Source organism: Schistocerca serialis, chromosome 1, assembly GCF_023864345.2.
Source record: "Schistocerca serialis cubense isolate TAMUIC-IGC-003099 chromosome 1, iqSchSeri2.2, whole genome shotgun sequence".
Classification (NCBI taxonomy): domain Eukaryota; kingdom Metazoa; phylum Arthropoda; class Insecta; order Orthoptera; family Acrididae; genus Schistocerca; species Schistocerca serialis.
Genome location: NC_064638.1, coordinates 623,568,251 through 623,640,339, shown reverse-complemented (window position 1 = coordinate 623,640,339; position 72,089 = coordinate 623,568,251).

Here is a 72,089-nt window from a genome sequence, read left to right as displayed (position 1 = left end):
CCAGGAAACCTGCCGTGCTCTGACGAGAACTAAACCGATCAAGTCGAATATTACCAGCAGGGAGAGGGCAGCCAGTCGACACCTGAGACAGAGCCCTGAGATTGTTGTCTTACCGGCTGACAGAGGTAGTGCTATGGTTGTTCTTTCACATAAGGACTACATTGAGAAGATGCAGAGTCTGCTACATGACGAATCTTACAGGAAGATCAACGCTGATCTCACAAAGAAGGTGGAGGACGAGACTAGGGCTCTTCTCAATGACGCAGATTTACCAGAGGGTGTCGCCAAGAAGTTGACAGTTCAAGGCCCTGTACCTCCAAGACTTTATGGACTCCCTAAAGTCCACAAAGAAGGGGTACCGTTACGCCCAATTGTCAGCAACATTAGGACACCTACATATTTGCTGGCCAAATACCTGGCACACTTACTAAGTCCTTATGTGGATAAATGCCTTCATCATGCTCGTAATTATGTGGATTTCGTAAAACATCTTGACAACTTCAAGCAGAAAGACTTACATATCCTGGTGAGTTTTGAAGTTGTTTCATTATTAACCAGGGCGCCTCTTCGAGAGTCAGTTGAGCTTATTGCACAGAAATTTAACGAGAAGACGACCGACCTTTACAGGCAGGTTCTGACCTACACGTATTTTCTCTTTAATGGAGAGTACTATGAACAAACAGAAGGAGTCGCAATGGGGAGCTCACTCTCGCCTGTGGTCGCGAATTTCTATATGGAGTACTTCGAGGAGAAATCTTTGGCGTCATCCAAATGGAACCTACTTGTTTTCTCCGTTATGTGGATGACACGTTCGTGATCTGACTTCCTTACACACCTGTACTCCATGCTTCCGAACATCAAATTCACTATGGAGACCAAAGCAGAAGGAAGATTACCATTCCTGAACATCATGGTCAAAAGAAGAGCGGATGGCACCCTGGGCCATGGGGTATACAGGAAGAAAACGCACACCGACCTGTATTTGCACACGGATAGCTGCCACCACCCTTCACAGAGGAATAGGGTGCTAAAAACACTGGTGCACAGGGCGCGCACCATCTCTGACGCAGATAGTCTGCCCCATGAAGTGGAACACCTCAAAACTGTATTCCGGAAAAACGGGTACTCGGAATGGCAGATCAGACACGCTCTCCACCCCACCCCTACAGTAAGGCTTGTGGAGACCGAAGAAGTCACGGAGGAAGACATAGACACTGCCTATATACCGTATACTGGCGCACTATCGGGGATAAAAGGACGAATATTGAGAAAATACCTAGTAGGAACTGTCTTTTGCCCACTCAATAAAACACGAACATTATTGGGAAGTGTCAAAGACCATCTCGGTTTGGGGAAGGTTGCATATACCAGATGCCGTGTCAGTGTGGGAAGACTTATATTGGACAGACAGTGCGCACCATCGAAGATCGTTGCCGAGAAGATCAGAAGCACACTCGACTTAGGTACCCCAACAAGACGCCGGTCGCAGAGCACTGTTTTCCCGAAAATCACGAAATGGACTACCAACATACCTGGGTCTTGGCACAGACATCTAAGTACTGGGCCAGCGTCTTTAGAGAGGCTATCGAAATTCTTACCAGGGATGGACTCATCAACCGAGATTGCGGCTATAACCTCAGGAAGGCATGGGAACCAGCATTGTGTCCAATTAAAAAGACGCTCAGCAAAGAAAACGAACGGGCGACCAGGGCGGACGAGGTAATTACACCGACGCCACCACAGACGCCGACGTCAGCGTCTCAATGACCGCCAACGCGCGGCCGCGGACCTCGGAGAGAACGCCTCGCAGGGGGAGGGGATTTAAGACGCCCCCCCCCCCTCCCCCCTCAGGAGCTCAGTTCGTCAGCGCACCTGACGATGGCGACATGTCTGATCGCCGAAATATTGTGCCCGTTGGACACTATGGACCGGCAGTACACCAGTGGACTGTTCGAGCAATATTATATATAGTCATGGTTGTCCTACTGGAGCAGGCTGCCACAGGTTATGGGAGTGTTCCCTATGGAAAGCAAAGGCTAAATTACTATACCATCAGCGTATATGTCACACAGACCTTAATTTCGCAAAATTTGAAAAGCGTCGCTTCGGAGGAAAAATTAGTCTCAATTGGCCGTGAGGGATCCCAGGCGCTGTTGTAGTCATTGGGCCCTGAGGCAACGGTCGGATCGCAGGTCCCTATGCTATGACCCACTGCAGAAATATGTGAGATTTATCACATGACATTGATACTCAGTCTGGCGATCATTGGTTATACCATAGACTATTCTTTGTTAGCGAAGTTTAGCAACATTGACAGCACCGAATGATGGGAGGCTGAGAGAGTGTTTCAAACCTACCTAGAGTTGTCCGGGTGCTTCCTAAAGTCGAGTAAGAACTGTCCTACAGTTGGGCTATTTTATGGTTGGTTTTAATAACATAGGTGATGCGTGGTTTGTATATAAGGCTCATCTCTTGTTTCATATTTCGTTGCGTGAAGTCAAGTAAACTTTTCTTAGAGTCGTTCATAGTTAGAACCTCGCCATTTCTACGTATCTCGCTGACAATTTACATCAATTCTACTGCTTCCAAAATGCGATGACAACAGCAAGTGATTATCCCTGAGGTAGCCAGAATGTTTGTGCGACTAAAAATGCGAGGATTCAAGAAAGCAACAATATTACACTGAAGAAAGATACTATAAAATCCACCAGGAAAGACAACGAACTCTTAGACAAGAGAAAATGGAATACTACAACAACATCATCAGAGAAAAAGAGAATGATTTCAAGCACCACAGGACGGGGCAGATGTATAAAAATAAAAAAAAATCTTTTGTTACATGAGAAAGATATGCTTTTCACAACTACTCAACTGCAGTGATCCACAGTCTTAGTTCAAATTTTGAAGAACTTGTTACAGTTGATGTACGTCACCATCCCATCAGCAAGTGAAATACAGCAAGCAATAACTAAATTAGAGAATAACAAGTCTTATGGTGAAGATCAGTTATACGCTGCGTTATTAAAGAATGGAGGATCACAACTGGAATTAGAGCTACAGTCTTTAACACATCCAGTTTGGAAGACAGAAACCATATCTGCAGATTCAAAAACAGCAGGCGTATGCCCCATATTTAAGAAGAATGATCCCATTATGTGCTAGAGCTACAGAAGAATTGTTTTACTGGATGTCACTCATAAAATTCTACCGATTTGCCTGTTAAATAGGCTGACAGGAGAAGTGACTGGGGACTAGGAATGCGGTATCGGCAGGAATAGATCCCCATTAGATTATTTATTCACTCTAAGACAAATAACTGAGAAGGTGTGAGAATTCAGTGTAGACGTCTGCATATTAATTTTTAGATTTAAAAAAGGCCTACGACAGCATACACCGATACTCCTAAACATAATGAGGGAATTTTGAAATACCCTCGAAACTTAGAGATTAGTTAATGTATCCAGAAGAAAGCTTATGTGGTATAAAGACACCAGTAGGAGATAATGAAAATTTTAAGGCGTACACTGGAGCTAGACGAGAGGCAACATTTCACCAATTTTGTTTAACTTTATCATACAAAAAATCAATAGAGATTTTTCACTGGTGTCCAAAACTAAAGTGACAAACGGAATTTTTGCAACATTGCGTTTATTTTGCCACAAAACTAAATAAACAGGTGATGGTAACGTAGAAACATTGTAAAGAATACAGCACGTTAACAACTGCAACATGCATAACGGTAGACATAAATGTTCTTCGTTTTTTCCAACTTCAGATTTGCACGCACATTCTGACAACTGATTAATGTGCGACCACCTCTGGCAGCAACAAAAGACTGACAACGACGGGGCATGCAGTGAATGATGTCATCAATGTCATGTTTAGGCAATAACGCCCATTCTTCCTGCGGAGCTGCTCACGAGTCTTGGAGAGTGTTGGTGGATGCTGACGTGGTGCATCCTGTCTCAGCAGCCCAACCCAGACATGTTCTATGGGGTTAAAATCGAAAGAGCGAGCGGGCCACACCAGGCGTACAGTGTCTCCGTTCCCAAGAAAATATCAGCCAGCCGTACTCTATGAGGTCGAGCATTATTGTCCATCAATACAAAGTCTGGGCTCACATCATCTCGCAACAATCCCGTATCAGGTCCCAAGATGTCACGATACCTGACAGCAATTAAACCTTACCGATGCATCCGCACAACTTCATGAAGGGCTGTTCGAGTGGTCATAACAATACCTGCCCACACCGTTAGAGATCCTCCTCTATATCGGTCTCTTTCAACAATTAAATATTTTAGGAAGGTGGCTGTCAACAGCAGTTAAGTAATGTATAAAATGCATATTTGAACCATCAGATGTTTTTATTTTAAACCCAAATACCTACCGATCTCGGTCTTTGACCATCCTCTCAAATGAAGGATTAAAATGGTTTAAGCCAATGACTAATGCAATATGGTGGCTTAAACCACTTTAACCTTTCATCCGTGAAGATGGCCCAATACCGAAACCGGTAAATATATTTGGGTTTAAAATAAAAACAGCTTATGGTTCAAATATGCATTTTATACATCTTTCCACAATGTTTGGGCCCCAAAATCGTGTTCCACGTTCCCTCCAGAGGCGAATCCGTCGAGGATCATTCTGCAGACCAAATCGATACTCAACTGTGAGAAGAACATTGGCCCACTCTTCGGCCGTCCAGGCGGCATGTTGACGGCTCCTCTCTAGAAGTTTTCCTCTGAGAAGGCTTACTTCAAGACTCCGACAATAAAGGCCACTCTGTCGAAGCCTTCTTGGTTGTCTCGATATAACACGGCCAGTGGACGTTGCGAGGTCAGATGCCAGTAACAGTGCAGTACTAAGGCGGAACCGTCGTGCCCTTACAGCCAAATAACGATCCTCTCTTTCTGATATCACACGTGAGGGGCCCCGCTCTGGTCTTTGGGATTCAGTTTCGATCTCTACAAACTGTCGTCACATCCGAGAAACAACAGAACGAAACACATTAAGCCGTTGGGCGACATCAGTTTGTGGTTGTCCTGCTTACTGTGGCTTCAACTGCAGATTATGATTGGCGTCTTCTCTGTACCACACTGCACAGCCTGTGTGCACAGCGATTGTGTATATGAGACTACCCAACGAATGTTACTTCCTTTAATAGGTGCCCTGACGTCATTGATGGTGTGGTTATCCATTGACCGTAATACCATCTTACCTGCAGAAAACGATCGTTCGGACATCCGTTGACAGTCGTATGACTATATAGTGACTTAGATACAGCACAGGGAAATAGCGGTTTGTTGTTTTAAATTTGGACACCAGTGTAGTAAAACTAATCCACAAGAGATTCAAATTCACGATATGAAGGTTAGTAGACTTGCCAAACAGATGATTTAACATTAATAAATAGTTCCAGAACAGAATTAATGAGAATGATGCAAAATTATTACAAAATCGTTGAGAAAACAGGCTTCTATGTTAAAGAAGAAATAATAATATCTGGTCATAAGTAAGAGAATCCAACCTTTGGCTGTAGATGGATTCACTTTAAAGGCAGCTGGCGCCTCAAGTACTTACAACAGTAGAACGGATATAGATACCAGTCTAGCAACAGCTAACAAACCACTTCTTAGTTTTACCAAAATCTTAAAGAAAAGATGATTTAGTTCCATCTCGTATCTATCGACTGTTATGTAGGCAACATTATATGGATATGAAGCATTACTGTTTAGAAAAAAAAGGTTAAGAAAAACTGTTAGTATCCGAAAGAAAAACACAAAGAATTTTTTTTGGATCGGTATATGGTTATAATAACGTCGAATGGACGATACGAAAAAGATGAACAATTCAAAAAGCTCCACGAACACTGTAACATCGTCGAAGTGCTATAGAAGAGGAGTTTGAACGGGACAGGTCATATAGTAAGAAAGACGGAGAACAGAAAACCAAGAACAGCATTCGGCAGCACAATAGATCGAACGAGAGGTAGAGGAAGAACCAGAATTATATGGTGAGGTAACATCCTAACGACACAGCTAGGACGAATATCAGCACCGAATGGACAAACAGTGCACTCGACAGAAAAGAAAAAAATGCTTCAAATGGCTCTGAGCACTATGGGACTTAACATCTGTGGTCATCAGTCGCCTAGAACTTAGAACTACTTAAACCTAACTAACCTAAGGACATCACACACATCCATGCCTGAGGCAGGATTCGAACCTGCGACCGTAGCAGTCGCGCGGTTCCAAACTGTAGCGCCTATAACCGCTCGGCCACTGCTGCCGGCGACATAAAAGAAGGAAGAGGTTTGTTAAACAGGCATACGATCGACAAGGCCCTTGCTACATGTGAAGTGAAGTAAAGTAACAGTTAAGAAACATACTGCTTGAATGAAAAGTTTGAAAAATATTTATTGGGTCTAGATGTTTTAGCCTCTGCTGTTTCGAGATAGCGCTAAAATTCGAAGATAAAGAATTTCTTCTGCAAGATGTAGGTAAGAAAAAAGCCACTGTAGAAGTTAATTGGGTGCACACTGAGCGAAGTAGACAATGAGAGGTTTTTACGCCTCAACGGCGCGGAAGGGAGCAGATAGCGCCGTAGCAAGTAGCGCGCCAGCGAATGCTTGCGAGGGACGCTGAGATAGCATCCAGCATTGTTTTCATTGGTTTGTCGTATCCCTCAGCGTAACTTGCAAGAACGTTATTCAGAATCATTTCTTGCACTGAACTGAGCTTTCTGGAATGAATTCCATGTTGCTTATTTATTTACCCATCTTTCGCAAATGAGTATTTTCAATCAGTTGCACATATTCTAATTAGCGTCTATTTTCGATAATTCAATTATCATCTTCAGATCTACAAATAATAGAGAAAAGTACCTGTTTAAGTAGATAAATATCAAGTTAAAGAATATACAGAAAATGGAAATCATTATTTTACCTGATTAGATAAAAATATCAAGATTCAAAAGAAAATAGCTATATACAGTAAACCAAAAATTAACTTCGTCAGCTGTTCTCATAACAGTTTCTCGTAGTACACAACATACTACTAATGCAAATACGTTTCGTTCACTATACCGGTGTTTCAAAATGATACTGAAAAACGTGGATGAATTTTAATGAGTGAGTGGAAGAACAAACTGAAGATAGAAATCCATGACGAGAACGTACGTTCAAACCACTTCTAGGCAGCAAAGAAGTGAAGGAAAAATTGATTCCTACGCACCACTTGAGCAAGAATAATATTGGCCACTGGACACTGCAAGAATCAGTAGAGATCTAAATGTAATATCGTTGATATGTTCCAGAATAAAAACAAAAGGAGACCGAGAGAAAATAAAGTATATACTGCACCAGCAAATCAAACAAGGCCAAACATTAGAAGTACCTATAACTCATGAAACTTTCAAAAGGACATAGACAGAAACACAGGAAGTGTTCGACGTCCCTGCCTCCAGCATTATTGCTTATCACTGACTGACGAAATCAACTGAACGTCGGAATGGCTGGTGTGGTAAAAACATCTGCAGGCGCTTCACAAATGTTGTGATCTAAGTCCTCGTCTAACTGCTGACATCTGATGAGGTTTACGGACCTAGGTTACCACACTTACCTCGTACAATACCCTGCTACAAATGGACAATGTATCGCTTACTAAAATTTGTGGTTTTCATTGCACTTCTTCGATGACGCTTAATGAAAAGCTGTGACGTCCCACAGATGTAACCCAACGCTAAGCATATAGAATCTGTGAGTGTGACGTTATCACTCTTACTTTTAACAAAGGAAGGTTGCAAACAGACAAAGTTTTTACCATAATGACTGAGTAGCCTTAGAGAAGATCGTAGAGACTAGAATGACTTCGCCACAGCAACCAAAGATCTCCGTTAGGTCTGAATATTGATCACAAAGATGGCAGTTCTGTGTCACGTATATATCAGATTTCCGTACATACGGTAGTTCTTCGTTGTATTATTAAGGTACGATAAACAAATACACCGTGACCGGTCCACAAACGTTAGAGGATCGTAAAGTAAATATTTTCAGACCGGAACCAGTTGCCAGAGATGAATATTTTAGGGGTACGAGGGGTTGGGTTGAACCTACTGATATTGCGTGTCAGCATTGCTCCTTTTCGTGATGACGATGTTGCGTGTGACGATGTCACGTGTGTACAAACAGTACAACAGAATACACACATCATTTATTTTCCTTTTAGAGCACTTTCGGAGTGTAGTAATAAGCTGATATTTAGCATAGCCCTAGATCTAGGGTAAGCTGAAAGCAAAGTGGGGTATCAGTTAGCGTAGCTGATGAACGTTTAGTCATGCGAATAACTGTAATTGTCGTTATGTCACCTTACTTACGCATAATAGATTTTAACGTGTTGTTTATGCATTACATTTTAATGAAGTCATGGCAAAGCAGACACATGGTTTCGGCAAGTTCAATATATTCGTACAAGGGCTTAAATAAGCAACGTGTGTTACTCATCTTCTAATGCTTCGTAGAAACGACTATCTGTCGCTGCGATATTGGTGGCTCTAACTCAACAAACAATACACAATGGACTACGACTTCTTCATAATGCGATTTATCGCTACAGTGCACGAGTGGTTGCCGTATAGCGAAAATGATCTGTCGCAAGATATGCATTTCCTTTATGGCAGCTGAACGATTGTGCAAGTGAATTTCACAACAACTGTGAGTAAAAGCTTTCGAGAATCTGAAACGTCCAAGCCGCAGTGGGCTGACAACGGTCCGCGACAAAGAACTGTTAACCCAGTAGAGTCTAAGGGATCGAGTGGGAGAAGATTCGTCGCTAAGCGCCCACAAACTTGTGCATGTGCTCACTCCTAAAAATATAATGTGAAGTGTACTCAATCGTAAGATTCTGGCTGTCCGCCTCTTTGTACAACATACAACCACAGTTTTTGAAAGCATGTCTCCTAGAAAAATATGCATCGAGATTTGCTGTCGTTATTTTGAATAGATGCTGTGAAGTTAAGTTGTTTGTATAATGTGCTAGATACGTCAGTCAGGAACTGAATATTCATTTGCAAACATTCATCCCTTATCCTTATTCATATAATGCACTATCCTTTGCCATTGTTATGGCTTTGATCACAAGGGCTCGTGGCGTGTGATACAAGCGATAGGTCTGAAGTGCGCCGCTCTTTGATCCTACTGAACAGCTGCGACACTGACGCAACTACCGGCCGCAGTGGCGTCAAAACAACAGTAGCCGTAGCCGCACACTGGAGCCGCCAAGCGAGAGGCGCCGCCTACGTCAGAGGGTGGGAGCGCGGCGCGGGCTGCTGGCGTCGGACCCACACGGCACGACGCGGCAAGGGGGGCCAGGCGCTCCGCTCCCATCGACAGACGCGTCTGTTAATTGCGTCCCGGCAAGTGGCGACGCGCTGCAGGCGCTGATGAAATGCGAAGCTCACGGCCCAGACTCGTCGCTGACGTAATTACTCGGTGAATAATGCATCGTCGCACACTCCACACCGCCTTGCCTCGTACGCTCTTTGTTTGCAGCGACTGAAGGCTGCGCTGCGCCCACGCCGGTTGCAGATCGGGCACCTGTAATGGTACTCTTAATCTGTCTTACGCAGTAATTCAAAATTGTTAGACGGTTTCGATTGTAACTACCTCTACAGCTACAGTTATACTCCACAACACCGTTAGCAGCTTCCTCTTTTTTTCTCTACTTCATACACGTATCGTTCGCGGGAAGAAAGAGTATGTACATCAGTCTTCCTAGATTAACGCCCACTGCTTCGCTCTCATAGAATTTTTGGTCTGCACAGATTTTTTTTTCTTTTTCTTTAATCAAATTTGTATGTTGTTAGGCCCAATAAGGTTATAAGAGTCGAGGGGTATGAAAGGGAAGCAGTGGTTGGGAAGGGAGTGCCACAGGGTTGTAGCCTATCCCCGATGTTATTCAATCTGTATATTGAGCAAACAATAAAGGAAACAAGAGAGAAGTTCGGAGTAAGTATTGAAATCCATGGAGAAGAAATAAAAACTTTGAGGTTCGCCGATGACATTGTAATTCTGTCAGAGACAGCAAAGGACTTGGAAGAGCAGTTGAACGGAATGGATAGTGTCTTGAAAGGAGGATAGAAGATTAACACCAACAAAAGCAAAACGAGGGTAATGGAATGTAGTCGAATTAAGTCGGGTGATGCTGAGGGAATTAGATTAGGAAATGACACACAAAGTAGTAAAGGAGTTTTGCTATTTGGGGCGCAAAATAACTGATGATGGTCGAAGTAGAGAGGATATAAAATGTAGACTGGCAATGGCAAGGAAAGCGTTTCTGAAGAAGAGAAATTTGTTACCAACGAGTATAGATTTAAGTGTAGGAAGTCGTTTCTGAAAGTATTTGTATGGAGTGTAGCCATGTATGGAAGTGAAACATGGACGATAAATACTTTAGACAAGAAGAGAATAAAATCTTTCGAAATGTGGTGCTACAGAAGAATGCTGAAGATTAGATGGATAGATCACATAACTAACGAGGAGGTATTGAATAGAATTAGGGAGAAGAGGAGCTTGTGGCACAACTTGACTAGAAGAAGGGATCGGTTGGTAGGACGTGTTCTGAGACATCGAGGGATCTCCAATTTAGTATTGGAGGGCAGCGTGAAGGGTAAAAATCGTAGAGGGAGACTAAGAGATGAATAGACTAAGCAGATTCAGAAGGATGTAGGCTGCAGTAGGTACTGGGAGGTGAAGAAGCTTGCACAGGATAGAGTAGCACGGAGAGCTGTATCAAACCAGTCTCAGGACTGAAGACCACAACAACATAGGCCCAATACTCATGTATAAATATACACACTAGGTAAAAAGTGTACCTAGTTTACGCAAACTGAGCTTCAGAAAGCGTTTTAAAATTTAATAAATACTTTCACAACGAAATAATTTCATAAGAACTTTCATCCCTATTTCACCCCCTTACAGGTTGAATTTCGAAAAACATTGAAATACGTATTTTTTTTATTTCCAACCTAAACTCCAAACACAAAATTACATAAATTTTTATAAAACTTTTCATGACTCGTTTCACCCCTTAGGAGCTGAGTTTCCAACAGCACTTAAGCATTTTCTTTTCCTTTTACTTCTTACAGATAAGTGAAATACCAATTTTCATAGTTATATCTTCAAAATTGCATTAATGGCAACTTATTTTCAGAAACCCTTCAACCCCTATTTCTCCCCTTAACGGCTGAATTTTGAAAAATGCCAAAATACGCATTTTATAATTTCAGACCAAGAAACCAATTGCCAACTTTCGTAGCTTCACAATTACCTTAAAAGCGACATTTTTAACAAAGCCTTTTATCCCCTATTTCACCGCCTCATGGATGGCATACCGAGAATTCCCTTCTTAAACAACGCCGGAAATATAGGATCTACACCCTCTAAAAATTTTAAGTTGCTATCCTTAGTCCTGTCGGCTGGGTCAGTCAGTCGGGACGCTGCCTTTTATATGTAGAGATTACTTTACAAGCCACACTGAAGTGTTTGCCAGAGGATTCGTTTATCTACTATTCCACTATCTGTCAGCACTTGGGACAAATGAACACCTAAATCTTCCCATGCTAGTTGTGATCTGTCTTACGTTAACACGGAGGCCATTTCTCACTCTTCGGTGGGAGTTGTCAAAATGTTTTGGCATTCGGAGGAGAAAGTGAGTGATTTTTATAATCTCGCTGTAACGAAAAACGCATTTGTTTAAATGATCTGCACCCAAATTCATAATGTCTATCACTCTATCCCCTGTTTTTTTTTTTAAAAAAAAAAAAAGAAAAAATGGCTGCCCTTCTTTAACTCTTTCTATATCTTCCGTCAGTCCTATTTTCAAAGGAACCTGTACCACGCCACTTTAGTACGAAAGAGGACAGACAAGTGTAGTGTAAACAGTCCATGTAGTTGATTCGTTGCATTTTATAAGTATTCTGTCCACCTTCGTAGCGCAGTGGTGAGGATATCTGGATGCTACGCAGGGGCACTGGGGTCGATTCACGGTGCTGCTAGACATTTTTCCTTCGTGGAAGGATTGGAGCGGTTAGCACACAGACTCCTGATGCCGAATGAGGAACTACTTGAGTGAGAAGTAGCGGCTCGAAGGTCCAGAAAGCCGGAAAACGCAGGGAGTATGGTGTGCCGGCTCATGTTCCTCCAGACCATACCCATTGACGTAGGATGACACGGCTGTCGGACGGTCCCGATTGGCCCTATAGGGCGAGAACGCGATCTTAGCTTAGCCGAGTATTCTGTCACTAAGCCGCAATTTTTGGTTCGTCTTCCTCACTACATTTTCTGCATGATGATTACAATTTAAATTGCAATCCCTAGGTATTAGGTACAACGATAATCTTTAAATGTTTGTGATTTATCGTATACCCGAATTCAATACAATATTTTTAATATTCGACATCCCGCCGTATGGTCCCGAATTAATTTCAGCGTCGTGGTTATTAGGCCAGAAGTATGTTGAAGGAAGCAGAACACTTGTTGACTCTTTCTGCAACGTGGGCTCTCGGAATCCTGTGGATAAGGCTCTCCGCGAGGCACCACGTCTCTCATGTACGGTCATCCATTGCTGTTTGTCGAGCATCTCCGTGATATTCTTATGCTGACCAAACAAATTTGTTAACAAACGTGCATCACTTCTGTGACTCAATCACCAGACTGACCAAAGAGAGTCATGAATTGGCTGAACAACGGTCTTCTAACCAAACCACTTTTGTGCATGTACCACACTTCATCACCGTTCTTCCAATAAATCTGTCTGGCATCCGCCATCTCCAAGTGTGGATTAATGTAGTTCTAACACCTTAAACTCCTCTGGACAGTAGCTCCTAGATACTTGAAACTTGAATGATTCCAACTGCTGATTGCCGATAACGGTGTCAAACGGTATCGGTTTTTTCGGTATACTGACGCCTATTCGTTTCGTAATATATTTCTAATTTTGAGATTGAAAATACGGTCCACGAAGGCTGTAATCTGTTTTTTATTTGCGCAGTTGGCCAATTTAAACCGTGAGTCATTTTCAAGCACATATTTTAAGCTTCACGCATCGTTTCACATTTTACCACATAGAAGAATTAAACTTAAAGTTCGCACAGATAATAAACAAATCACAGCCTACTTGGATCATGTTTTCATTCTCTAAATTCAATGAGGCTGTGGAGCGCCACAAAAATAGAATTTTGAAAAATGTTCGTATTTATCTGAACTTCGCGTGTATTACCACGTGAGTGCAGGTGGAAGTCCCAATCTTAGATGACTCCTCCGAACGTGTCTGCTATCTTCTCGTCGCTCACGGTGGTTCTGCGTCTTTGTCGATTTGTAAAAGACGCTTGAATTGGAAGACAAAACCCTTCGGAAAGATGTCACAGACAGAGGTCCATTGAGTGAAGTTTACACGCTAAGGATGAGTTACATGAGATCGCTGAGCAACCTAGAGGGCCTGTTAAACTTTGATTGGCATTGGGTCTAGTCCTACCTTGCTCTCCCTCTTCCGTACGTCCGCCGTTATGCACTTCCACAACATTTCTGGGTTTATCTGTCCTCTAACCAATCAAAGAAACCAGAAGAGCCTACCATTTGTTCGGGGAAGATCAATAATAAGCGAAGGCGTCACGGAGATGACAACTCCAGAGGCAGGCGCTGCGAGTAAGTCGTTCTGTATCACGATGGTTTACTCTTACGCTTCCGGTTGTACGCTCCTATGACTGTCAACCAGAATACTGCTTCCTTTTACATACGCCTTGAGAAAAATCCATAAAGATAAAATTGAGAGATTCGTGTTCACACATTTCCCAGATATCGTTCTAACCGCAAGCCATTCGTGACCAACGGGGAAAGGATTTAGGAGGGGGAGAGGGGGGAGAAGGGGGGGGGGGGGAAGAGGGTGGAATAGTGATAGGGGGTACTTAAAGTACTCTCCACCGCACAAAATAAAATAGCTTGCCTAGTACGAATGTAGATGTACACTGATCCAGTGTAGCATATTTTCTATTTTATTTGATCAATAGTTTCGGTCAGTTATGGTCTTCAGTTGGAACAAGATTGATAAAATTGTACAAAACTATAAGATTTTAAAAGGAATGACAGCATTATAAAATGTAAAACATGGCGAATCTGAAACAGATCAATGATAAGTTTCATTTATGACATTAATATCCTCTGAGAAAGTGAGGCAGAATTAAAAGATCTATTGAACGTACTGAATAATTGCCGTGACAAAAATACTGGAACAGAGTAAACTAAAGAAACACGTAACTTTGCGAGGACCACTAAAAATGTGATTACCATCAAAACTGAGGATCACTTAAGAGAGAAAGGAAAACTACTACATCGGACACAAAACAACACGTGACGAAAGAAGGCCATAAGTAGAGTAGTACAGGCAAAGAAAGAATTCCTCGCCAAATTAAATCTGCTAGTATCATACACAGGCTTTCAGAAAGATATTTCTGTAAATATACGTTCGGAGTACAGCGCAGTGTAGAGGTGAACCATGGACTACAGGAAATCCGGAAAAGTAGAATAGAAAGCTTAGGATTGTGGAATTACAGAACTGTTTTGTATGGTAAATGGTTTATTAAGATATGAACTTTTCCGGAGAGTCGGTGAGAAAAGACATATGTGGGAAATATTCAGTAGAAGAAGAGTGAGTTTAACGCAGCAATATATAAGTTCATGCTGTTTCATCTTCATTACGGTTATGAGCTATAGCATACCAAAAGGTAATGGATATGACACAAAAAGAAACAAGATTATGTGTTAAAGTCGATGTAAACAGACATAAATAGCTTCACTTAATTCCAAGGCAGGATTTCGCAATTACTAATTAATCAGTGGTGAATTTTGTTTTGAATGTAATTTAGCACGTATATTTTAGATTATGGTATATTACTGTTGGCTCTATCACTTGGCTTGAATAGGTAGTCATTAATGTACTTGACTGCTCATTTCCTGTCGTACACAGGAATTTCAAGCTAGTGACATTGTCTGGGAAGTGACTGCCACAGACACAAAAACTATAACAACTCCACTTTCAAAACTACGGAATTTTTTCCGATTTGTGCAAGCTCCTTATTTTCAGCAGCAGGATTATCCTGAGAGGAACCAGAAGAATAAAGGAGCACGTTCGAGGCAGGAACATTGTAGGAAAGCATGAAGATTTGTGTAGCCAGTTGTAATTAGTATTTACAAAGAATGTCATGTAACAGCCTACGCTAAGTGAAAGATAAAGTTAGTGTGTTATACTTACACTCCTAGAAATTGAAATAAGAACACCGTGAATTCATTGTCCCAGGAAGGGGAAACTTTATTGACACATTCCTGGGGTCAGATGCATCACATGATCACACTGACAGAACCACAGGCACATAGACACAGGCAACAGAGGATGCACAATGTCGGCACTAGTACAGTGTATATCCACCTTTCGCAGCAATGCAGGCTGCTAGTCTCCCATGGAGACGATTGTAGAGATGCTGGATGTAGTCCTGTGGAACGGCTTGCCATGCCATTTCCACCTGGCGCCTCAGTTGGACCAGCGTTCGTGCTGGACATGCAGACCGCGTGAGACGACGCTTCATCCAGTCCCAAACATGCTCAATGGGGGACAGATCCGGAGATCTTGCTGGCCAGGGTAGTTGACTTACACCTTCTAGAGCACGTTGGGTGGCACGGGATACATGCGGACGTGCATTGTCCTGTTGGAACAGCAAGTTCCCTTGCCGGTCTAGGAATGGTAGAACGATGGGTTCGATGACGGCTTGGATGTACCGTGCACTATTCAGTGTCCCCTCGACGATCACCAGTGGTGTACGGCCAGTGTAGGAGATCGCTCCCCACACCATGATGCCGGGTGTTGGCCCTGTGTGCCTCGGTCGTATGCAGTCCTGATTGTGGCGCTCACCTGCACGGCGCCAAACACGCATACGACCATCATTGGCACCAAGGCAGAAGCGACTCTCATCGCTGAAGACGACACGTCTCCATTCGTCCCTCCATTCACGCCTGTCGCGACACCACTGGAGGCAGGCTGCACGATGTTGGGGCGTGAGCGGAAGACGGCCTAACGGTGTGCGGGACCGTAGCCCAGCTTCATGGAGACGGTTGCGAATGGTCCTCGCCGATACCCCAGGAGCAACAGTGTCCCTAATTTGCTGGGAAGTGGCGGTGCGGTCCCCTACGGCACTGCGTAGGATCCTACGGTCTTGGCGTGCATCCGTGCGTCGCTGCGGTCCGGTCCCAGGTCGACGGGCACGTGCACCTTCCGCCGACCACTGGCGACAACATCGATGTACTGTGGCGACCTCACGCCCCACGTGTTGAGCAATTCGGCGGTACGTCCACCCGGCCTCCCGCATGCCCACTATACGCCCTCGCTCAAAGTCCGTCAACTGCACATACGGTTCACGTCCACGCTGTCGCGGCATGCTACCAGTGTTAAAGACTGCGATGGAGCTCCGTATGCCACGGCAAACTGGCTGACACTGACGGCGGCGGTGCACAATTGCTGCGAACAATCGACGGCGAACACCGCGGTTCCTGGTGTGTCCGCTGTGCCGTGCGTGTGATCATTGCTTGTACAGCCCTCTCGCAGTGTCCGGAGCAAGTATGGTGGGTCTGACACACCGGTGTCAATGTGTTCTTTTTTCCATTTCCAGGAGTGTACATAAGAAGTGAGAGTACACTTTTGTATGTGCATCGATCTATCTGTGCAGTCCCGTTACTTAGTGTATGTTATGCAAGATAATCATTGAAAAGCGGTGGCCCACTCAAAAGGAGTTTCATTAAACAAAACTCTAGTTACTTAATCTGTTCTTGAAGTTGTTCTGGTAACAGAAAATTGATGGCTTAGTGTTTTTGTGTAAAAATGAACAATTACGGTGCTCTTAAAAATCCCCTACATATTCCTAAGAGCTCATACACACGAAAAAAACATTTTTTCAAAGACCCCAGTAGTCTCGTTTACAAATGTACTTATCATGTTGTACTTGCTATGCAAGAAATTAATGGCAGTTATGAGCTCTTAATTATTTGTGCCTCATCTCCACATAAACAACTATGTATGTTCTCACTGTTAATTAACCTCAATAAAGTATCAACTCAAAAATCGCTAATTTTACGAGCGCTGCAGTTATTTTGTTGTCAGTTGCCGTATATTATGATCGTTGCTTGGCTGGGGCGTCACGATATGGTTGTTTGGCCTTGTCTTTAAGTAGAGTTGCTGTAGCGGAGAAAAACTGTTGAGGAAGAGAGAGATGGGAACAATTGTTACAAATAATTTAGGACACTGGGCGTCAGTGCTACTGCTGATGAGGACATTGGTACAGGAAGGGAAAATGTGGGAGACTACTGAAACCTGGTTGGTAGGTACTCAGAGAGCGCACAGGATGTTACGATTGTGGATGGGGTCGTAAACGGTTACTGTGAGTTGCACAATCAAACACAAAACTTCATTTTTCTAAGAACCACTTATTTACATATTGCTTTAAAAGATCACACTTAGACAATACGACTGAAGGCCTAGTTAAAGAAAACTTGACATTCTTTCTAGGCTGAAGGCCCAAAACCACACGAAAAACAAGAACAGCCGAAGGCCTGGCTTAGAAATCAAAAGTAATTAAAAATAGAAGGTAAATTTTAAAAAAAGACATGCAATAGAAAACAATTAACTGCTGAAGGCCTACAATACACGTCTCAACTATAAGTAAAACACATTAATAAACAATTTTTTCTAACCAATAAATTTCTTTTTAAACGTACAACAGAATGGCCGATAGCCTAATTGAAGAAATATTAACTTATTGCACGGCTGAAGGCCACAAACAAATTTGAAACAACGGCTGAAGGCCTAAACAACAAGTCAGACAAACACTTTAAATTAAACCCCTTGCTTCTTACAAAAAATTTTCCTTTAAAGAATACATACGACTGAAGGTCTTCTTAAAAGGGGTTCACATAAATCCTCAGCTGAAGGCCACACATAACACATCGAACACCTAACGGCTTAGGGCCTGGATTATAAACAATTTCGCCGGCCGCGGTGGTCTCGCGGTTCTAGGCGCTCAGTCGGAAACCACGCGACTGCTACGGTCGCAGGTTCGAATCCTGCCTCGGGCATGGATGTGTGCGATGTCCTTAGGTTAGTTAGGTTTAAGTAGTTCTAAGTTCTAGGGGACTGATGACCACAGATGTTAAGTCCATAGTGCTCAGAGCCATTTTTTTATAAACAATTTCAGATAGAACAAATTTAAGGAAAAAATATTTTTTAAATAAAAATCAATCATCAAAACTTTAATTTAACACGGCTGAAGGCCTTTATGTAAAATTTAAAAAAGTACTGAATTAATATACGGCCGAGCGGCTTCGCACGCACAATTCTTCAAACTAAAATGAAAACCACAATCTAAAACAAACAGAACAAGTGGTGCCCAGAAGTGTTCCAAGGGTCGCCCTGAGAAGGTAGCTCAAACTTAAGGAGACAGGCAGCCAAGAGTTGAAGTTAGGTAATCGGATGGCAACCCATACTAGGGACGGCCCAAGGACCGATCAATATTTTAACCAATTCCCTTCCGTCCGACCAACGGCACGATGACAGAGAATATCGGCCGAGGATGAGGATACAAACACGTATTCAGAAACTAGCGTCTAAAAACAACCAAGGGAACAATAACCACTCTAAGCAAAATATGAGCCAAACAACTTAAAAGACTGTCGAACTACACCTCGTGCCGGACAGCATCAACACGACGAGGAAAGGCACACAACCGGAAAACTAAGCTAACGACCAGGGCAGGTAACTGGGCCGTTAACGGCCACAGGGCAGAAAATACCGCTGGTGCAGTTCACTGGCAAGTAACAGTCAATTTAATAATTATTCATAATATGGGAAGACGGCTGCAAGATTTCGCCAACTCCAACGCATCCTACATTGCTGCTAGCCCGAACAGCCCAGGGAGCAACAACCCGCAAATGAATGAAGAGCTGTCGCAATAGTTGAGGTTTCATAACAGGTTAACTGATCACTTAACTTCAGCGTCCAAGTTCAGTGGGCAACGAACTTTGTCGCTCTCGCAGCTAGCGCCTCACGATCCGACAGCGCTACCAGCCTGGCCTCTCGCTGGGAGACTTCCTCGTTGCTCCGTCCCAACCAACTGACTACCACACCACCACCACCACCACCACCACCACTCGGAAATACTAGCGGTCGCTCCAAACATAGTACGACAGTACTAGTATCGATAAGCGCTGCTGCTGCCACTAAAGGAGGCAAGCCAGCAACTTCGTTATGTCAGTAAGTAAGGAAGAAGCAAGACGCCACTCGATGTGACAAAATGCCAAAGAACAAACGGTATGAACGCGAGCCGCACACGGCTCAACTACAATAAAAACTTAGTAGACTCACAATCTAAGAAAAATAAAGTAAAATAAGAGGAGCAGTGAGATCTGGCAGATGAAATGTTGCTCGCTCGAAGTACTAACTTACGGGAAGGAGACCCGCGAGGGAGCCCCGGCGTTATTGGGTTTCGCGTGGATCAGCGCTCTGAGCCACGTGGTGCGACCCCTTGAGCCGAGCGGCAGGCAGTGGCAGCCAGTAGCGAAGCACAGGTGCCTCCTGTTGCCATGGGCCTTTTGTGACCGACTCCTCGACTCACGCAGCTCCCTGCTCCCCTGCTGCACCGACGAACTCTCCCATTCAACCTAACACGCCCTCAGCCTTCCCATTCTCAATTTTAAAAAGCTAAAGCAGATTAAACATCTCCACCAGGAAACGAAACTGTCCAAATAAATTTCGGATTAATTACCGAACACGCTATAGGAAAACAGGTAAGTGAAAGGACGGTGGTCCCAACAAACAAGTGGTGTGGAACAGGCCAGTGCATTGTCACCTCTCCTCTTCATTGTGGTCTTGCATGAGATAATGGCTAAGGTAGAAGAAATAACTGGAGGAGGAGATATGAAAGGATTGGTGTCCAAGGATGACTTGATCATCTGGGGAAACACGGAGGAGGAGATTCAGGAACAGCTGGGTCCTTAGAAAGACTCTGTGAGGAAGTATGGAATAAAATTTGATGTAAACAAATGTGAGATTCTGGTTACAACAAGAAAGAAAGGCAGAACGAATAGCGGAATAAGGAATCGCGGTGAACAATTGAAGAAGGTGGAAAGTAATTGCGAAGTGTGATAGAGGAAAATAGAAGAAATAAGAAAGAGACAAATGAAAGTGGCAGACATGCAGAAGCATTCCTGCGGAGCGTCAAAAGTCTTTTTTTGGAACAAAGATGTTCCACAAATAGGCAAAGAAATAATGTATAGAAATTACCTACATCCCAATACTGATCTATGCATCTCAAACAAGGGTAACGAAAAAAGAGATGTAAGCAAATGACAGGCACGTGAAACGAACTTCCTTAGAAGTAGGACAGGAGCAGTACGGAGAGATAGAACGAGAAATAAAATCCTGTAGAGCAGGATAGAGACATCAACGCTAAGATGGTATGGACATTTAAAGAGAATTAAAACCAAGAGGATTCCGAAGAAGATACATGAAATGGAGATGCGAGGCAAACTACCGCGAGGAAGACCACGGGATGGAAGGCTGAAAAGTGCGGAGGTGTGTGTTGGAAAAGAGGTGAGGATGGGGCTAATTTGAACACAGGAAGATGTTGGTAAAACAGAACTAGATGGCGAGGCTTACATTCCAAACAGACAGTCAGTGACAGAGCACCTCGTGTTCCTTCTGCTAAAAAGGAAAGTACACCTTTCGATTGTTGTATATTTTTACGAGATTCCAGCAGGAGCGACTTATTTACAGATACCTGTGTAGTTACTAGATTATTTTTGTAATTTCTTGAGTACTAGGCACAAGCTTTTATTTTAATAACAGTGTAGCGTATTGTACCACCATTCCTGTCGACCCTTACGTCGACCCTCGTATCGTACAGGCTTTTGTTTGTTTTGGTTAGTACAGCTCAGTGTCTGACAGACTCTCAGTGACAGATCACCTCGTGTTTCTGCTGCTAATAAGACGAGTACACTGTTCGTTTATTGTGTATTTTTACGAGCTTCCAGCAGGAGCGACTTATTTATTTATGGATACCTGTGTAGTTACTAGTTTATTTTTGTAATATCTTGTGTGTTCGAGTGCCTACCAGGCTTCAAATGGCTCTGAGCACTATGGGACTTAACTTCTGAGGTCATCAGTCCCCTAGAACTTAGAACTACTTAAACCTAACTAACCTAAGGACATCACACACACCCATGCCTGAGGCAGGATTCGAACCTGCGACCGTAGCGGTCGCGCGGTTCAAGTCTAAAGCGCCTAGAACCGCTCGGCCACACCGGCCGGCGTGCCTACTAGGCACAAGCTTTTATTTTAATAATAGTGTACCGTACTTTACCGCCTTTGCTATCGATTCTTATATCGACCCTCACATCATACAGGCTTTTGTTTGTTTTGGTTAGTGTAACTCAGTGTTGTTTAGATTGTTAGTGAGAAAGCACTTCTTATTCCTGCTGCTAATAAGCCGAGTACACCGTTCGTTTGTTGTATATTTTTACGAGCTTCAAATGGGAACAACTGTAGTAATGGATAGGAACTGTGATTGCTGTGTACAGATACGAGCTGAGCTGAGGTGGCGACCATTTGCTCACATATCCAGGCTGTGTTGGCTTTCGTCACACAGCTTGAGGCTGCTGCCAAGGGGCATCACTCTGGGAGGGGGGGGGGGGGGGGGTCGGACACAGGGATGTGAGGAACGTCGAGTACGTCCCACGTGTCTCCCGTTCGGACTGCTGCTGTAGCCTCCCCGGGTACTGCCTGCACTAAGTTGGCCCCTCACTCGTGGACGAGTGGGAGATCATTCTAAAGTCTGGCAGTCAGCGAAAAACTTTCCGCGGGTCCGATCGTAGGGCCTCCCTGGTTCCTTTGACGAACAGATTTCGGGCGTTATCTGTGGCTGACGATGTATCTGAGCCGGATGCAGTCGTCCACTCTGTTCCAGAGGAAGCTTCTCAGCCTGCAAGGTCTGGACCTTCACAGACGGTGGGTTTTCTGGTAGTTGGGAGCTCCAACGCTACGCATGTAATAGGGCTCCTTAGGAACTTGGCCGCCAAGGAGGGGAAGTAAGTCAGGGTGCACTCCGTGTGCATACCAGGGGGGAGTCATTCCGGATATGGAAAGGCTGCTTCCGGATGCCATGAAGAGAACAGGGTGCGGCCAACTGCAGGTGGTGGCTCATGTTGGTACCAGTGACGTATGTCGGTTTGGAATGGAGGACATTCTCTCTCTGGTTTCTGGTAGGCTAGTGGAAATGTTAAAGACTGCCAGTCTTGCTTGCGAGATTAAGGCGGGGCTGCTGGGCTATCTGCAGCATCGTCGATAGGACCGACTGTGATCCTTTGGTGCAGAGCCGAGTTTAGGGTCTGAATTAGAGGCTCGGGCGGTTTTGTGACCGCGTAGGCTGCAGATTCCTTGACTTGCACCATCGGGTGGTGGGTTTCCGGGTACCGCTTAATAGGTCAGGAGTCCACTACACGCAGGAAACGGCTACACGGGTATCGGGAGCTGTTTGGAAGGAACTGGGCGGTTTTTTAGGTTAGAGGGCCTCAGGGAACCACAGAAAGGGCGTCCGTCTAAAAGGGGCAGGTAAAACACAGTAAGTTAGTTGTAGAAACGATCAGTATTGTAGTTGTAAATTGTCGTAACTGTTTTGGGAAAGAACCAGAGCTCCAAGCCATAATAGAAAGCACTGGAGATCAAATAGTTATAGGTACAGAAATCTGGCTAAAGTCGGAAATAAGTTCAGCAGAAATTTTTTGAAACCATCTAACAGTGTTCAGAAAGGATAGATTAAAGACAATTGGTGGTGGAGTATTCACTGCTGCCAGAGGTAGTTTGCTTGTAGTGAAATTGAAGTAGATAGTTCTTGCGAAATAGTATGGGCAGAGGCTATACTTGACAATCGGACTAAACTATTAATCGGGTCGTTTTACCGACCCCCCGGCTCAGAAGATATAGTTGTTGAACAGTTCAAAGAAAACTTGAGTCTCATTTCAAATAGGTACCCCACTCTTACAATTATAGTCGTTGGTAACTTTAATCTACCCCCGGTACACTGGAAAAGTTATACTTTTAAAGCCGGCGGTAGGCATGAAACGTCATGCGAAATTATATTGAATGCTTTCTCAGAAAATTATTTTCAGCAATTAGTTCTGAGCCCACTCGAAGCGTAAATGTTTGGAAAGCATACTTGACCTCTTAGCAACAAATAATCCTGGACATATAGTGAGTATCGTGACGAATATAGGGATTAGCGACCACAAGGCAGTAGCTGCTAGGCTGAATACCGTAACTCCTACAGTCATCAAAAATAAACGCAAAGTATATCTATTTTAAAAAAGCTGATAAAAATGCTCTTAACGCCTTTTTAAGAGACAATCTGCACTCCTTCCGATCTGATCATGTAAGTGTAGAAAAGTTGTGGAATGATTTCAAAGAGATAGTATCGACAGCAATTGAGAGGTATATACCACATAAATTAATAAGTGATGGTACTGACCCCCCACCCCCCATGGTACACAAAATGGGTCTGATCGCTGTTGCAGAAGCAGCGAAAAATGCATGCCAAATTTTCCGATTGCGAAAACATTCTGTTGGCACCCACCTACTTGAGGAGAAACGATCACCACGATAAAGTAAGAGAAATCAGGACTCGCACAGAAAAATTTAAGTGCTGGTTTTTCCTGCGCGCCGTTCGAGAGTGGAACGGTAGAGAGAGAGCTTGAAGGTGGTTCATTGAACCCTCTTCCAGGCACTTTAGTGTGAATAGCAGTGTAATCACGTAGATGTAGATGAAGAAGATGATGATGGTGATGAGAAATTAGTGGAATAGTGATAGCGTAGGTTTGAGGTTTTATTCACATGTTTCACTTGTTGTGTACAATACAAGACTAAAATCTAAACTCCTTCCGAACAGGCCTCGGGAGACTCAACGGTACTGACCGACCGCCGTGTGATCCTCAGCCTATAGGCGTTGCTGGATGTGGATATGAAGGGGCATGAGATCAGCACACCGCTCTCTCGGCCGTAGTCAGTTTCCGTGTCCGGAGCCGCCTTTCCTCAGTCGAGTAGTGCCTCATTTTCCTCACAAGGCTAAGTGCACCCCTCATGCCAACAGCGCTCAGCAGGCCGGTCACCCACCCATCGCAGTTTTAGCCAAGCCCGACAGCGCTTATCTTCGGTGATCTGGCGGGAACCAATGTTACCACTGCTCCAGGGTCGTTGGCTTACACAGTAAAAGGTGTGTTCAAAAAACGGCAGAAAATCTTTGTAGCTCATTGTACAATATTTTACGCACCGTCCCACACAAATTACTCCCTTCCATTGCCAATGCGCAGTTCCCGATGTTCCATTTGTAGAAAGAATACTGGAATGGCGCGATGGCCTCTTGTCGCATTATTTTGGATCTCCTTGTTGATTCGGAAACACGTCCTTTCGACGTGGTTTACAAGATAACGTTTGCTGAGGCTAAATTCGGAGAATAGTGTGAAAGGGTTAAAATCTGTTATTTTGCCAGACGGCGGCGAACAAGGAGCGAAGTGCGAGTCAGCGCATTGTCATGATGAAACATACGAGTCCATTTTATCACTAAAAATTTGACTGTATGATCCTTCGCTGATGCCCATTTTGTCAGCATCTTCTTGAACATTTAGACGACGTTTTTCTCGGTTCACACCTCGAACTTTCTCGGCATAGTCATCATCTGTTGACGTGGAAGGTGGTACAGGCATGGGATCCTTAACGACCGACGTCCTGGCGTCTTCAAAACACTTCAACCACTCACAGGGCTACGTCCGACTCACACAAACCTCACCGTATGCGATCAAAATACCTCTGTACAAGTTTTGCCAAGTTTGTATGAAAATTCCCCATGCATCCGTTGTTGTTCGATCTCATTCATTGTCATTTTGTTACTAATCCGACGAACAGCTTGCGCTCCATAACAAATTTGATCGAAATCGGTTCGGCAAGTTAGTCATGAAAAAATTCAAAAATTGGTTCAAATGGCTCTGAGCACTATGGGACTTAACTACTGTGGTCATCAGTCCCCTAGAACTTAGAACTACTTAAACCTAACTAACGTAAGGACATCACACACATCCATGCCCGAGGCAGGATTCGAACCTGCGACCGTAGCAGTCGCGCGGTTCCGGACTGCGCGCCTAGAACCGCTAGACCACCGCGGCCGGCATGAAAAAATAAAAGAGTTACTTTTGCATTTATAATATTATTGTGGGTAAAACTTTCAGTTACCAAACCTTTTTCCGTGTTTCGATTTTGATCAAATACAGCCTACGCGGTGCCCAAGCTATGCTTGAGTTACGCGTCGAAACCCCATGAAAGAGATTAGTATGTTCGAACAGACATATACGGCTGTTTTAGATGACATTAAATCACGATATGTTTTTTATCCTAATCCGATTTTTATGAAATAAAACTATACGGAGCACCAAGATATGCTCAATTTACCTACGAAAATCCCATGAGTGTTCGTCAGGTAGTTTTGGAGGAACATGTTCAAACGGGTAGCCCTCACAATTTTGTAAATTTATTATTAGTGTAGATAGATGTACTGCGAGATTTCTGTGCTTTTCTTTAAACACTTTTTTCAGCAACTTATATTTTTGCTTATGCAACGTAATTTTTCTCAAAGCTACTCATTAGAAATGAATAAAATTTTGATATTACCTGCTTGTTTGCTCGCACTAATGATCCAAAAACCCAGTTTTGTATTATTTTCGGTAGTAAAGAACATATTCGTCGTCGTCGTCGTTGTTGTTGTTGCGATATGATGCGGTTCTCGAAGATAGGCTATACCGTTGCGAGCTAACATCCCAAAGATGTTCGGGCTCACATGCGGTTCCTCTTTGTCGAAATGTCTTGGCTCAAGCTAGTCTATGGGTTGAACAGCACGTGTCGCATTACACGCCCTAAATTAGGCATAAATGATGTAGGCCACACAGTTGCGATTTTGTTAGAATATTGTTTATTCAGAAAGCAAACTAACAGCGAAAGTGATCGTATTTATAGCTACTGTTACACTCTAGCGCATATCCATTTGGCACAGTTCGATCATTCACAATCTCATCGCCATTACAAGTCCAATACTCCACAACGTTAACTACGCGAAAAGTTAGAGTTCACACCAGACTCGCAACTGCTCACTGCTCAGAGACTACGTCCCACGACACGATACAATGCGATATTTTCTAAGTCGCTTTACTTTCGACCGTCCGCTTTCGCGTCTCCACCAGCACGTCTCTCTGCCCTTCCCCGGCCGCGTTTCCCGCGCGCCGAATATCCTCGCTCAACTGACCTTTCCTGAAGCCGTCCATCTGATTGGCTACAGCTTATTCTACATTATTTAACATTTTAACATATTTAAATAATCAAAGCTTGACCACTTTCACATTCTAAATATTGGATAATAATATCCATTACATAATAAACGTTAAATTCTTTTACATAAAACCAATACCATTTCCTTCTTAGCTTTGAATGCCATGGCCATTAGCCTTGCACCAATGTGCTTTCTGATAAATAAATAAAGAACAAGAGTAACTATTATGCACTAAACTTAAACTTTAAAACAGATATTCTATTACCTAATGATTCAATAAGGTGTCATGCTGCCCTCGTTCAGTGTGTTTTGTGTTGAGGCAATGGTGATCTGATGCTTAACTGTAAATACTGATAATTTAAATGTACAATATCTTTTAAACAAATAAAGTTACAGATTTGATATTTACAACGTTTGTCATTTTAATGATGCGCTTCTATATAAAATGTCGATTGTTAAGATTGACCAAAGCGTTCAGATTTTAGCATTCAGGTCTTTGTTACAAAACTTGTTATTTTTACTTCAGCAGTAAATCCTAAATTGTTATAGATATGATCAATATTCAAGTTTTATTGGGATCACCATAAAATTTTATGGAGTATGGCAGATTAAAATTACTGTGGCTTCATTCCCTGCATTACTACAGAATTAAATAGTTTCCATAAATGTTTCCCTTTATGGCCGATCATAGGTCCTCCATATTTAACACTGCTACGTCTCCTTGGACATAAAGGTGTTCTACTGGGTTTCGCTATACATCTCCTTGGCCACAAAGGGCTTCTAATAGGTTTCCCTATGACGTACGTTCTCGTCTGTCTCACTCGCACACTACATCGCTTGGGCCTCGATATACAATAGACGCCTGTGAGTTTCCCCATCTCGTGGTGAATCTGCGCCCTTTGTGGCACGCTGTCCCGGACGACAGGGTTCGTTTCACAGTTCCTGAAGGCTGACTCTTTCGGCCATATATTTAAATGAGAGCGCAATGTTCGTTAACTTGCACCGTGCAATTGTCTTCATCTCTGGACAACTACTCCAAGTTTCTTCCATCTCAACCTGCCTAATATAACCCCTAATATAACCGTGGTCTGCATGCTTAGCTGATGAGGAAACCCTTGAGTGAGGGACCGCAAAAGGTCAATGATTCAGTGACGCTTATGACACTCAGCACCTGCGCATTCTCAAGCACGCAACAACAATATCGGTTGATAATGGCAACATGGGACGGGGCTGGAGGTATGTAGTGGTGCGCACAGCATGAGGCTATGTAGCACAATTGAACTGCTTAGTCGATGAGTAACTCCCAACTGTGTTACAGGTGCTAGTGGTGTTGATACAAAGCAGAGCAATGGCAATGACAAACAAAGCAAACATTGAATTATGTATACAACAACAGTAGCCGAAGTTGACATTTGATGAGGAAGAAACTCAATGTATTTCGCAGGGCGAGAAAGACGTGGAACCGGCCCGAAAATTTGTGGATGAGGTAAACCATTTTACCCCATCGTTCAATAAGGAATTTCTTTCAACTACGACCATTCGGGATTTGAAAAGGATATGCATACGAAAGGAACCTTGGAAATCATAGGAGCCAACAGAATTTTATCAAGATCAACTGATGTCAACGCCTTAACGCATTCGTAAACGGTTGTGCCGACTGCTAGCAAGAATAGCAAATTGTCTGGAAAGTTATTCATTGTGCTGCGAGAAGTCGGAAGTGCTCTGCCCTCTGCGATTCTTTCTCGTGAGGGTGATCTTGCAAAGGCAATAGAGAATATTTACGTCACAGCAAGCAAGAGTGGAAAAATTGGCGTAAGACCACAACTGTGGTACGAGCAGTGCTTTTGGACAATAGCTGGTCAAAATAGTTACTTTTGCTTGATTCCTGTTCTGCGTTTAAAAATCACACTGAACAGTGTGTGCCTGTAAAACACATTATCACACTGTCTGCAGCTATGTCTGAAAGGCTACCGAGTTTCACGATAAGCTCCAAGACAGACGGTTTCCCTTTCGGTTGCATGCCATCACATTCCACCAGTTCTCATCACTCCGTAACACCAATATGATTCTATACGCTTTCTTTAAGACTGGATACCCTGCTGAACGCCTTGCACGGTTTTCAACTCTCAAGGAGCTCGCCTTCGTTGTTTATGTTGCGAAGCTATGTGATCACTCTGACGCGCCATTTTCATTCCGTGTTCATGGTGCAATTTAATGTTTTGTTTTGAACATTCCTTGAATGTCGACGACGTCGATTTTGTGAACTGTAATACATACATTCCAAAGAAAGTTCATCTCTACACCTTCCAGTCACTCGTTTTCTGTCGCCCTCCCGACGCACATGGTGTGTCATTAGCACCTAGTATTTTTCTTGTCATAATTATTAACAAAATGAGCCTTACTAACGGCTGAACTTGAGACATCGCACGCAAGGGGTTCCTTGTGAATAGTCGGCTCTATTCCTTGTACCGCCAGGATTTTTCCATGGTGAGAGGACTGGAATGGGGTGCACTCAGCCGCTTGAAGCCAGCTGAGGAGCTACTGAACCAAACAGCAGCGCCACCAGGTCTGCTGACCCGACAAATGCGGTGTGCTCATCCCCAGACTTCAACCGATGACGCGGCAGTCGGTCGGGTCCGAGTGACTCGTCTGTGACCAGAATGACGTCGATCGCTGCGGTCAAGCCTTTGCATTTTTTAAATTGCTACGCCCCTCTGAACAGTTCTCTCCATTAGCAAATTGACAAATGCTAGATACCTCAGGATAAGTCATAACAAACGAGCCCTTCTTATAGTAAATTTGCGCCATCAGTTTATTTTCTCCTCAGTTGGATTCAATACCACTTGGTCAATTATCCTGTCTACCCGTACCACCTTTGGCGTTTCCCGTAGCGCCACATCTGAAAAGCTTCTATCGTCTTCTAGCCTGAACTTTTTATCTTCCATGTTTCACTCTTTGACAGGGCTACAGCCCAGACAATTTCTCCAGAGAAGAATTCCTAAAACTTATATTTATATTTGATGTTAAAGAAATACAGTTTTTAGCAGTGATTTTCTTGCTATTGCCTGATCTCTACTCCTGCTTTTGAAATAAGTATTGTTTCTAAAATCATAAAATTAAAAGTATAACAGTTTTATTTGAATAGCTTATCCTGTAGGTATTTTGTGTTATTAAACCATGTTTCGGCCTTCTGTTAATACTTTTCAGAGTAGGTAGATGTAATAATTCAAGAGTAGCAGTAAAATCTGTAAAATATGGGAGCTGTAAGTTAGTAATACTATAATACTTTGGACTGAATTATTGTCGTTAACGAGGTTCTTATGTGTTGTGTTTCAGCGAAATTCTACAGTAAATGATAAAGTTTATGAACAAGTGAATGTTAAATGGTTCAAGACAATTACTTTCTAAACTACGTTAACGATGTCCTCATCCATTGAAACAAATCCAGCTGCTTTGACGGCCGAAAGTGTTCGTGCGAAACACAAAAGTTCCTCGTGTTGCACTGCAGATGACAGCAAAGGCATTAATTATTTTAGACTTAATGAGCTTTCCGGAAGGCGCTGTTGTTGAGGACATGGAAGGACCGTGAGTATATAGATTTCTTTCACCACACCCCTTTTGAAATTCATAAATCTCCCCCTCGCTTTTGAACGTCATTCCCGTTTTCTCCCTTTGCCGTTCTTTATAACTCATCTTCGCGAAACATCGAACGAAATTAAACCACCAGCTGTTAAAGCTCAAAGCGACTACGCCTTGTCCTCCTGCGCACAGCTAAATAGTCGGCTTCATTCAAGGAGAAAGAGGATTTTCTGATAGCGCCGGCGGAATTACCTCTTTCAAACGACTCATACTGCTTCGCTTCCTTTATTACACTCCCCGTTCTCTTTCTTCACCAAATTCGGACGCCCAAAGGACGATAAATAATTGGTGTGTTCTTAGTTCACCAATCCCTGAAATAGGCGAAGTAAAAAGATACATATCAAGAATATTCTCCTGGCACGTATTATTTTAAGGAAACCTGCAACTCACAGAGGTCTGGTATTGGTTGTAATTATCGTATCGCAGAGAAACTTGGTAGATATTCTAACGCGTTAATGGGGAATCGATTTACGCTGGAAAAAGACAGTTTCCATTTTCGCTACCAGGCGCAAATCTGGCGCTGTTAATGGAAAAAAGACGAATACAAACGTTCCCATTTGTAATGGATTAGGACCGGGGTAGAAAAGGTCACACAAGAGACAAAGGGATAATGTTGACTTCATTATTAACCACCGCTTCGACAATTCGTTCAGTATAACCACAAGAGACGTCGACGAGGTGCTGCACAGCGTCAGGTTTGCGCCTGGTGGCCGAAATTAGAAATACTTTTTCCAGCTTATATAGATTCCGCATTAACGCATTAGAATATCTGCCAAGTATCTCTGCCAAATGATAATTACAGTCCGTACTGGACCTCTGTGAGTAGCTGCACTTTATTTATAACCACCCGGTAGATGACTTTACTCCACTCTGCTTTGTGTGAATGTGCTGAAATGTTATCATTTGAATGAAATTAAATTTAACCTTGCACAACGAATTTAAAACCTTATAAGGCCCAAAATCATTTAAAGAACAATATTCATCTTCATCTCAGTTCTTATTTAACATTTTAAAGAATATAGTTCTTGAAACTTCCTGGCAGATTAAAACTGTGTGCCGGACCGCGACTCGACCTTTGCCTTTCGCGGGCAAGTGCTCTACCAACTTTTTTTTTTTTTCCAACGCATGCTACCGCTTTTTTTAAAATCTTATTTTGTTCGTTTTCGTTCGTTTCATCTGCTCGGTGCGGACGTCGCAAGACGGCCGTGTCAGTTCGTTGTTTGATCCATTAATTCAGTTTTTTTTTATTACAGAGGGCAACTAACCCTCTGACCGAACACGCTGAGTTACCGTGCCGGCGGCCAACTGAGCTACCCAAGCACGACTCACGCCTCGTCCTCACAGCTTTACTTCCGCCAGTACCTCGTCTCCTACTTTCCAAACTTCGCAGAAGCTCTCCTGCGAACGTGGCGGAAGTAAAGCTGTGAGGAGGGGGCCTGAGTCGTACTTGGGTGGCTCAGATGGCGCAGTCTGCCTTCGGCAGTGACACAGTGCGGACCGTGTTTCCCGCCGGCCGCGCTGTCGTGTGCGCGCCTGCTTGTTTACGCCGGAGCAGCTTCGCGTTTGTGGTGTTGTGAGTCTAGAGCGAGATGGCACACTCGTATAGAAAAACGACTTTGAAGTTCAGTTTTGCGAACGACTATACACGACCAGAGGCACACGAGATTGAACGTTTTTTAAGAGAAGAGGTAAAAATCGTTCCACAGGAAATCGTGGGAGTCCATTTACCGATCGTTTCAAGCGTCGTCTATGTCAAGGTTATTGACGAGGCTGCTTGCGAAAGACTTCTACAACGATCACCGAACGGGTATCGTTTCTGTCATGCCGACGGGAATGTTGGTGCTGTTACGGTCGATCTCGCGGGAATGGGGATACGCACTATAAGGGTCTTCGAACTTCCGTTTGAGGACCCGTCTGAACTTGTGACCGACACCTTTCGACCATACAGTACAGTTCTACCCCTTGTGGCTGAAAAATGGACGAGTTTTACCACATACCCCGTCCTAAATAGGGTGAGACAAATACGGATAGAACTGCGAAAGCACGTCCCATTTGTACATAGGAGGTTTTCGAGCGATTATAATCTATGATGGACAACCTCGCACTTGCTCGGGGTGCGGGAAATAAGGTCACATCCGCTCGGAATGCCTCGAGCGACGTTTAGTGGGAACCACACGGGATGACGTTGAGGCGCCACAACTGATGACTGTATTACCGTTGACCTTTGTGGAAGCCCTAAGAGGAGACGTGAGGGAGATTTCCGACGGGCACCAGCAGCTGCGCCCTATAGAGCACATGGACACCAACGGACTGGAACTCGGACCACCGGTTCCACAGCAGACACAGGACACCACACAAGAGATGTAGCTGACGGTCGCTCCGGGCTCAACCGTGGTGGCTGCCAGTGCTTCCACCGAGAGCGTGACAGGCCAGGCCCAAGACGGAGGATACGCAACCCAAACAGCCGATGCGGAAGCAAGTCAACGGAAACAGCGTCCGCCGAAGAGGAAAAAGAAGCGTCGACTGACTTCTGCTGACGATAGCCATAGTCCCGAGGGGACAGTGGACGACGACAGTATCGACCTGAGACCAGTGGATTCAACAGATACCGAGGTGACGGTGCAGGAATTGCACAGCGACGATAACTTGATTCTCCTTCTGGTGGCGAGAAGGCAAAAGTGGAGATGACAATTGTCGAACATCAGAGCGGTGACAACGTTTCCTACAATCCTTCGGCCAGTTTCGGAAATATGCTGGGGGACTGGGCGCAAGAAATGGACCAACGGGAACAGAATGAAGATACGAACGCGAAGATTGAGAATAGTCCTGGGCAGACGCCGGGAGGGGTGGAGGAATGTTGAACAACTTAGTGTGGTGAGGAGCGCCGGAGGTGCCGATAGACGACAGCAGTCCGATTTTCAACACCATCGCTTGATGTCACCCCCCTACAACTGATGAACACACGCCAGGCGTACCGCATTGCAACGATCAACATTAATGGCATTCGGACACCACTTAAAATTCAAATGCTGAAAGATACGTTACACGCTGCGGACAAGAAGTACGTTTCACATCGCCGCCGGAGTTCTACGGCTACGATGCACGTTATTCAGTGCACGATGAGAGTGGATGCGGTGTGGCGATCCTCACCAGGGAAGGAATAGGATTGGAGGAAGTCACGTCTCTCCCTTCGGCACGTGGCATAGCGATCACTGTCGACGGCTTTCGTTTCTTCAATTTACACGCGCCATCTGGCTCCACAAAACGAAGAGAAAGGGCGACCTTTTACACCGAAGAGATAGCACCGCTGTTCGCTGGTCGCTATGATAACTATGTACTGGGCGGCGACTTTAATTGTGTCGTTGACCAAAAGAACGAAGTACTTCATTATGAGCCATGCATAGAATTGCGTGCTTTGATTACCGAAATGGCGCTTCTGGATACCTGGCAACTGCAGCATGGCGACAGAACGGGTTATACGTATGTAACGGGACACTCGGCGAGTAGACTTGATAGAGTGTATGTGACACGAGCTCTACGGACGGCGATACTGGATGCCGAAATCTGGCCAGCAGCTGTTACGGATCATATGGCGTACGTCTGTACGATTTCACTAAGGCGTCAGAAGATACGGCGGAGTAAGGGTCCGTGGAAAATGAATAGTGCCCTTTTACGTGACACTGCATGTCGCCAGTCGATAGAGGTGGTCTGGGAGACCTGCGTTCGCCGCCAACGAGCATACACCTCGGTTCTTCAGTGGTGGATCAAATGAGCAAAACCAACGTTACGGAGAACATTGATACGATACGGGCAGGACATATCGCAGTGGAACCGTACGACGGCGGATTTTTATTTTACAGCCCTGAGGGAGCTGATGACCCAAAAACCATCGCCGGAAAGGCACACGGCCATGCACAGGATAAAAGCCAAGTTATTACAGCTGACGAGACTAAGAATGGAAGGGACAATGGCCCGTGCAAGATTGGCGGACACAGTTGGTGCCGAAGCCCCCTACATGCACCACGTAGTACGTGAACGCCAACGACGACGGAGGACATTGATCAGGGAACTAATCTCTGAAACTGGCCAGCAAGCTGTGAACCAGCGTGATATTGCGCGTGTGTTTACTGACTATTTCCGCCAGTTTCATGGACCTGTACAAGTGAACCACGAGACACTACATGATGTCATCAGGTGACTTGCGGAGTATGTATGTAGATGTAGAAATGCCAGATACAGGAGCACCACTGGATGCAGAGACTTTCATCACGGCGATTACGGAGGACGAGCCGACAGACGCAATTGCCAGGGGGGGCTCCGAACAAGTCCCCAGGACAGGACGGCTTCCCAATTGAATTTTACCGCGCCTTTGCATACCTCATGGCACAGACTTGGATTCAGATGTACAACGAACTTCTGTTACCGCAGACTGAGATACCTGTAGACTTCACGGAGGGTATCATCATCCCAATACCCAAACCACGCGGTGGCAGAAGGCCAGGAGATTATAGACCACTCACTCTCTTGAACTGCGACTATAAGATTTTCGCGCGCATCCTTGGGGCTCACCTGTGGTCTTCAATTTCTGATAGACTCCTCATAGATCAAACATGCCTCGGCGGTAAGAGTACATACGGCGCTCGGTGACTACCGAGATACCATCGCGTTAGCAGCGGCATGCCGAGTGCGTGGGGCACTAGTCACTATTGACATCGATCATGCGTTCGACAGAGTGGATCATATCTTTTTGCACGCAGTGATGGGCAGATTGGGAATCCCATAGGCCTTCATTCTAGTGATCATGCGACTGTTACACGGCGTGCGATCAAAGGTCTCGGTGAATGGGCGGGGCACTGACTACATTGTTGTTTCTAGGTCAGTTCATCAAGGTTGCCCCCTTTCGATATTTTTGTATGCAATGGCTTTGGAACCCTGTCTGTATGGTCTCCAAAGGAAGCTGGAGGGAGTTCCGTTGCCACAACTGACCTTTCATTGCCGCGCTTATGCTGACGATGTGATGCTGATGGCAAGGACAGGCGACGAAGTACGTACGGCGTTGGCATGGATACAACGATACGGGATGGCGGAGGGAAGCGTGCTTAATCTACAGAACTCACGCAGCATGAATGTCGGTCGAGGATTACAACCGGGGGAGAAAGGCCCGCTCATGTTAGTTAACACCATAAAATGTCTGGGTGTTACGTTCCACACGGATGTGCAGCGGACAGCAGCGGATAACTACCGACGCATATTGAACCTGATGCGGACAATGGTGCTGTTATAGAAATTAAGAGCGTTTGATATGATTCAGAGGGTGACCTAGGTTAACGTATACCTAGCACAGACTCACTCACGTAGCGCATGTCCTGCCTTTAACGCGCACAATGGCATCACGGATACAAGCAACTTTCGGAACTTACATGAGTGTGGGACACCTGCTTAAGATCCAATACACAACGCTTACGCTACCACCTGGAGAGGGTGGACTTGGTCTGGTGAACGTATATGAAAAGGCACGGTCGTTATTCGTCAGTACGATTTCACGACAGTGGCGCGGTCAGTTTCGCTAATTTTTTTTTTTTTTTTTTAACTTAGCTATGTCAGAGAATCCTTCCCAACAACACGACTACCGACGACGCGAGATGTATATCAACTCTTACTGCGCCGGTGCCCCAGAAATACCCTGGAAAAGAAGTACCTAGACAAGAACTGGCGACAGATATGGCGCGTTATACGGAACGTTTACCTCCCAACGTCGGTACGCTCAACATGGTATGTGGTGGTAAATAGGAAGGTCGCAACGAATCAACGGCGGCACGCGATTCATTTGGCAGGCACTCCACTATGGTTAGGCTGCGCAACAGTGGACACTGATGAACATCGTTTGGCATGTAGTGGGACGGCTCCGGTGTGGCACTTGGCACGACAGATATTGACGTTCCTGTTACGCTCCGCCCCTCACAAAACTTCATCAGACACACTTTTTTCCCCCAAGAATCTTATTTTCCGGTCCAAAAAACCAATGCAGTGACATGGGTACGGGGAATGGTTGTGGGCTACATCTATAACGAATCGGAAAAGGGCAAAACGGATTTTTGGCATTTTCTCCAGGATGCAACAGCATAAGAAATATAGGCAAGAAATCGCCAATTACCCGCTACTTACATTTACCGACCAGATGGGGTGTGACGGGTGAGAGATGAGATAGACGAAGAAGCCGAGATAGACATCGATCACACTTACGGACCCTTAGTTAATTTCGAAAAGACGACCCAGTCTTACATCAACGTCCGGAGATCGGGACGATAGATGGCTCTCTAGCTCTATCGAACGTCGGGTCGTGAGCAGGTGTCGCCCCCGACACGAATTTCATTTAATTGCTAGAGGAGCATGTTTCTTTTGTATTTGTACTATCCGCTGTGTCTTCATGACTTTTTCATTTGGACATTTTCTGTTTTATTCATTTCCTTAATTAATTAATCTTCTAATTATCCAATATTTGTCAACATTTGGACATTGTAGACACTATTTATGCGGTAGTATAACCAAATGTATGTCAGCAAATGTAAGTCTGACATTGAAAAAAAAAAGTTAGTAGAGCACTTACCCGCCAAAAGCAAAGGTCCCGAGTTCGAGTCTCGGTCCGGCACACAGTTTTAATCCGCCAGGAAGTTTCATATCAGCGCACACTTCGCTGAAGAGTGAAAATCTCATTCTAGAAACATAGTTCTTGTTATAGGAAACAGCGATCTATAATTATTATAAATAAACGGGAAGCAGTACACCACCAGTTACAAGTTAGAGGGTTGCCATGCTCCACCGCCTCCGGCAGACATCTATGGTTTGAAGATCATGTTATAATAACTGTCCACCACATTAAAAATTTATGCCATCAAGACTGATTCCCGTTTATTCCATTTTTATTATAATACTACTTGCATATCTAGGCATGTTTAATACTTTCAACGTTTCTGCTAAGTTTTGAAAATGGATTACCAATGAAAATATGTCGTGCTCGTACGCTGACTGTTGGTCGGTGAAAACTCGTCCAAATGGGAAACTGTTTAACAAGAAAAACTTTGAAAAAGCGTTTAAATACACTACTGGTCATTCAAATTGCTACACCACGAAGATGGCATCCTACAGACGCGAAATTTAACCGACAGGAAGAAGATGCTTTTCAGAGCATTCACACAAGGTTGGCGCCGGTGGCGACACCTACAACGCGATGACATGAGGAAAGGTTCCAACCGATTTCTCATACACAAACAGCAGTTGACCGGCGTTGCCTGGTGGAACGTTGTTGTGATGCCTCGTGTAACGAGGAGAAATGATAAAGATCGGATTATAGCTTATCGCGATTGCGGTTTATCGTATCGCGACACTGCTGCTCGCGTTGGTCGAGATCCAATGACTGTCAGCAGAATATGGAATCGGTGGGTTCAGGAGGGTAATACGGAACGCCGTGCTGGATCCCAACGGCCTTGTACCACTAGCAGTCGAGACGTCAGGCATCTCATCCACATGGCTGTAACGGATCGTGCAGCCACATCTCGATCCCTGAGTCAACAGATGGGGACGTTTGAAGACAACAACCATCTGCACGAACATTTCGACGATGTTTGCAGCAGCATGGGCTATCAGCTCGGAGATCATGGCTGCGGTTACCCCTGACACTGCATCACAGACAGGAGCGCCTGCGATGGTGCACTCAACGGCGAACCTGGGTGCACGAATGGCAAAACGTCATTTTTTCGGATGAATCCAGGTTCTGTTAAGAGCATCATGATGGTCGCATCCGTGTTTGGCGACATCACGGTGAACGCACATTGGAAGCATGTATTCGTCATCGCCATACTGGCGTATCACCCGGCGTGATGGTATGGGGTGCCATTTGTTACACGTCTCAGTCACCTCTTGTTCACATTGACGGCATTTTGAACAGTGGACGTTACATTCCAGATGTGCTATCACCCGTGGCTCTACCCTTCATTCGATCCTTGTGAAACCCTAAATTTCAGTAGGATAATGCAGGTCCTGTACGGGCCTTTCTGGATACAGAAAATGTTCGACTGCTGCCCTGGCCAGCACATTCTCCAGATCTCTCCCCAATTGAAAACGTCTGGTCAATGGTGGCCGAGCAACTGGCTCGTCACAATACGCGAGTCACTATTCTTGATGAACTGTGGTATCGTTTTGAAGCTGCATGGGCAGCTGTACCTGTATACGCCATCAAAGCTGTGTTTGACTCAATGCCCAGGCGTATCAAGGCCGTTATTATGGCCAGAGGTGGTTGTACTGGGTACTGATTTCTCAGGATCTATGCACCCAAATTGCGTGAAAATGTAATCACATGTCAGTTCTAGTATAATATATTTGTCCAATGAATACCCGTTTATGATCTGCAATTATTCTTGGTGTAAAAATTTTAATGGCTGGTAGCGTATAAATCCAGATAACTATCTCCAGTAGTAGGAAACATGTGGAACATGTGAAAAGTGGAAAAAGTGAGAAAATCAAACAAGTTAAAATCTATACACATGCCACAGCACTGACAAAGGTTCATTGATACGGGGTGTGATGAAATTGAATGTTCTACCAAATGGATGAATTAGGAAAAAAAAGAAAAGAAAAGAAAATACAGATTCTGTACCAAGCTTCGTAACCTATCCTCCTCCCAAACGTACAAGGAATAGATCTCCTCCTCATGTGAGACACGATTCCAAGCCATGAAACTTCCAGTGAAATACTCTGCTTTCAGTTACGCGATGCGAACGAAGTAAATGATGACGCCCGAACAACACGATTTCCGTAATCAAATATACGACTCATATTATAAATGTGCTCGTACTGCGCAGCGTCAAAGTACATTTTACCACACTATAAATCTTCAGACAGGCGTTTACTCCGTCATACATCAAATCAAGATCCCCGCTACACTCGCCAGAACATATAGAGGTGCCTCCTGAAACGCATAGCCCAGAATTCGCGGCGGGGTGGGCTGTGACATGATTGGTTACTCAAACGATACTTCTTGCACACCTCGCAGACAGACCCAAAGACAAACTACGACGCAAGTGATCGAAACTAGATCCAGAATTTTATTCTTGCAGAAGACCTGCTGTAGCTATATGCGAAACAACTGAATAGTGACATTGCAAATTAAATAGTGAAATTGCGAATGTAAGCGCCAGCTTCGACAGTTCTTGCCAATTTGACATTTCAACCCCACTCTTCTGTAAACGAATCCTGTAGCTTAACCAAGGCTCCCTGTAGGGCCCAACTCAACATCTCAGAGCTGCTTTGAGGGGTCGCTGCCGGCCGGAGTGGCCGTGAGGTTCTAGGCGCTACAGTTTGGAACCGCGAGACCACTACGGTCGCAGGTTCGAATCCTGCCTCGGGCATGGATGTGTGTGATGTCCTTAGGTTAGTTAGGTTTAAGTAGTTCTAAGTTCTAGGGGACTGATGACCTCAGAAGTTGAGTCCCATAGTGGTCAGAGCCATTTGAACCATTTTTGAGGGGTCGCAAACGTTCTAAAGGGGGGTGATAATTGTAGCACAGGCACGTTGCAAATTAAATAGTGAAATTGCGAATGTAAGCCCCAGCTTCGACAGTTCTTGGTTATTTCACATTTGTTACATGCCGCCTTTACGATATTGCAGTTGTAATGGCTGGCAGTGAATGTTGGGAAACATTTGAAAAGCTTAACCTGGATAGTTAACTGGTGATTTCAACCCCGCTCTCCTGAATACGAATCCTGTGGCTTAAACAAGGCTCCGTGCAGAGCCCAACTCAACACCTCAGAGGTGCACAGAGTTTCGAGGGGCCGCATACGTTCTAAAGGCGGGTGATAATTGTGGCACAGGATGCGCGCCGAACTGTCTATTAGTCGTGTTCGCATTGGAGAAAGCTACCAGCTGGCAGCGTAGCGCGAGCGGTCGTTGCCTTTGACGACGCGCCACGCCACGCCACGTCACGCCACGTCGCGTGCTGCAGAAGGCAGATTGTGTGTCGCGGGGAGATGAATTGCTGCGCAACACACGTCAAAGGCGCGCCGGGCCAGCCCTAACCTCGTCAGGCCGCTGCGTTACATGTGTGCGCTGCCACGAGCCCCGGCAACACACGCCGAGAGTCGGCAAACGCGATTAGTTGTCGTGCGCGTGTTGCAACGCGGGCGGTACGCCCAGTAAGGTAGTCCTCAAATGTCGCACTCGGAGTATTTAATTGGCAGGGATAATCAGATTATAAGGTACACCTTGGTCAGTAATGGTACTACGATGGAAACGCAAACACAGGGCACAGAGCCGCCCTTGGTAGCCCCGCGGCCTGGGGCGCCTTGCCACTGGTTGCGCGGCTCCCCCTGTAGGAGGTTCGAGTCCTCCCACGGGTTTGCGTGTGTGTGTGTGTTTTGTCCGTAGCGTAAGTTACTTTAAGTTAGATTAACTAATGTGTAAGCCTAAGGACCGATGACCTCAAGTAATCTTAGACGTATTATCACATAGACGTGGCGGAAGCGGATCACATAGATGTTTCAGCGTCTACAATCATCGCTAATCTGTGCACGTTGAGCAGAGGTAGACTCGAGGAGCACGAGAATGAGACGGTGACCGTGTTCTCGGACCTATCACGAGCTGGTGTTTCTGAGTGGGAAGGATTCCCATTGCTTGTTGCTTGCTTTCTTCCCAGCAAAGAATTGGCGAGTGATCCGCTGCATTTCGGTCCGTCTATCCGCTATTAAAATTCAGGTGGTCACGCCGGTTAACATCAGGATTGGTGGTCACTAAATATATGAAGTTAAGGAGTTATACAACCTAGGCAGCAAAATAACCAATGACGGACGAAGTAAGGACATAAAAAGTAGACAAGCACTGCAAAAAGGACATTCCTGGCCAAGGGCAATCTACTGGTGTCAAACACAGGCCTTAATTTGGAGAAGAAATTTCTGGGAATTTACGTCTGGAGCACTGCATTGTATGGTAGTGAAACATGGACTGTGCGAAAACCGGAACAGAAGAGAAGCGAGGTATTTCAGATGCGGTGCTACAGACAAATGTTGAAAATTAGGTGGACTGATAGGGTAAGGAATGACGAGGTTCTGAGCAAAATCGGAGAGGAAAGGAATAGTTGAAAAACACTGATAAGTGAAAGGGACATATGGCATCTGTTAAAATATCAGGAAATGACTTCCATGGTACTTGAGGGAGCTATGAGGGCAAAAAATGCAGAAGAAAACAGAGATTGAAATACATCCAGCAAATAATTTAGGACGTAGGTTGCAAATGCTACACTGAGATGAAGAGGTCGACACAGGCGAGGAATCTGTGGCATGCCGCATTAAAGCAGGCAGAAGATTGAATACCAAAACCAGGAAAAAATATGTTGTTTTGTTGCGCTGGAGCTACTCCCTCAGTTGTAGTCATGTCTTCGAAAGAAGTAATTGAGAATTCACAACATCCAGAAAGATATGGCTTCAGCATTCCGATATCGATTATTTTGGAGAGGTGTACATGGGGCTGAAGACGGCGTAATGAATTACCAAAACTGGTAGAGAAAATTAAATAAAACAACTTATCAATTGCACGTCTGTTTGGCGAATTTCATTGTTAAATAAAAATCTCCAATATAAAGTCCTGCCTTAGTTGTTCGCAAGCTGTGGCGATATGGAAGTTTCTCTTCTCTCTTTCTCCGTGTTGAGGCCTGGAAATGTTTATTAGGGTTTATTTCTAACCTGGCTTCGAGGCTAGTTCAATGATCTCCTGCAAGCTGCTGGTTGTCCTGTTGCATTTCTTAGGGATTGGCCGTCATCCTCCGCCACCCTAAAGAAGTCACGGTGGACACTGCTTTAGTGGAGGCTCTCTAAGATCTGCTGGAACGAGACACTGCGTCCTCAGTGAGTATAAGTCTGCTACTGGAATATGAACTTGAATTAAATCCGGCTGAGATGTGCAAGTTCAGCTGTTGCTAGACTTGAAGGTTTAGGCAGCGATCACTTGTGATTTCCTAGTTGTATCACAAAATGGGTATGATCGAGTGGGACTCTGCAGTTATTGTCACACTGGGTTCTCATTCTAAAAACGGTGGTTCAAATCCCCCTCTGGCCATCCAGTTTTAGATCCCATGGGTTGCATAAATCGCTTGAGGTAAACACTTGAATGGTTCCTTTGAAAGGACTAGTGCTCCATCTCTAGTGACCTCACTGTCGACAGGGCGTTAAATTCTATTCTAACTTCCTTCCTTCACGAAACGTGGTTGAGTGAGTGGAGTGTTAATAGGAAGTCTTAGCGACAACGAAATTCCGATGGCAGAGCAGCCTTGTCATCCTTCACGAATGTGTCTTTTAGTGATACTTGATCCTTGTAGCTTGCTCGTTTCCTTTGGTTTCGGAGGAATCGGAAAAATAAGAAAGAAATGTGCTCTGACTGTCACCGTCCTCCCTACCATCAGATTAGAAGAACCTCACCTGATGATATGCTGCTCGCCGGACCGTGATGAAGCCGGATTCTTTTTCAGTAACTGCAGGGATATCGATTGCTGATTGAAGTTAATTGGTTAATAAACACAACAAGGGGAGACTACAGACCAGTAACAGACTGCTAAAATAGAAACAGATGTATTCTCGTGAACACATTGAAATGAAAGGCAGTTGCGATACAAATGGATGGTAACTAGTTAGTCCACAATTTCGGACAAAATAATCTGTAGATTTCTTGTGGGTCAAGCCACAATTACATGAAATGGAACAAAAACGAACAAAGATAACAACTGTTCCAGTCACTAGAGAGAGTTGTGATGCAGCTCGTCAAACTGCACCTGTTACAGTAAAGAGCTATGAGTGTAAACACTTTGCGAGCAAACAGACAAGGACAGCACAACAAAGACTACCGAATTAACGTTGTTAAAAGCTGGAGGCTGATCCCTCGCCGACCAAACCGAATAGATACATTTTAAGCACGGTCGGCTTTGCTATGAGCGTTCCGCAGCGAACAACTTGATCAGAACCGAGCGTAATGGTGGCTGTTTGGTGCCACGGCTGTGGAATCCAACACATGCAACACAAAGTGGTGTACACTGTAGCACCACTGGTGGTCACGACTAAAGTCTACAATGTACCGCTACGAACTGACCTATCAAACACTGCCACGAACAGTGGGAAAGAGGGTGACTGAGCAGTTTTATACTATCAGGTCCTCGCGCACTGTATGCGTCCTCCGACAGCAAAAGATCCCTGCTGCCAACATGAGGCTGGGATGGGAATTCCAAAGGTCGCTTAGACTTTCAGTCGAGAGGCAGTTCGACCCACCACTACTGTGGCGGCGCCAAGCGTCTGACCGCCGGAGAGGTGGGTGTCCTCCGCGCAACCGTCGCCTATGTGTGGATTTTTTAAACCATCGACCACTGGATCTTCTGCATTTCTACGCTATTTTGAGGGATTTTTGAATTAACTTATTAACGAATTCAGAAATTTCTCCTGCCGCACCATAGCCCTGTATTCAGGAAAGCTATCTGTGGTTACAGATGGCGTGAGAAAATTATTTTTAATGCCTAACCAAGCGAATCAAATTCGTCGTCTTTTTCAATAGATTGGTGTGCAGCCCAGTGGCTACTGTCATCAAACTCGTAATTGTATAAGCAACCTCAATCTGTGATTGGAACAGTAGTTTTAATTTTATTTAACCCTATCTCTTTGCAAAGGGAGTGGACTGGACCGCTATAGAGAGTTCGGCACGTACTCTAAACGTCTCTGAAAAGTCTATAGTACTTCCTTAATGTAAATGGTTCTTTTGAGCGCCGTGAGCGAAATTTCTTTGACTCAAATGCCGAAAGTAGTTCTTTTTTTTTTTTTATTTGGAAACGATATCCTGAGTAAATTCAAGCCCCGCCTATGTGAAATACTGTAGACCACGTGGCAACAGACTAGCGCCTTTCGATTAGCAACCCTTTTATCAGAAAGAACTCGAGTCCCCGAGCATAACGTATACCTGTAACCAATACTTTCAACATGTGAACTGAATTTCGTTAACTTTATCGATGTTTGCTACCACGGGTTTTCTCCCTTTGCTTTCCTATGTCTGTTTATGCCTCCCATCCTATCTGCATGATACTAATTTGTCCTGTGTAAAGCCGGCCGGTGTGGCCGAGCGGTTCTAGGCGCTGCAGTCTGGAACCGCGCGACCGCTACGGTCGCATGTTCGAATCCTGCCTCGGGCATGGATGTGTGTGATGTCCGTAGGTTAGTTAGGTTTAAGTAGTTCTAAGTTCTATGGGACTGATGACCTCAGAAGTTTAGTCCCATAGTGCTCAGAGCCAATTGAACCAATTGTCCTGTGTAAACATTCCTGCTGACTCCCATACTTAATGTAGCACCCCAATTTTTCGTGTGCTCTCCTGTGTATTTTAATCCTCATTTTGTGTATGTGGTCAAGAAACAACAGCGGCATAAGATGAGTGCTTAAGGCAGTTCCCTCATGTCAAATGGAAATTATTTCATGTACTAAGCTAAAGATTTTGTTATAGACTTAAGCGTCGAAATAAATCACCCCCTATCTCCTTGACGGTCACCCGTATTGTTCAGATAACACATGTTCCATGAATGTGAATAAATTTATGTGTCATATCGAATCACATGCGTTTTACGATTGTATTTGTCCATTCCCACATCACTGTAAGAAATAAGGCTTAGTCAAATAATGGAAAGCCCAGGATGCAATAATGAAAATATTGTGAGAATAAGCAAACGCAACTCACATACACATGACCACAATCGTTTGCTGTCGAATCCACCGTGGTCACGTGTGTGTGAACTGCTTTTTCGTGAATATGTGTGTGTGTTTGTTTGTGTGTGTGTGTGTGTGTGTGTGTGTGTGTGTGTGTGTGTGGTTTCTAATTCCGATGAAAGCCTTTTTGACCGAAAGCTTACTTGTTGACAGTCGTTTTTTTGTGCCTATCTGCGGCTCAGCATACCCGCTGTAAGATCAGGCTTAACTTTTCTCAATTAAATTGAAATTCAATGCGACCTTAGTACGTGTGGTGGGAGATATTTCCTTTTTCCCTATGGAATAAGGGAATGCAGCAAGGACTATTGCTCGGTGACCTCTCCAAAGAATAATTTTGACTGATACTCGAAGAGGTTTTTCCTTTGTGCTAGTATTGTAATAAGACTCCTTTTTTATCATCACCAAACCCCCTTTCAAGTAAAATTGGTTCCATTCCATGCTGGACGCCTGGTACAGCAATCGCTTATGAATTTCTTGAAATAAGACAGTCATGGTTGCAAATTGTTTTAATTATTTATTGACAATGACGCGTTTCGCCCTCATGGGGCATCTTCTGATTAACGTAAGAAGTAATGAGGGGAGCCATCGTCCGTCCTTTAAAGTTAGCATATGGCACAGAGATATAAGATTATATGAACAGGACGATGTTTCCGTGTAATTTTTATCTTAATGCCATATGCAGAAATTAAAAGACGGATGTTGGGTCACTACATAACTTCTTACATTACTCTGAAAATTTCACACAAGGGTGAAACGCTTCATTAACAATAAATAGATAAAACAATTTGGACTGTCTTATTTTGGTTACAATTCTCGTGCCCTGTGCATATACATTGTCTTTCTTCAATGCAGTGGTTTTAGTTACCTTCTGAATTATCATGCTGTTGATCTTTGCTGGTGTTTCTGGCTATTATGAGCAGTTTCCTACGTCAGGCCAATAGGGTGATGTGAGCCTCTTTCCACCACTCTGCCTCTCTGAGAAGGCCGTTGCAGGATGAGGGTCGCTCCTTATAGCGGAAGTCTTTTGCCCAATTGCTGATGCTTTTTATACAAAATTTTAGCAACGCCTGGTGTCTAACTTGGGACACAGGACGTTCTGATTACTGGTCAGAGTCGAAGTCCCTAAACCATCCTTGCAGAAGAAAGCAAAGGTGAACGAGTGAAAGACCCAGATTCCTGAGGATCGACAGTCGAAGACTATCCCTGCCAAAGCTGACAGGTAGCAAGCCTGGTTGCTTGCTCTTTCGTTTTTCATTCACATTTTTAACTAGAACATTAAAGAAGCGCTCTAGCAAAACAATTCACGGTGTCAAGATTCATAACTGCAGCGAATGGACGTACTACTTTAGACAGCATGATTCCTTTTTCTCTCTAACCTGGTGTTGACTAACTTATTATCCAAAGTATCCAGTTTGAGGGAATCAGACAGCACAGTGGATTTGCGAGGGTGACTGGAAAACCAGAGGAAAGCGGTTACAAACAAGATGGTTCTTTGTGAAGAGCTTGGTCTTGCTTGTGGTGTCGAGATAATGACGAGCCACACAGGGTACTGTGCATTTTTATGACACGGGACAGGTCGAGACTCTGCCCTGCACAGCTTTCTCATGGTGGGGGTGAAACCGCATTCTGGTGATTTTTGGAAGCGCCTTTGCTGATAGCCGTCAGCCACTTCCGATAAGAACAATGTAGGCTTAATAATGGATAACTGGGTTACCCTCGTAACTCTATTAGTATAAATTCTTTAAATTATTAGCACCTCTGTAGCAAGGCTAGAGGAAAACGCAAGAAGGCCGCATTGGTAGAGCAGCCAGTTTTTTAAAGGTGGGGATGGATTCCAAATGTCCATTGGATATGTTTGAAGACGCATTGTCTTGGCGAAATTTTCGATGACAGAGGGCGATGGAGCTGCGGTCTCCGCACTTTTTTTTTTCTTATTAACGGTGGACTGACGTGCATTGGCGTGAATCTGTAAGAGCCCGCTGTGAAGGATGAATTCGGCCTCTGGGCTTCGTGGGTAGGGGTTGAACTTGACCCTGTGGACTTCAGCCACACGTTCAGCCTTGTGTGTTGTCTGACCCACTCCAATGTTTGAGATGAGATCCGGAGTCCTGCACAGACATCGAGTGTTCGAGCTGCGGTGGTGGCAGAGCCAGCAGCACGTAAGCGGCGCCATTTCGGCCCACGGTGAGCATAATTCACAGCTTCGGTGGTAGGGAAACTGTTAATAATTCATTATATTTTACGTCGTAGACGAGTTTCTGTCTCAAATCCACAGCAGGCCCTGTTCAGTGGATGTGGTTTCTCGATAACACGACTGAGGTCCAGTCGCTGTAATTCGTCCAGTTGAACTAAGGTTAACAGGGTTTGGGGTGAGTCTAGATTGTATTGCAAGGGTCTAATTATTCAGCAATGGGATAACTCTGTGAACCAGTGAACACAGACTCAATATTTCAATATTATTTACTCATTACAGATTTAATTTATGCATTACTATATGAATATCGAGACGGAACATAAATACATTATTGTTCAGTTGCACGTTGTTTGCATTTACCACTTCTCACTGACGGAGCAGATTTTATGACGTATTGCTTGGGTGACTGGTAATTACTGGACTTGACTGAAAGGGTGTGGACGGCTTTCATGTAAACCTCTCAAGTCTCGACAGTCAACTCTCGTCAGTCAACCTCACACATACACAGCATTTTGCAAAGTGGTTGCCGGTGTTTTATTTTATGGTGAATCCGAGACTGAGAGAAGTTTGTTAATTCACGTACAGCCGCCTATGAACTCGTTATCACAAAAGAGTGCTGCCAGACACAGGAGAGGTTCAGTTTCCTTTAATAGTACATTATTACGCCAAGGTGACTAAAATCATGAGATAGCGATATGCAGATATACAGATAGTCTCGCTACACAAGGTATAAAAGCCAGGTCATTGGCAGCGCTTTTATTTGTACTCAGCAGAGTCATTCGAAAACCTTTCCGACGTGCTTATGGCCACACGACGGGAATTAACAGTGTTTGAACACGGAATGGTAGTTGGACCAACACGAATAGGACAGTCCATTTCGGAAATCGTTAGGGAATCCTCGGTGTAAAGAGTGTGGCGCGACTACCAAATTTCAGGTGTTACCAGTCAGCATGGACAATGAAATGCCCAACTGCCATCACTTAACGACCGAGATTAGAGGCGTCAGAGTTGTCAGTGCAAACAGTCAAGCAACACGGTGCAGAAATTAATATGGAACGTAGGAGGAACCTGCCTACTATGGCGGTGCGGCGAAATATAGCGTTAATAGGCTATGACAGTAGGCCACCGATGCGAGCAAATGTTCAAATGTGTGTGAAATCTTATGGGACTTAACTGCTAAGGTCATCAGTCCCTAAACTTACACACTACTTAACCTAAATTACCCTAAGGACAAACACACACACCCATACCCGAGGGAGAACTCGAACCACCGCCGGGAAACAGCAGCACAGTCCATTACTGCAGCGCCCTAGACCGCTCGGCTAATCCCGCGCGGCCCGACGCGAGCCTCTCCTGGGCTCCTGACCATATCGGCTGACTACTGGGAAACCTTGGCCTGGTCAGTTGGTAAGAGCTGATGGCAGTCTTCCAGTATGACGCAGACCTGTAGGAATCAACATGGATTCCGGAAACAGCGATCGTGTGAGACCCAACTCGCTTTATTTGTTCATGAGACCCGTGGTCTAGGGGTAGCGTCTTTGATTCATAATCAAGAAGTCTTCGGTGCCGGGTTCGATCCCTGCCACTGCCTAAATTTTGATAAATAATCAGCACTGGCGGCCGAAGACTTCCGGCATAAGAAGTCAGCCTCATTCTGCCAACGGCTTTGTCAAAGAGGGCGGAGGAGCGGATAGAGGTTCAGGGCACTCTCTTGTCCTAGGGGTGGGAAATTGCCCCTAAAGGCGGAAGAATCAGCAATGATCAACGACATGAGGATGCAGAAGGCAATGGAAACCACTGCATTAAAGACACGTAACGTGTATCCACAGGACATGTGGCCTGTATTCGAAGAAGTGTCATGATGATCTCTCCATTGGCAAAAGATTCCGGAATAGTCCCCCATTCGGATCTCCGGGAGGGGACTGCCAAGGGGGAGGTTACCATGAGAAAAAGATTGAATAATCAACGAAAGGATAACGTCCTACGAGTCGGGGCGTGGAATGTCAGAAGCTTGAACGTGGTAGGGAAACTAGAAAATCTGAAAAGGGAAATGCTTAATCTAGATATAGTAGGGGTCAGTGAAGTGAAGTGGAAGGAAGACAAGGATTTCTGGTCAGATGAGTATCGGGTAATATCAACAGCAGCAGAAAATGGTATTCGTTATGAATAGGAAGGTAGGGCAGAGGGTGTGTTACTGTGAACAGTTCTGTGACCGGGTTGTTCTAATCAGAATCGACAGCAGACCAACACCGACAACGATAGTTCAGGTATACATGCCGACGTCGCAAGCTGAAGATGAACAGATAGAGAAAGTGTATGAGGATATTGAAAGGGTAATGCAGTATGAAAAGGGGACGAAAATCTAATAGTCATGGGCGACTGGAATGCAGTTGTAGGGGAAGGAGTAGAAGAAAAGGTTACAGGAGAATATGGGCTTGGGACTAGGAATGAAAGAGGAGAAAGACTAATTGAGTTCTGTAACAAGTTTCAGCTACTAATAGCGAAAACCCTGTTCAAGAATCACAAGAGGAGGAGGTATACTTGGAAAAGGCCGGGAGATACGCGAAGATTTCAATTAGATTACATCATGGTCAGACAGAGATTCCGAAAACAGATACTGGATTGTAAGGCGTACCCAGGAGCAGATATGGACTCAGATCACAATATAGTAGTGATGAAGAGTAGGCTGAAGTTCAAGACATCAGTCACGAAGAATCAATACGCAAAGAAGTGGGATACGGAAGTACTAAGGAATGACGAGATACGTTTGAAGTTCTCTAACGCTATAGATACAGCAATAAGAAATAGCGCAGTAAGCAGTACAGTTGAAGAGGAATGGACATCTCTAAAAAGGGCCATCACAGAAGTTGGGAAGGAAAACATAGGTACAAAGAAAGTAGCTGCGAAGAAACCATGGGTAACAGAAGAAATACTTCAGTTGATTGATGAAAGGAGGAAGTACAAACATGTTCCGGGAAAATCAGGAATACAGAAATACAAGTCGCTGAGGAATGAAATAAATAGGAAGTGCAGGGAAGCTAAGACGAAATGGCTGCAGGAAAAATGTGAAGACATCGAAAAAGATGTGATTGTCGGAAGGACAGACTCAGCATACAGGAAAGTCAAAACGACCTTTGGTGACATTAAAAGCAACGGTGGTAACATTAAGAGTGCAACGGGAATTCCACTGTTAAATGCAGAGGAGAGAGCAGATAGGTGGAAAGAATACATTGAAAGCCTCTATAAGGGTGAAGATTTGTCTGATGTGATAGAAGAAGAAACAGGAGTCGATTTAGAAGAGATGGGGGATCCAGTATTAGAATCGGAATTTAAAAGAGCTTTGGAGGACTTACGGTCAAATAAGGCAGAAGGGATAGATAACATTCCATCAGAATTTCTAAACTCGTTGGGGAAAGTGGCAACAAAACGACTATTCACGTTGGTGTGTAGAATATATGAGTCTGGCGACATACAATCTGACTTTCGGGAAAGCATCATCCACACAATTCCGAAGACGGCAAGAGCTGACAAGTGCGAGAATTATCGCACAATCAGCTTAACAGCTCATGCATTGAAGCTGCTTACAAGAATAATATACAGAAGAATTGAAAAGAAAATTGAGAATGCGTTAGGTGACGATCAGTTTGGCTTTAGGAAAAGTAAAGGGACGAGAGAGGCAATTCTGACGTTACGGCTAATAATGGAAGCAAGGCTAAAGAAAAATCAAGACACTTTCATAGGATTTGTCGACCTGGAAAAAGCGTTCGACAATATAAAATGGTGCAAGCTGTTCGAGATTCTGAAAAAAGTAGGGGTAAGCTATAGGGAGAGACGGGTCATATACAATATGTACAACAACCAAGAGGGAATAATAAGAGTGGACGATCAAGAACGAAGTGCTCGTATTAAGAAAGGTGTAAGACAAGGGTGTAGCCTTTCGCCCCTACTCTTCAATCTGTACATCGAGGAAGCAATGATGGAATTAAAAGAAAGGTTCAGGAGTGGAATTAAAACACAAGGTGAAAGGATATCAATGATACGATTAGCTGATGACATTGCTGTCCTGAGTGAAAGTGAAGAGGAATTAAATGATCTGCTGAACAGAATGAACAGTCTAATGAGTACACGGTATGGTTTGAGAGTAAATCGGAGAAAGACGAAGGTAATTAGAAGTAGTAGAAATGAGAACAGCGAGAAACTTAACATCAGGATTGATGGTCACGAAGTCAATGAAGTTAAGGCATTCTGCTACCTAGGCAGTAAAATAACCAATGACGGCCGGAGCAAGGAGGACATCAACAGCAGACTCGCTACGGCAAAAAAGGCATTTCTGGCCAGGAGGAGTCTATTAATATCAAATACCGGCCTTAATTTGCGGAAGAAAATTCTGAGGATGTACGTCTGGAGTACAGCATTGTTTGGTAGTGAAACATGGACTGTGGGAAAACCGGAACAGAAGAGAATCGAAGCATTTGAGATGTGGTGCTATAGACGAATGTTGAAAATTAGGTGGACTGATAAGGTAAGGAATGAGGAGGTTCTACGCAGAATCGGAGAGGAAAGGAATATGTGGAAAAAACTCATAAGGAGAAGGGGCAGGATGATAGGACATCTGCTAAGACATGAGGGAATGACTTCCATGGTACTAGAGGGAGCTGTAGAGGTCAAAAACTGTAGAGGAAGACAGAGGTTGGAATACGTCAAGCAAATAATTGAGGAAGTAGGTTGCAAGTGCTACTCTGAGATGAAGAGGTTAGCACAAGGAAAGGAATTTTTGGCGGGCCACATCAAACCAGTCAGTAGACTGATGACCAAAAAAAAAAAAAAGAGATCCAGAAAATATTAGATACAGGCTCCCAGGTAGATGCTATTTTCATTGACTTTCGGGAGGCCTTCGATACAGTTCCGCACTGTCGCCCGATAAACAAAGTAAGAGCCTACGGAATATCAGACCAGCTGTGTGGCTGGGTTGAAGTGTTTTTAGCAAACAGAACACAGCATGTTGTTATCAATGGGGAGACGTCTACAGACGTTAAAGTAACCTCTGGCGTGCCACAGGGGAGTGTTATGGAACCATTGCTTTTTACATATATATAAATGACCTAGTAGATAGTGTCGGTAGTTCCATGCGGCTTTTCGTGGATGATGCTGTAGTATACAGAGAAGTTGCAGCATTAGAAAATTGTAGCGAAATGCAGGAAGATCTGCAGCGGATAGGCACTTGGTGCAGGGAGTGGCAACTGACCCTTAACATAGACAAATGTAATGTATTGCGAATACATAGAAAGAAGTATCCTTTATTGTATGATTATATGATAGCGGAACAAACACTGGTAGCAGTTACTTCTGTAAAATATCTGGGAGTATGTGTGCGGAACGATTTCAAGTGGAATGATCATATAAAATTAATTGTTGGTAAGGCGGGTGCCAGGTTGAGGTTCATTGGGAGAGTCCTTAGAAAATGCAGTCGATCTACAAAGGAGGTGGCTTACAAAACACTCGTTCGACCTACACTTGAGTATTGCTCATCAGTGTGGGATCCGTACCAGATCGGTTTGACGGAGGAGATAGAGAAGATCCAAAGAAGAGCAGCGCGTTTCGTCACAGGGTTATTTGGTAACCGTGATAGCGTTACGGAGATGTTTAGCAAACTCAAGTAGCAGACTCTGCAAGAGAGGCGCTGTGCATCGCGGTGTAGCTTGCTCGCCAGGTTTCGAGAGGGTGCGTTTCTGGATGAGGTATCGAATATATTGCTTCCCCCTATTTATACCTTCCGAGAATATCACGAATGTAAAATTAGAGAGATTCGAGCGCGTACGGAGGCTTTCAGACAGTCGTTCTTCCCGCGAACCATACGCGACTGGAACAGAAAAGGGAGGTAATGACCGTAGCACGTAAAGTGCCCTCTGCCACACACCGTTGGGTGGCTTGCGGAGTATAAATGTAGATGTAGATGTAGACCTCAATAAGACATTGACCCAAGTTGTCAACAAGGCACTGTGCAAGCTGGTAAAGGCTCAGTAATGGAGTGGACTGTGTATACATGGATTGGTCGGGATCCTCTGGTCCAACTGAACCGAAAATTGACAGGAAATGGTTATGTTCGGCTATGTGGAGACCATTTGGTGTCATTCATGGACTTCATGTTCCCAACTACGGGCGAAATGTCTATGGGTGACAATCCACAATGTTACCGGTGCTCAACTATTCCGGTTAGGTTGAAGTACATTGTGGACAATTCGAGCGAATGATTTGGTCACTCAGATCGCCCAGTTTAATCCCATCGTACATTTATGGGACCTAATGTAGAGGTCAGTGCACAAAACCCGCATCGGCAACACTTCCGCAATTACCGACTGAGCCGTGCGTTGCTCGTAATCGTGACATCTATTACTTAACACCCTGTTTTGACCGTTCTGACACCTCATTATGGTAATTTCTATTACAGGTGTCACTGAGTTGCTGCCTTGCCTGGCAGTGAGCGGCAGCTGAAGCACTTATCGATATAAGCCCTGCCGTATTATCTTTGCTGGACTGCGATTACTTCCCGGTCGTCGTGTGTCGACGAGTCAGTTGTAACGCGCCAGCAGTTAGCTGGGACCTGGCAGTGTTTCAGTTGGCACGCGGCACAAGTTCAGTCGGAGCGTGGCAGCAGTGAGGTCCGGACCGCCATGACTCGCCCGACGTTTGCCGACACACGTGATTTGAGTGGCGACGACTTGGGGTCGGTCGTCGTTCGGTCGTCTTGCCGGACGACGTGTATTTGGCCGGTGATCGCTTATGGGTCGGCTGTGTGTGCCGACTCGTGATTCATCCCTGTTATCGTACAGTCACTGCCGTTACTATTGTCTAGTTCTTCGTGAAGTGTTCGTGAAACTGTGTGTAGTTTGCGTGATTTTGATGGACAACTTATTTTAAATGTTGCCGGCGTACTGGCTCTGAGTGTTCGGTCGGTTGGCGTGGAGCAGCGAAGAATTCTCCGCAGGACGTAGTTTTGCCGGGGCCGCTGGCGGTCTCTACGCGGTGTCGGAGAGTGTGGCGCTGTTCCCATTGCTACGAGGTCCAATGCTCACCGACCCTGGACACGAAAGTTGAGTTTTGATTTAACCTACCAGCAAGTAAAGACTGTTCACATTGTGTCGTTTGGAGTTCGTTGTCGGCTGTTGGGATATTCCCGCGAGCAACAACGTGGCTTTCAAGTTGGAAAATTCTAGCCACCCTCTGGTGGAGGTTCACTGTATTTGGTTATTTGAACTGAAGTGCACCAGCTGAATCTTCTACCTTGTGGCCGTTAACGTTCTGGTTACCTGCCCTGGCCGTTGAAATAAATTTCAGGATGTGTAGTTTCCTCACTGTGTTGTTGCTGTCCAGCACAGTGTGTAGTTTGACAGCACCATATATGATTGGTTGTGGGCGCCAATATCTTCTACGTTGTTCCGTTGAACTCCCTGCTGTGCCCTGGTCGGGTGAAGTTTATCTTGTTGGTAAGTCCGCTGACTTTCTGTCGGTTGGCTTGTCGTCGGATTGTGAATGGTTGGCCCGACTGCCTGTCTCACCTATGCGAGCGTTAGTGTTTGAATTACAGGCCGACCCTCGAACATCTGGGCGCCGTTGTGTGTACTGCAATATCTTTTTAATTTGTTCTTGTTGTTGGTACTTGTATGGCTTCTAGCCGGTTTTGTGTTTTAAATTAGAGTTGTTTTACTCTTCAGTCTGGTTTAAAGTACTGTTTCACGTAAGCCCTTTGGCATTTTAAAAAATTTTTGAATTTTTAAGTCTTAAGCCTTCAGCCGGTTTGCGTTCCAGTTGTTTGTTCTTAAGGCCATGAGCCTAAATTAAAGAACTGTTTTACGTAAGGACTTTGGTATTAAAAAAATGTTTTGGAGTTTTAAGTGTTCGGCCTTCAGCCGATTTAAATTTAACTTGTTTACTTCAGCCTAAGTAAAGAACTGTTTTAAGGTAAGGCTTGTCTTTTAAATTTCTGATTACGCTTGCGTTTTAAGTTATTGGCCTTCAGCCATTTTTAAATTAAAGTGGCTTTCAACCGGAAATTAAGTCCCAAAGATTAAAGCTGTGTGTTTAAAAAGATTTTTGGGCTCTTGTAATATTTGATCAAATAATAAAGTTGTATGTTCGAGTGTAACTGACAGCCCCTTATTTTGGCCCCTTTCCCCAATTTATTCTATCTGTCCTGTCCTGCGGGTTTAGCAGGGCGTATCACCGACTGCTATAGAGGCATTATGGCTCAATATTTCTGCAAGGGAGTTCCAACGACTTGTTGACTCAATGCCACATCAGGCTGCTCCACTAAGTCTGGAAAAAGACACCGTATTAGGGAGCAATCTCATAACTTTTGTCACCTCAGTGTAGAGCTCCTTGATTTTTCACATCGGTAACAGTAGTGTATTTCGGAAATTCCAAGCTTACTCAGCTATAATACCGTCGTCATTAAGCCGAACTGTGTCCTCGGTATGTACCGGCGAGTGTGGAGTGTTTGTGAAGGCTGGCTGGTGGCAGGCAGAGCCGGCGGCGGCATCGACCTGCCGGCAGCCGGCAGCCGGCAGCTGGGCTGCAGGCCGCCCGCCTGCCTGCTCCCTGCCCCCTGCCCTGCGCTGCACACACGTGCATCGACAAGCTTCTGCTCTCAGCGCCGGCCGCTCCTAACAGCGCGTCACGCCTTGCTGCCGCCCCTGCACTCCGGCCCGCGCGGCCAAACGTAAAAATGTACAGCCGGGCTCTGTATGGCAGGAGCTGTGTTTTCTCAGCACGTCGAGGGCTGCAAGCACTAAACCTTCCCCCCGCCCCTCGCCCTTCACCCATGAACCGTGCATCTCGCCGTTGGAGGGGTAGAGTGCAACACTTTCACTGTAGCGCCAAAGAAACTGGTATAGGTTTCCATAATCAAATACAGAGATATGTAAACAGGCAGAATACGGCGCTGCAGTCGGCAACGGCTATATAAGGCAACAAGTGTCTGGCGCAGTTGTTAGATCGATTACTGCTGCTACAATGACAGGTTATCAAGATTTAAGTGAGTTTGTACGTGGTGTTATAGTCGGCGCACGAGCGATGGGACACAGCATCTCCGAGGTAGCTATGAAGCATTTTTCCGTACGACCATTTCGCGTGAACACCGTGAATATTGGGAATCTGGTAACACATCAAATCTCCGACACCGCTGCGGCCGGAAAAAGATCCTGCAAGAACGGGACGAAGACGACTGACGGGGATCGTTCAACGTGGCAAAAGTGGAACCCTTCCGCGAATATTGTGTATTGGTGGAAACTTACATTCGAAGCACGGTACAGTAGACGTAGTAAGACTTTAAGATTGTTACTTTTGTCACATGAATTATTCCTAACTTTGTTGACATGGAAACCAGTAAGTTAAAGTATTATGCCTATTCTCATTCACCAATGACGTATGGAATAATATTATAGGGTAACTGAGCAACTCCTCACTTGGACAAAAACGACGTGAACAGTGTCACACGTGGAATTCACACACATTAATCCAGTAGGCATCTGTTTCAACAACTGGAAAGTGGCCGAGCGGTTCTAGGCGCTACAGTCTGGAACCGCGCGACCGCTACAGTCGCAGGTTCGAATCCTGCCTCTGGCATGGATGTGTGTGATGTCCTTAGGTTAGTTAGGTTTAAGTAGTTCTAAGTTCTAGGGGACTGATGACCTCAGAAGTTAAGTCTCATATTGCTCAGAGCCATTTCAACCAACAACTGGAAACATTAAACACAGCCTCTCAGTTCGTTTATTCCTTCATGAAATGTATTGTTAATTGCACTGAAGTTTGAAACTAATAGAAGTACCCATCAATACAGTATTCGAAGGAAAAACCGTTCTACAAATCAGTTGGTGTCCCAATGCACATTAACATCATTGTTTCTTAACAGTGTCCTTTATAGCATGGAGTAATCCTTCAGTATTAATAATTAGTGATTTACAAAACTGTAAATGGGCAGCATATAAGTACACATAATCTGTTTCCGCAATGAATTATTTTTCCTTCGGGAAAGACTACAGTCATCTAGAACCGTTAGAAAGAAATTTTCAGCATTTGACTGTAAGTTATTCATTTATTTCACACAGTCATGTTTTCGGCTTTACAGCTATTCTCAATTGCTTATAGAACTGAAAATTATTAAAGCGTGTATATCACACAATGCAAGACATAGGAACAAGAAGTCACTCTGTATTTGTAAACATTACGTTCGGCCGTTGCATGTCACGTAGACAGGTCAGATATATGGTAACTTATAAGTGATGTTTCCAGACACTAATGACTACTACTTCTTTGTACGCTCTGTGCTGTGTGGTATTTAAGGTTTATTAATTTTCAGTTCAACATGTCAATAAGAATGCCTATAAAGCCGAAATCATGATTACGTGAAATAAATGAAAAATTTACACTCAAATTGTGGAAATTTCTAAAAAGAAAAAAAAAAAGAATCGCAATAATTTGTTCAAATGAAACGTACTACATCATAACGATTATCACAAATATGATATATGGAACACTGAACTAACTTTCTATCAAACCATACAACTTACTACTTAACCATCTAACTAACTAGCTATTATTAACAGTATATTGTAGTAAGGTATTGAGACGAAGAAACGGGGCATAAATCAGGATGTTCAACTCGTCATCCAAACCCAGGCTTCTCCAGTTTAACTACATGAAGCCGTAAGTGCATCAGCGTCTGGTACAGTCCTTCGTGGCGTGTTTCTAATTCTACATTGAACAAATTACCAATCATGCAGTATATGTAAGACAACCACTTCCGTAATTTCATCTCCAGCGTCCGTTTAAAATATTCGCTGCAATACAAAACTCTTGCGGTGCCTCTGGTAAGCCTTTGTGTATTTTCAAAGCGTCACAATACTGGGAAAATCTATCACCATTCTAGTGTACACTACAGTTATTATGTTTCGTAACGCAGCTGAGCTCAGTCGAAATTCCATTACATTTCCTTTTCCTGAGAGTAATCTCAGACTGGAGATGCTGGCATAAAGGCCAGTCATTACTCTTTATATGGCAATTATTTTACTTCTGGGCCTAGATTCCAGTAATGTCACCACATCTCTCAAACGGAGGGGAAGTCTGTGAGGATTTGCAGTTACAAGGCAGTATTTGGGCGGACGGTGGGTCAGATCGACACTCGGTCATCCAATCTATGTTTATCGTTATTTCGCTAATTCATTTATGGGAACACCGCAGTGGTTTCTATACAGAAATAAAAAAGATAATTACGATTTCCTTCACTATTCTTGACCGATACTTCATCTCTACTGATCTTGTCATTTACGGGACCTTAATAAAATTCCTTCCTCCTTTTCGCTTAACATGTTTCTGGTTTTTTTATTATTATTATTATTTCTTTCTTTTTTTTGTCTGGGTGTGTTTCTGAGATATGTATTAGTAATCAAACCGACATGTCAATAAGTCGTGCGGTTAACGTTCGAAAGCCACAAACTTCTCAGTCTGACATACTCAAGGTATTAACATGTTACTTTTCGCCATTTATATGTAGCTACAGACGGCGACAGAGATAGAAGTACGTCTGGTGCAAACGAGAGCTCAGTAAGCGGTGACGGTAATCAAACATGAAAGAAATGCTGTAGATTTCAACGTTGGTCCATCAGCAAGTGTCCGTGTACGAACTGTTCAACGGAACATCATCAACGTGGGCTTTCGGAGTCGAAGGTCCACTCGCTTACCCTTCATGACTGCACGACACAAAGCTTCACGCCTCGCCTGTGCCCGTCAACACCGACATTGGACTGCTGACGACTGGAAAGATGCTGCCTGGTCGAACGAGTCTTGTTTCAAATTGTATAGAGCGGTTGGACGTGTACGGGTATAGAGACAACCTCATGAATTCATGGATCCTGCGTGTCAGCAGGTGACTGTTCAAGTTGGTGGAGGCTCTGTAATGGTGTGGAGTGATATGGGACCCCCGATACGTCTAGATACCATTCTGACAGGTGACACGTACGTAAGCATCCTGTCTGATCACCTGCATCCATTCATGTCCATTGCGCATACCGACGGACTTGGGCAATTCCAGCAGGGCAATGCGCCACCCCATACGTCCAGAAGTTCTACAGTTAGGCTCCTGGAACACGAGTTTAAACACTTTCGATGGCCACAAAACTCCCCAGACATGAATATTATTGAACATATCGGGGATGCCTTGCATCGTGCTGTTCAGAAGAGATCTCCACCCTCTCGTACTCTTAAGGATTTATGGACAGCCCTGCAGGATCCATAATGTGAGTTCTCTCCAGCACTACCTGAGAAATTAGTCAAGTCCATGCCACGTCGTGTTGCAGCACTTTTTGGTGGCCGCGCGCGATTAGCCGCGCGGTCTCAGGCGCTGCAGTCATGGACTGTGCGGCTGGTCCCGGCGGAGGTTCGAGTCCTCCCTCGGGCATGGGTGTGTATGTTTGCCCTTAGGATAATACAGGTTAAATAGTGTGTAAGCTTAGGGACTGATGACCTTAGCAGTTAAGTCCCATAAGATCTCACACACATTTAAAACATTTAAACTTGATCGTGCTCTTCAGTGTAATACCAATTCATGCTCTCAGCATCTCTGTTTCGTGCAGACTCACACATTACGTGCATCTGTTAATAAGCTATACAAAAACAATAACGCCTACGTAAATTTCGTGAAATTTAACGAAAAAAATGTTAAGGAACTTCTCACGAGCTTTGGCGCAGTTAGGCAGGCATACGGCATATAAGTTGAGTAGTTCCGGATGCAAATTCAGAGACGGTCGATGACAGCCTCTGTCTCGGTATTTCGACTGGCAGCCAAAGGCGCACAGATTCCCCGTGGCTGACCGAGCGTTTGCCTCGTTCGCGGAAGTCGTGAGGGCAAGTTGGGCGACCAGCGGAGCAGCAGAACCGTCGCATCTCTCGTGCATAAATGCGCCTTTTGATGGCGCTGCAAATTGCCGAAGCCGTCCGCCCCCTAAGCCGCTGAACCCAGGCAATCCCTGCCGCCTGGCCGCCCACCACGGCGCTGCGTGCTCCGCCACCAGTATTAGCGCAGAGTCCCCGTCCCAGCCGGTACTGCCAGCTGCTTGTATGCGGTGCTTCGTCATCTATCAAAAACAGCTTTATGACGACTCTTTCAAAGCGAGATTGAATATTTTGCGCAAAAAAAAAGAAAACAACAGAAAAATTTCAGGACAGTATGGGTAATATCTCAGAGCAAGGAGATTCCCAATGGTGGTACTTTCATTTAACAGATGATAAATAAAAACGTTCGGAGCACAGTATTGTGTGGTAGTGAAACGTGGACTGTGGGAAAACCGGAACAGAAGAGAATCGAAGCATTTGAGATGTGGTGTTACAGGCGATTGTTGAGAATTAGGTAGACTGATAAGGTAAGGAATGAGGCGGTTCTGTGCAGAATCGGAGAGGAAAGGAATATGTGGAAAGCACTGACAAGGAGAAGGGGCAACATGATTTTTATTAGTTAAGACACTGGGGAATGATAGCCATGATACTAGTGGGAAGTGTAGAGGGTAAAAACTGCAGGAGGAGACGGAGATTGGAATATATCCAGAAACAGTTGGGTACGTAGTTTGCAAGTGCTACTCTGAGATGATGAGGCTGGCACAGTAGAGGAATTCGTAGCCGGCCGCATCAGAAGTACTAGCTTTTTACCTACGGGTCGCCCGTTTATGGGTGTGTCATATACATGCACACGATTCCTCCTCACCCCTCTCTATTCATCTCCTCCTCTCCCCCCCCCCCCCCCCCCTCTCGAACCGTCTCATTCCTGTAAGTTAATGCTCTTAATTGTATTGAAATTAATATACAGGAAAATCAATTAAATACATGTCATATAGATCGTAATCTGACTTGAGTTCTGCATTACCTGACTGCAATGAGCTTATTCTTCCAAAATAACAGACTTACCTGAATTAATGACGGAATTATGCCTTGGAACTGAAAATCTTTCATGTAGGGCCTGTGATTATGGACAACGATCTGCCTGTTCTACATTCCGCAGAGTCGTACAGCGACAGAGTTACTTCAGTTGCTGTAAGAAGACACATTCTTGCACTTGTGCATAAATGTACACAGCTCACAAAAAAACCATGTTGTAACAGAAAATTATTGACTTGGGTTAGAGATGTCACTTGACGTTCTGATATAAATCAATAAATTGTACGTCAAATTATAAAAGGCAATGAGGATTCCAAATACAGAGATTTGAAGATACCCTACAAAGAAAGAATAACGGAAGAAACAACGTCAGTGTGGACCTGAACACACGTCAAACAATGAATAGGCCAAAATGTGCTTTTAATTTTGAGTGATAATTAACAGAAGTAATATAGATGATTAAGGAAATAATGGGCGCACGAAACATGTCATAGTTTCGCAACATAGCCCAACGCCACTGCCGTAAAGCTGCTTATGACAAGTATGTAGCGCTAGTATTCTCGTATCGTCGGGGAACTCGACGAGCACACACTTGTATTAAAGAGTAGGTATGCTGAAGGCCTTTCGAAACACGCACAAGAATAATGAAAGTTTTCATTACCAGCGCCAAAGCTCGCAACGTGGACCATCTGACGCTCTCGTACCCGGTCTTCTCTGTCCCACGCTCAGCTAACAAATGTTTGCTCACATAAGAGTTCAACCTGCCTTTCCGGCAACGGACTTCGACGCCATGTTCGCTCGTCAACGTCACCGAAGAAATCAAAGCATTACACACGTTTCTAGCGCTTAAGGATTTTCCACCTCCGGGTAAGTTAAATCGAAAGTGTCATAGTCTCTTGGCTTCAAGAAACATTTTGTCTTCTGAAGACCGACATAGTATTAGCAGCATTACATTAGTTACAGTGATACAGATTTATTATCCCATATCCAGCCTACTCAGACAACTTCTGACTTACATGGCTGTGCATCAGGGAGCACAGAGTGAGCACGGGGCCATTACTCGGGGATGTTTTCAAGAATGTTACGTTCCGTTGCACTTGCCGATAAAAATTTATTCCTACATCGTTGTTACAACAAGCAGTTAATTTTAGTATGTATTAAGTGCAGGAATTCAAGAGCATAAGTCTCAATTTTTTTCGATAGTTCCAAATTAAAGAATTACATCATTATCATATCATATTCTACTATATTAGTCATCGTCAGTCTTTCGCGTCCACTGCTGGATAAAAACATCTTCAAGAAGAGTTCGCGTTATGCCCTAGAGCATTGTTGTTCCGGCGTGATTTCTGCTGTCTTCCATAAATCCGTAGTCTTTGCTTTTTACTTACGTCCTAGAGTCAAACGCAGAATTGCATAGTTGATCGGTCATCCATTTGGCTGACTGCATGTCTCAAACACTTTCATTCCATTTTCATTACAGATATAATTACGTCTTCGACTCAGGCACATTCATGATCCATTTATCTTTTATGTCCCCTAATAATTCCCAAACTGTAATTCAGTTTGAGTTGTTTGTGCTCGGATTCATTATTAAAAGTACGCATTTAACTACGAAGCGTCAAAACTAACAATGATTTTAATCATTCCTATTCAGTCAAACCGGATGCAAATTTTTAAAATCTTATGTAGTTCGTCAAATGGATACCACAGCTTTTTTTACAAGTCTTCTGCTGTTTTAATTCGTTCTGTTCAGCTGCTCTAAATATAAGAAAAACATTTCTCTGGGTTCATTATTCATTTGTGCCACTTTTCTTTTGATGCATTCGTTACACGTTATTCCAATCATCTGTTTTTAATTATCAGGCCAACTTTCAAACGTGCTCTTCGAAGCTGTCATCTCTTATTGTCGCAGGCGATTCAGATAGCAAATACGCCTTTATTTGCTTTCCCATTTAAGGACCAACTTCGTCCAAGACGAGAATAATTTATGTGATACAGTCTCTTCGTGACTGTGTCCTCTTTAGCTCTTCTAAAATGACTCTTCCGACTGTCCTGATGAGATTTGTTCGAAGTTTAACAGTAACGTATATACTTTGTAACTTATTAGTATGATTTTTATCAATACATTATTTGCTGAATATTGTTGTTCCAAATGTTGTTGCAACTGAGCCAGAAATGTAAACCAGCAGAAAGGTGCACAAAAAAAGCTGAATATGCTCTCGTTTAAAAGACACTGACAGAAAAATGGTGTAATAGCTTCCTCATTATGCCTTTATAAATTTTCCCAAAAATTTTGATATGCCAACATATTCGTGCTATTTTTAACATGCAACTTACCTCTCACTCCCAGAACCTCCTCTAACTGCAACTCGATAACATCCACTAGTCCATAAGCCGCCCATACCCATCAACTCCCACTCGCCCATTCTTACTCATTCAGCCCAACTCACTGTCATTCTTTTTGTGTCGCTGTATCACTGTCTCCTGTCTCACAGCCACAGTCTTCTTCGTTTTGTTCTACTACTACTGTCTCCTCTCACTGTCGCTTTCTTCCTCTTGCCCTCTCTTCCTGCTACTGTCTCATTCATCGCTTCCCACAGCTACTGTCCCTTCTACCTCTTTCTGCTTCTCATTATCACTGGCTCTCACCCACTTGCACCTTCCCCGTCTCTTTATTCCTCTCGCATTGGCACTGTCTCCTTCGCTCTTTTCCTAGTAGTGTTTTGTCACTCTCAATTACATTCCACTGCCACTGTGTTTCTTTCTTTTCATCACACTGTCATTGACTCAAAAATGGTTCAAATGGCTCTAAACACTGAGACTTAACATCTGAGGTCATCAGTCCCCTACAACGTAGAACTACTTAAACCTAATTAACCTAAGGACATCACACACATCCATGCCCGAGGCAGGAATCGAACCTGCGACCTTAGCAGCAGTGCGGTTCCGGACTGAAGCACCTAGAACCGCTCGGCCACTGCGGCCGGCGTCGTTATCTCCCTTGCTCTTTCCATACCACATTCACTATCTACTATTTGCCAGTATTTACTACTTTTTCGTCTCTTCCTCTCTGCCATTCTCTCCTTATCTCTCAGCACTGAAAAACATGTATATTTTCGCATGCCCAGAATTTCTGAGAAAACTTTTCAAGGTGCTAAGGAAGACAGAATGAGGCAGTTGAAATGCCACTTTTCAAAATTTTTCTAGTAGGGGCAGAATCTCCTTTTTCTGTGGTCCGATTGGAGCATTTTTCCTCTGGCCCCATTCTTTTCCCTACCCATATGAAACAAAACTTTTGTTTTTTACTTATGTGAAACTGAAATAACATAAAACTATTTTTACACCTCACAGCGAATTTTACTTGCGTATTTTACGTTGTACAATCAGTGTAGCTTCGAACCTCTGTCTCTCGGATAAAGATACCAACAAAATTTTCCAGGTTGTTCGAGATCGGGATCTTAAGGACGTATCACACCAATTTCACCCACTTTACGATCATAGCCGTCTTGGAATCTGTCACTCGGGTTTGGCACCCAAACCGCGATGTTTTTTGGGGTGTTTCTCGATAACGGATAAAGATGGTTGAAAACGAGAAATTCGCACCTCAAAATAAATCCTTAAAGAATATAAAACTAAAATTTGAGAAATTTCCTGCGGTTATTTATTATTAGATTTCACCTCACACAGGGTTTTACGTGAGTATTTTACGTGTACATGTAAGGTAACTTTGAGCTTCTGTCTCTCGGAAACGGATAAAAATATCAATCGATTTCAAGTCTGTTAGAAATCGGGATCTTAGGAATATATCGTGCAAATTTCAGCCGTTTCCTATGCGTAGCCGTCTTGGAATCCGCTGCTTGGTTTTGGCACGAAAAAACGGTAAAAGATCTCTTTCTTTTTGAGGTTTTCTGAGAAACTGCCAAAGAACTAATGGTGCCCCACAAGCCTCTGAAGGCACACTGCAGGCCACATCAAGTGAAAAGTGCCAATCGATTTGCTCCATTTTCTCAGCAGGAGGAAGTGTGTAACATTCATAGTCTGTACCGTATGATAGCTATCCAACATACTTGGCCCACCTTCCCATCATCAATAGAACCTGAGGTACGTGCCCTTAAAGATTCCCGTTTTATGCGGCCCAGTCGCATTAATGTGAGCACCGCCTATGTTCGACGTCAATGCGCAACAACCACTCACAGAAAGCAGATGGCAGCACTAGCAGTGAAGCGAAGATAAAGTGTGCTGGGAGACGCGGAACACAGTGCAGTCGTTGTTGTAATGCAGAAACGGAGAGATTTATCTGACGTCAAAAAGGTCATAACCATTGGCATTCAGGGCCAGTGGTGGAAGTATTTCCGAAACGACTCAGTTTGTAAGTTTTTCACTTGCCGCCACGGTTAAAGTACATCGCGCATCTCAAAATAGCGCTGTCCATAAACGGCTCCGAAGCACTGTGGTGTACCACGGGCCACTGATGACAGCAGGTGAACAGCGGCTGCGGAGATGTGTACGGCCGAATACAGGAGTAATTGTTGAGCGTTAACCGCCCAGATGAACAAAGGCGCTACCAACGATGTCTACTCAACGACTGTTTAGCGAACATTGCTCCGTAGGGGCATCTGCAGGACTCACCTGGTTTATGCAACCAATCTACTGATGATCATCGGCAACGAAGGCTGGAATCTGCATGTCAGTACCGCGAGTGGACATTGGCGACAAGTGTCTTTTCAGGCGAATCACGTTTTATGCTCCATAAACAGATGGCTGCTGGCGTTACGGTCTTGCAACAATCGTCAGAAGAGTCCAGACCAGACGAAGGAGCGTTATTGTCTGGGGAATGCTGTCGTGGCATTTCCTGTGTGAATTCGTCATTCCGGGACGCACAGTAGATCAACACAAGTATGCATCAATCCTTGGGTACCATGCAGTTTTTTTTTTGCTCGGCATGATGGCATGTGCCAGCAGGACAATGCAACACGTCACACAGCTCGTAGTGCATGTGCTGGTTCGAAGAGCACCAGGATGAAAAAAAATGGCTCTGAGCGCTTTGGGACTTAACATCGAGGTCATCAGTCCACTAGAACTTAGAACTACTTAAACCTAACTAACCTAAGTACATCACACACATCCATGCCCGAGGCAGAATTCGAACCTGCGACCGGAGCAGTCGCGCGGACTGAAACGCATAGAACCGCTCGGCCACCGCGGCCGGTCACCAAGATGAGTTTACCGTACTCCTCTAACCACCAGATTCTCTGTATTTAGCCGGCCGGAGTGGCCAAGCGGTTCTGGGCACTACAGTCTGGAACCGCGCAACCGCTGCGGTCGCACGTTCGAATCCTGCCTCGGGCATGGATGTGTGTGCTGTCCTTAGGTTAGGTAGGTTTAAGTAGTTCTAAGTTCTAGGGGACTGATGACCTCAGAAGTTAAGTTCCATAGTGCTCAGAGCCATTTGAACCATTTGAACCTCTGTATTTAAACTCAATCGAGAATGTGTGGGACCACCTCGGTCAGGCTGTTGGCGTCGCGGATCTTCAACCGTGAAGCCTAGCGCAGCTGACCATGGCACTGGAGTCGGCATGGCTGTATATCCTTGCAATTGCCTTCCAGAACCTCAGTGACTTTCTTCCGCTTGTCCGCGCTACAAAATGTGGTATTCAGTTTTTTGGCAGGTTGTGAATTAATATGACTGGACGGTGCAGATAGCTCCAGCTGTCGCATGCCTACCGATTATAATGCCCTAGCGAATCCTGTAATGCTTGGAACTTGATATGCGTCCTAACGTCCCCCTCGCTCTGTCCATCTACTTTTCTCCCCTCTCTTTGTCCAGCTCCTGCTCCTTCTCCTCCACGACTCTCTGTCCAATTCCTCGTCTCCCTCATCTGTCCATCTTCTCCTACCTCTCTTTCTCTGTCCATCTTCTCGTCCCCGTCCCTTTCCATTTCCTCCTGGCTCCTATGCCCATTTCCTGCACCCCCTCTCTGTCAGTTTCCTCTTCCTCAGCGTCTTTGACCTTCAGCTTTGTTTATTGTTACTGCAAACAAACCATTGATAAGGAATCGAAGTCGCTTAAAATTAGTGTTCAGTCCGGAACCGCGCTGCTGTACGGTCACAGGTTCGAATCCTGCCTCGGACATGGATGTGTGTGCTGTCCTTTAGGTTAGTTAGGTTTAAGTAGTTCTAAGTCTGGGGGGACTGATGACCTCAGATGAGAAGTCCCATAGTGCTTAGAGCCATTTGAACCATTTGAATATTAGTGGGTAAACCAGTTGGGATCATTGTGAACGGGATTGAGAAGAACGTATCCAGCTATCTGTGAGGGCGGTAGCTTCAATGACAGTATTTCGCATAGTTCTGTGAATGGGTAAGATTGCAATGTTTTGGATTTGATTCTCTAGTACCGTTAGTATCGGCATCATGAGCCGTTAAGCATAAAACAACTTTCCTGCTCTCTGTTACAATCGACTACAAGGAAGAAAACTAAACATCATGTTGTTGTATTTATAAGGGGAAGGATTATATATGAAGAAAACAATGTCTCATGGTTTAAATGTCCTGCCATCGAAAACTGAATACAACAATGGAAAACCGAGCGAGGTGGCGCAGTGGCTAGCACACTGGACTCGCATTCGAGAGGACGACGGTTCAGTTTCGCGTCCGGCCATCCTGATTTAGGTTTTCCGTGATTTCCCTAAATTCCTCCAGGGATGGCTCCTTTGAAAGGGCACGGCCGGCTTCGTTCCCCACCCTTCCCTAATCCGATGAGACCGATGACCTCACCGTCTGGTCTCCTCCCCCATACAATCCAACCCCACAACAATGGAAACCAAACCATACATTTTCATAGCACAGCACCCTTTTTCTTTCTCGCAGACGGTTTAAAATAAAACGTCTATACTGTTGTTTCAAAAAAATATATATAGCGTATTTCAAAGTTTATTAGAGCATCATGTAAAAATTTGAAGTAAATCGGTCAAGAACTTCTCTAGATTTTTGTTAACAGCGTTAAACATCATTTTGTCTTTATGTAGTAGTATAGATTATATTGTTATATTAAGTTATATTGTTGTTTATTGTTTCATAATGTCATATTTTATGTTGTTATTTATGATGATGATACCTTGCAGCTTCTCTTGTCAGATATAATTTCATCCACTTACGTTTTGTGCTAGTGTGTCCTACATTAGGATTAGAGTTGAGAGCTCCAATTATTCTACTTAATGTCTCCATATTGAAAATCGAGAAAGAGTGTTTTCTTTACAGGTAGCTGCCCATAACACAGTACTTAACCCTAGGATGCCCAAGCCTTTTTTTTCTAACTTAGATGCCTGACGAAAAATTACAATTTTCAAAATGGTTTATGTATTTTAACTAAGGCATCGGTTTATAAATGTTGTTAATTGTTATAAATATTGTATTGAGTGAATAAAAAATTGACATATTACAATACAAAATACAGATGTGTTCATATACAATAGACTACTCTGAGTCCTCAACTTCAAGGCAAGAGACACACTTCACAATTTTTTTCTGAATGTGTGTTACACACATTTTTATGACACTGTCCACAGCACTGTTTTGGTTTACTTAGATTGTTGTACTTCTGCTTCTTTGTTTTAGCTTTTCTTACACAAATATGCCACTGACCTTTCCCTGCAGGAGGCTGACGTGCTTCTGTTGTCACTTCTTTGATTTTCTTTTGTAGAATAGTCTCCATTGATTGAACAATTTAGTTAGATAACCCATAAGCATTGGCACTTTTTTCTTCTACCTGCGATTTCACTAGTTCCATCCCAGCTTGCAGAAGATAGAGTTTCCGTTTGTTGTGTTTCTTTTCATTCCATCTAGGATGTTACTGGATGAATATGGTGGTTGCATTGATAGCACAAATGTCGATGAGAGAGTGAAATACAGATAGAGGCCATCTCTTTGTTCCCCTCTTGCAGGTGTACATACGCGCCATTTGATCAATGGTATCAATTCCACCTTTAGTGGAATTATAATATGCATTTATCTCGGTTTTATTCTTCTCTCCTCCAACAGTGACTTTATCTTGGTGCATTGTTTACAACATCAGTAAGTTTTTACTTTGTTTTGTTTTTGCTGTGTAGGATACCAAAGTTACTGGAGGCCTACGTGTAGGGAACTGCACTAACTCACTGCAAGTTTACAAGATAAATAACAGCTGACTGACATCAACAATCACATCCTCTGAAAGTAAACTGATTGTTGTGAATATCAAGAATACCAACCAACAAGAAACTAACTTGCATTGTTGTAGGATGAGAAATACGAAATCCTACTAAGGGAAAATTTCTATAGCATGGATGCCTAAGGGAGGGGGTGGGTTTGTTGGACCCATAATAAGTTTTTTTTTTTTCAAAGCAGGAATTTTCTATAAAATATATTGACACTAACATTTCATAAAATAGCCAACAAACAATAACTCAAAGGGAATATGTAGTATGAAAGTTACTTGGGCAAAAGCAGGGGATATAAAAAATTGTGGGTTCAACGAACCACGAACCCCCCCTTAGGCGTCCTACGGTTAAGTTGAAAGGCATAACAACTTCGTACCACAAGCCGGAAATGTTCCCTATTGCACTGCGTCCCCCAACAATTAGAAAATAGTTCATTGTAGCTATCGAGCTTCTTTCTGGATGTCCACTGAGTTCAGCTGACTATTTCGTTCTTGAGCACAATATTTCGACAGCTGACTTGGCGTAGGAGGACTAACGAAGCCAGTAGTCTACTTGCCGACTCTCCGCGCTGTTCGTCGTTGCTAGACACGCGCCTACGGCAGCACGCAGAGGGTGATTGTGATCCATTAGTCCGCCTGCCACTTCAGCTGCGCGATGCCGGCACTGTATCTGAGCGTGTTCGGTCAGAGGGTTATAGCTCCCACTGTAATAAAAAAAATGAGTGATTGAATCAACGCTGAATTTGATTGGGTGTCATGGGATCATGGGAACAATCGCAACGAGCAATAACAAACAGAATTGGATTTATAAAAAAGTGGACCGTACATCTGACTGCCATACGTGGGCCGGGTTTGATTCCCCGCCGGGTCGGAGAGTTTCTTCGTTCGAGGACTCATGTCACCATCGTCTCGTCATCATCGACACGCGAGTCGCCCAATGTGACGTCAAGTGGAAAGATTTGCAGCTCGGCAGCCGAACTGAATTAGGTTGGGACTCACTTCGAGGTGCAGCTGAGACGTTACGAGTACAATGTTTCGCGCGGTCCGTTAGCTCTGTAGTCTCTCTCTAACGATTTTACAAACTATACGGTAAAAATTTTGTTTCTCCATTGTTTATAAAATTCATGGTGAAGTGCGCATTATTTTGTTAATGACCATGGTTAGTGCGCTATTCGCATCAATTAAGTAAGGCACTACGAGAAATTCAAAATGTTTGCAGTGAAAATTATGTGTCGCTACGATTTTGCGTTTGGTGCTTATTTCATCATACGTAGCTGCATGTGAAGTTTGCTGAATGTTTCTTTAGACTTAAGAGGAGGCCTGTATCTCCAATATGGAGATAATGGATTTTATGTCGCGCTGTAGGTTTCCATCGAGCACGCCATGAAAAAAAGACAAACTGAAATATTTATAACACCTGCCGTATATCATAAACGGTTTAAGATCTTGCCAAATGATGACGTGAAATAAGAGAAGAATATATTGCGATATGGTTAACATGCGGAACTTTCTTATTTACAGGCCGGCCGGAGTGGCCGAGCGGTTCTAGGCGCTACAGTCTGAAACCGCGCGACCGCTACGGCTGCAGGTTCGAATCCTGCCTCGGGCATGGATGTGTGTGATGTCCTCAGGTTTGTTAGGTTTAAGTAGTTCTAAGTTCTAGGGGACTGATGACCTCATTCAAAAATGACCGGTATATTTGAAACGGCAACAAAAACTAAACGAGCAGCGATAGAAATACACCGTTTGTTGCAATATGCTTGGGACAACAGTACATTTTCAGGTAGACAAACTTTCGAAATTACAGTAGTTACAATTTTCAACAACAGATGGCGCTGCGGTCTGGGAAACTCTATAGTACGATATTTTCCACATATCCACCATGCGTAGCCATAATATGGCGTAGTCTCTGAATGAAATTACCTGAAACCTTTGACAACGTGTCTGGCGGAATGGCTTCACATGCAGATGAGATGTACTGCTTCAGCTGTTCAATTGTTTCTGGATTCTGGCGGTACACCTGGTCTTTCAAGTGTCCCCACAGAAAGAAGTCACAGGGGTTCATGTCTAGCGAATAGGGAGGCCAATCCACGCCGCCTCCTGTATGTTTCGGATAGCCCAAAGCAATCACACGATCATCGAAATATTCATTCAGGAAATTAAAGACGTCGGCCGTGCGATGTGGCTGGGCACCATCTTGCATAAACCACGAGGTGTTCGCAGTGTCGTCTAAGGCAGTTTGTACCGCCACAAATTCACGAAGAATGTCCAGATAGCGTGATGCAGTAATCGTTTCGGATCTGAAACATGGGCCAATGATTCCTTTGGAAGAAATGGCGGCCCAGACCAGTACTTTTTGAGGATGCAGGGACGATGGGACTGCAACATGGGGCTTTTCGGTTCCCCATATGCGCCAGTTCCGTTTACTGACGAAGCCGTCCAGGTAAAAATAAGCTTCGTCAGTAAACCAAATGCTGCTCACATGCATATCGCCGTCATCAATCCTCTGCACTATATCGTTAGCGAATGTCTCTCGTGCAGCAATGGTAGCGGCGCTGAGGGGTTGCCGCGTTTGAATTTTGTATGGATAGAGGTGTAAACTCTGGCGCATGAGACGATACGTGGACGTTGGCGTCATTTGGACCGCAGTTGCAACACGGCGAACGGAAACCCGAGGCCGCTGTTGGATCACCTGCTGCACTAGCTGCGCGTTGCCCTCTGTGGTTGCCGTACGCGGTCGCCCTACCTTTCCAGCACGTTCATCCGTCACGTTCCCAGTCCGTTGAAATTTTTCAAACAGATCCTTTATTGTATCGCTTTTCGATCCTTTGGTTACATTAAACCTCCGTTGAAAACTTCGTCTTGTTGCAACAACACTGTGTTCTAGGCGGTGGAATTCCAACACCAGAAAAA